General features: G+C 37.7%; 4 protein-coding genes across 4 annotated transcripts in view; all 4 read left to right on the top strand.

Moving 5' to 3' along the window:
- The first annotated feature begins 3,071 nt into the window (after positions 1–3,071).
- On the top strand, positions 3,072–4,287 carry LOC110630581 ((S)-hydroxynitrile lyase). The gene is made up of 3 exons (XM_021778123.2): positions 3,072–3,470; positions 3,584–3,718; positions 3,862–4,287. Exons 1-3 carry the CDS (start codon positions 3,111–3,113, stop codon positions 4,141–4,143), a joined length of 777 nt encoding a protein of 258 aa, XP_021633815.1. The 5' UTR covers positions 3,072–3,110; the 3' UTR covers positions 4,144–4,287.
- Positions 4,288–14,850: 10,563 nt separating this feature from the next.
- On the top strand, positions 14,851–17,132 carry LOC110629012 ((S)-hydroxynitrile lyase). Its single transcript, XM_021775847.1, has 3 exons — positions 14,851–15,252; positions 15,339–15,473; positions 16,718–17,132. Exons 1-3 carry the CDS (start codon positions 14,893–14,895, stop codon positions 16,997–16,999), a joined length of 777 nt encoding a protein of 258 aa, XP_021631539.1. The 5' UTR covers positions 14,851–14,892; the 3' UTR covers positions 17,000–17,132.
- Positions 17,133–25,365: 8,233 nt separating this feature from the next.
- Positions 25,366–54,202, top strand: LOC110629243 ((S)-hydroxynitrile lyase). The gene is given in 4 exon segments (XM_043949466.1): positions 25,366–25,624; positions 26,601–26,728; positions 26,842–26,976; positions 53,921–54,202. Coding segments are annotated over 4 exon segments (804 nt in total).
- Positions 54,203–71,498: 17,296 nt separating this feature from the next.
- LOC110630575 ((S)-hydroxynitrile lyase) overlaps positions 71,499–72,089 on the top strand; it is a 1,241-nt gene continuing 650 nt past the window's right edge. Inside the window, exons 1-2 of the mRNA XM_021778116.2 lie at positions 71,499–71,888; positions 72,016–72,089. The exon at positions 72,016–72,089 is cut by the window's right edge and continues 58 nt beyond it. Coding sequence (XP_021633808.1) covers positions 71,529–71,888; positions 72,016–72,089 — 434 coding nt within the window. The 5' untranslated portion in view covers positions 71,499–71,528. The remainder of the gene's footprint in view (positions 71,889–72,015) is intronic.

Raw genomic sequence — 72,089 nt, 5'->3', positions numbered from 1 at the left:
AAATTCCTCAAAGATTGAAAAGTGAGTTTCTAATAGCCAAGGGAGGTTATTTATAATAGAAATAAAATAATTCTAATCCTAATAGGAGTCTAAAATCCTAATAGCCAAGGGAGGCTATTTACAATAGAAATAAAATCCTAATATGCAAAAATAATCCTAATCCTAATAGGAGTCTAAAATCCTAATAGCCAAGGGAGGCTATTTACAATAGAAATAAAATCCTAATATGCAAAAATAATCCTAATCCTAATAGGAGTCTAAAATCCTAATAGCCAAGGGAGGCTATTTACAATAGAAATAAAATTCTAATATGCAAAAATAATCCTAATCCTAATAGGAGTCTAAAATCCTAATAGCCAAGGGAGGCTATTTACAATAGAAATAAAACCCTAATATAAAAATACCCAAAATATCCAAAAATAATTAAAATATAAAAGTTAGCACCGGTCCAAGTCTGCCGTAAAATCCAAGGCTAGTTGCCCCGTGTCATTAATATTTTAAAATTCAGAAAATAGAGTTTACAGTAGTTGTATGAGTTTGTGCAGGGAGGAGTTTGTGCAGAGAGGAGGGTGTTTCTCTCCTTTTATTCATTCCCTTTCGTCTATTAGTGACGCCTAACAACATCTCTGCTACAGTGTCACTTGTCTCTATCACGTAGGTTTATACGTATGAAAGCGTCATACGCCCTCTCCACGCTAGACGGCCATTTAATTTCCTTCGGCGCACGTGAGGGCAGAGTTGCGAAGTGACTGAACCTGTTGTCCTTCCTCATGTCACGTCACCGAGCTGAGCTTCTTTCTACTGGACCTAGGCTTGTCAGTGACCCGGTCCGCTCCGCGTGTCCGGATCAGAGCTAAAGATATTGGATCGGTCTATCGTGGAAGTTTCATGGGTTTTGAGTCAGTAGTGTCTTCTTGAACCCGGCCTCATTCTGGGATGGTGAAGTCCGACGGTCATTATCATTATATGAGTGTTAATTGCAGCACCGCAGCACCGCAGCACCTAAGCCTTTTACAGAGTGGATTGTATTTATTTTTTGAAATTATTATTTTGTAAGGTAAAAATATTATAATCTTAAAAATAAATCTATATATAATTTAAAAAACTAAAAATAAAAATAAGTCTATTTTTAATGTGACACAATCGAAAGTAAAATATCTGCAAAAATTTTTTAATTTAACCTCATTTAATGTTTTAATATTTAAATTCATCACGAAAAACTTAATATATTAAGTCTAAACTAATTCAAAACTAATAGATTTTTCTATACAACACTAACCATCTCCTTAGAATCCATCTTGATAATGACCCAATGTCTATTACTTTCTTTGAGCCAACTTAAAACCACCCTAAACTCTAAAGCTTGAGCTTGAGCTAGAGCTAGAGCTAGAGCTAGAGCTAGAGCTAGATTATAAATACCTTGGAAAGAACCTAAGCAGAAACAAACCTCTCAGCAGAGTCCCTCAAAATGCCACCAAAACTAGTTTTCTTAAGTTGCCTAAAAAGGCTTACATCTACATACTCATATAACAGGTGTTAAACACAATCCAAATCACACACATACTCAGAATTTTAATTTTTAAAATATATTAGTCAGTTTCTATACTTACAAATAGTGAATTACATAAACATAAAATATATTTACTTTTAAAACAAAATTTAAATTAAGAAACTATATGTTTATTAATAAAAAATATTAGTAATTATATTGTAATTTATAATTAATATACATATATATGTGAAAACTCTTAAAAGTTTTAAAATTTTTATTAATTATTCAATTTATTAGTTTTAATCGTTAAATAGTTTATTATTTAATTTTTATAATATGAAAAAATTTATTAATTTATCTTTTAATTTAATTGATAAAAAATATCCATTAAAAAGTACTTTTGTATTGAAAATATTTAAAATTTCTTTTACAACGCTTAATAATAAAAATTAAAGAGTGATTAAATTAATAAATTTTTTAAAATATTAAAAGTATTTTAATATATATTTCAAAATTAAAGTTTTAAAATTAAAAAATTAACTAATAATTTTTTTATATTAAAATATAAAAAAATTTATTAGTTGCCGTATCAATTTTAAATAATATATTAAATATTTTTAAAATTTTAAAAAGTTATTCCATTAATTTTAATTATTAAATATTTTATTATTTAATTTTTATAATATAAAAAATTTATTAATTTATCTTTTAATTTTATTTATAAAAATATTGAATAATAAATTTCTTTTTATTGAAAATATTTTAAATTTTTTTTAATATGTTTAATAGTAAAAATTAAAGGAGCGACTACATAACCAGATTATTTTTAAAATAAAAAAAAAATTATTAATTATTATACACGAACTAAAAAGATGTACATGCACAATTCCCTATGTAATCTAATCTAACGGGAATGGAGCACGTTCTCACACGATCGCATCAGAACGTGCCTTCAAAGTCTACCCTAAATCCAAGTCAAATTTTGATGGACAACTTGGGGCACTTAAAAAAACAGTTAATGCCCTAAAGTCTCCCACTTGTCCTAAAATTTATGATTATAATTGCTGTCTACCATTTTAGGTCGTTAATATCATTTACTTGCTTTTTCTATGGACAATATATATCGAACAAGAGAAAATAAATTTTAGAAAATGGAAAAAAATCTAGTAATTTTGATATAGTAATTAATTATAATAAAATTCTTCATAAATAATTAAAACATTAAAAAAGCAAAAATATTTTATTTTATTTTTTAATTTATTATGATCAACAAGATAATTATATAATCCTTATAACGTTACTTGTAGAATAAAACCGAATTAACATATTCTAATTGGCTAATAATTAATTCTACATATACAATATAAAAATTGGTTGAACCAGCCAATCAGATAAACCTCTTTAAAAATATATAGCATGAACTTACAAGAATTGCAATAAGCTGAATTAAATAATTTTTTCCCCTTAAAAAAAGCATATTATTGTGGTGGCATGGCATGGCGAACATGCACCAATTCTGAACTTTCTCTATAAATAGCATGCTACCCATGCAACGAAACCTGCACTACTCACAAACAAAACCATATATCCATCGTAAAGAGCTCGATATCATCTGAAAATGGCAGTCGCTCATTTTGTTCTGATTCATACCATTTGCCATGGTGCATGGATTTGGTATAAGCTCAAACCAGTCCTTGAGGCAGCTGGCCACAAGGTCACTGCACTGGACCTTGCAGCCAGCGGTGTTGACCCAAGGCAAATTGAGCAGATTAATTCATTTGATGAGTACTCTGAACCCTTATTGACTTTCTTGGAGGAACTCCCCCAAGGAGAAAAAGTGATTCTAGTTGGCGAGAGCTGTGGAGGACTCAATATTGCTATTGCTGCTGATAAATACCCTGAAAAGATTGCAGCTGCTGTTTTCCAAAATTCACTACTGCCTGACACTAAACATAAGCCATCTTATGTCGTGGATAAGGTAATCTGAAATTCTAATCTTATAAATGAGATCTTCATAATAATTCTATATCTCTAACAATATTCTTTTGTTAATTAGATTCTTTGTTTCTGATCTCTTGTGTAATTACACAGCTCTTGGAGGTATTTCCAGACTGGAAAGACACTGAGTATTTTGAGTTCTCTAATAGCAATGGTGAGACCATAACTGGAATGGTACTAGGCTTAAACCTAATGAGGGAGAATTTATATACCGTATGCCCTCCAGAGGTATATTTTCTATATTAGAATGCATCCACAATTAATTAAGTTTAATGTCATACGACTATTAGTTCACTCACAAATTATATTATTTTTTTTTATATGTATAATTTTCAAACTGATCATTACATATTTACATTATTTTTTTGAAGGATTATGAATTGGCGAAGATGCTAACAAGAAAGGGATCATTATTTCAAAATATTTTAGCTCAAAGAGAGAAATTCACCGAAAAAGGTTATGGATCAATTAAGAAAATTTATGTGTGGAATGAAGAAGATAAAATATTTTTACCAGAATTTCAACTCTGGCAAATAGCAAACTATAAACCAGATATGGTTTTTAGGGTAATAGGTGGAGATCATAAGCTTCAGCTTACAAAGACGAACGAGATTGCTCAAATTCTGCAGCAGGTTGCTGATATTTATGCCTGAACCATTTGATTATTGCTAAGTCAATTTGGATGCAGCTATAAATAATCTCACATATTCATGTGCGTTAAAGGGAAGATTACCCCTATTGTGTAATCTATTATGCTTTTCTTTAAATCAAATAAATACAATTATTAAGTGTTTGTCAATGTTGCAATAAACTTTACTTGTCATAACACCAATTTCTTGACCTCTTTCTCTAATAATCAAAATCATAATCTATCCACAAGTTGTATTTCTTACAAAAAATCGTTAAGAAAGCACATAATAATCGTGCCTCGCCCGTCATGTAACTACGTTTTGATCAAGCCTTATTGGTTCGTTATCGATGAAGTGGCTATGATTCAGACCTCGCCCATTAACTAAGACATAGTGATTATATGGACATTATTCAAGCCAAGACTGGTGATAGGTAAAGATAGCTTAGGATTGGGGCATTAAAAGGCTCGCCCGGTCAAGGCGAGTCTAATCCTCATCACTTAGTCATTACCAATAATTTTTACAAATATAGAATCCATTATCTTGTAGTTCCTGATTCAACAGATAATAGACGATTAATTTTATTTTCTTACGGTATAAAAATAATTATAAATTAACATTCAATTCATGTAATTTTAAAGAATTTAATTAATATTTATACATTTTAATGTGCTCTAAGCTGCTTGAGACACTAGCTCACTAGCATATAGTGATTAATGTAACTTGAAAGGCTAACAAGGTTTCCCCTAAATCTGTTAATTAAACAAGAGAAACTCATTTACAAGCACATGAACATTTCTCTACAGAATAATTCTATGGTACCCCATTTAATATAAAAATCGTTTACACATTTTCCTTTAGAGCAGGATTTAATCCTAAGATCTACTAGTCAAATTGTTACATACATAAATAGATATATAAAAAAAAATTACAAAAGCATAAAAGAAACATGCTAGCAAAATTCTACTTGATATAATGCAATCATGTTAAACTTCTAGAGCCAAGAACATAGAGGTATGCAAAACAACAATGTTAAAAATAAAGGGCAAGTATGATTTATATATATATATATATATATATATAGATATAATATTTTAAGATTGAATTTACTAATGAAATTTATATACATGTATAATTAATCTATGCACATTTTAGAAAAATTTTCTGATTACATATAAAATAATCAATAGGTGACATTGCATTCTTTCTATACAAACAATATGTAAATTATTGCTCAAATTTGTAACGAGTATCAAAATCACAAAAAATTAGTTTAAATCAATTTATGGTACTAATTTTTTATGGGTGTCGAAGTGAGCAAAAATAACCTATCTAAATTCGGTAAATATAAATTGCGTATAGAGTGAATAGGATCGGATTCACAAGGAATTGACAAAAAGACCTGCAATCAATAACTAAGAAAAATGAGTAAAATTGCGTGAGATTCTATAGAGAAGCATGATATTTATAACAGTTGAATCATAACAGAACCCTTACCAAACTTTTCTAAAGATTTTTATTTGAATTACTTTAAGAGATTTCCTTTTGATTTGTTTTCTTGTGGAGAGATTTCTTGATTTTTGAGAAGAGATCATACCGCACTTAAATGAGTGAAATCGTGTGAGATTCTACAGTTTTAAATAAAGAGATTTGATTTTCCTTGTAAATCTAAGTCAATCGCATTTTCTGTCGTGGACTGGCATGGACTAGCGGTTTGCCTGAAAGTTTGGGCAAGTTTTTGGTTCAATATTGACTAGATCATCAATAGCTTCCATTTAGAGCCTCTAGGCAAATTTTGACTCTAGCGAAGCAAGATTAGCCAACAAGTTTGTTCAAATTTCTGGTCAAGACTTGTTCTTCAAATTTTTTCAAGATGTTCATTAAATTAGTTGTTCCTATACTTTTCTATGAAAGTACGTTAAAAAATATAAGATTAATCAAAAAATACTCAAATCAGTGCTAAAGATAGAGAAAAATGTATGCTAAAATTATGCCTTATTCTATCACAATAGTGGAAAAAGTCATTCACAATTACTTATAAGAACTCGCTAGCCCATAAAAACTCCTTATTTCAAAAAGAGACTCAAGCATCGGCCATTTTTGAATAGTTTTTACCTTTTCATCGAAGGAAGCAGATTTTGCCAACGATGTCAAGCCCGACAAAGGAAGTTGGGGTGGTTGGCTTAGGCGCTCCAAAAGGGAAGGAGCATGGCGACCTAAGGAGGAAGTTGGAGCCAAAGAAACCTAGCCAAGTGAGAGCGAAGCTAGGGGACTTTGAGGTCGAGCTCGCAAGGGTGCAATTGCAACTTGTCGATGATGATCTACGCTTCGAGGAGATAGAGTCCCACCTTGAGGAACTTGAGTCTAGCATGGACGAGGTTCGCGAGGAGATGCAAGGGGCACTAAATGAAGCCATCGACAAGGTGGTCAAGGAAGGTGAGTCCTCGAAATCCTCCCTCCTTAGTGAAATTGTCGCACTTAAGGAAGAGAATGTGTTGTTGAGGGGTGAACTTGGGAAATTAGTAGAGGAGTTGAATAGGATGAAGGGTGAGGTGGAGAGTTTGAGGAAAGATAGGGATTGTGAGTCCACTTCATCCATTCTTCTACTAGGCAAGGAGGAAGTCCCTAAGGAGAGTAGATCTTTGTGAAGGTGTTATTTTTGCAAAGGTTCTCATAGAAGTGGTGAATGCCCAAGGAGGAGTGAGCTTGTTGCTAGGGAGCAAAGCAACAAGGAGACTCCGTTGGAGCCAAGAGTGGCATACTTGGGTTCTTCACAAGTGTGTGGAACACTTGGACGGGTGGAAACTTTGGAGAAGCTAGATGAGGAAGCGGGTACCTCATCATCTTCATCATCATCTTCATCATTATCTTCATTTTCATGTTTGGAGAAGGACCTAGAGGAATGTGGGGACCAAAAGGGTATGAAGTTGCCGAGGGAGCTACCACCAAGGGAAAAGGTGGATAGTGCCATGGACGAGGGGTCCAAAGTAGCTGAAAGTCCGAGGGAAGTGGTTTCGCCGAAGCAAGGGAGGCGTAGGCGACGATGCTCAAGGAGGAGCAAAAGTAGGTGCAAGGCCGAGGGGATGGCAAAGTCACCTAGCCACAAGGACGAGGGGAATGCTACTAGTGCACTAGAGGAGAAGGCTGAAGGCAACACTTCGTATGTAGGTGGACATACGGAGGGGTCCTCCACAACTTCGCACAAGGGAGATGCGAAGAGGTCCGAAGTTTGCTCAAGTGGTGTTGGGCAAGCGAAGAAGACGCGACGAAGGCGTCACGGGTATGAGTGGGGGAGAATGTCACGGTCCAAAAGTGTTAGGACCAAGGACCCCCAAAATTGGAAGGAAAATTGGCTTTATGGGTTGTTGGAGCCAATTCTGCATTTGGGCCTGTGTGGCAGCCCAAATGAGGTTCAATGGGCTTGTACTGCTGGTTGTAGGGAGAAAGTGCCAACTGGGGCAGATTGGCCAACAGACAGGTTGAACGGGCCCGTGAGTGCCAGAGGTGACTGGCACTGTTGGGGAAAACAGGCAGACTTGCGGGCCAGGAGGGTGATGCGGAACCTAGGACCAACTTGTGATCAAAAACCCCGTCACACAACTTGATAAAGAACAAGACAAAGATATCTTCCAGAAGGTTGCTCTACCACACCCCTAACCAACGAATGTGATTAGAAACATGGATAATCAAGCGAAGGTTGCTCTACCACACCCCTAACCAACCATGTGATTAGAAACATAGATAATCAAGCGATTCCAGCTTCGAGAACGCCACAAGAAATTCTTGATAAGTTAACTAAGCATGGAGGAAATCCATATCAGAACGCCACAAGGTTAAACCTTGATAAGTTACCAAATAATGGAGACGAACCAAATATTGTTCAAAAAATCATTTTTATTCACTGCCTTCTCGTGGCTGCCACCTTAAGGGTGTTTTTATAGCCTTCAAACCCTAATTCTATTATAGGAAGGTGTAATTACAATATAGGAAGGGTATCTAGTCAAATAGTCAAATCTGGATTACATTAAAGATCATTTTCCTAAATTATCTTGGAGAAATCTCCTTCCTAAATGGGCTGCACGAATTTGGCTTCTAATATAGGCCAAATTAATTTAAAACAAATCCCACAAAATACTAAAATACCAAAATAATAAAACTGGCCAAAATGCAATTTGGCTATACATGCATTACGCGATCTGAAATTGTGTTGTGCGTCCACATGTGTTGAAGAGAGTCTGATTTGTTTCCTTATTCTCCCATGCTTCCCAAATATAGTTCTCATCTCGTAAGCCTTGAATTAAGCGATGGTAACTTGATTTGTCATGATTTGGAGTTTCCCTTTTTAAATCTTTGAAGTATCGTATTATTTCCTTATCCGTATCAGAGGGCTAGCAAGAGAGGTTCACTGGGAGACTGGGCCAGGCGTGGAGCTCAGCAGGCCAGACGGGCTGGCAAAGGCAATGAAGGCAATCTGGTGAGTGGCAGGCCCAACGGGGTGTAATTGGGCCAGCCCAGCACGGGGGAAGGTGCTGGAAGACAGGGGGCATCGCTAGATGGAAGGAGGTTCAATGGGGCTGGAACATTCGAGAAGGTTCCAGGGGCATCCGGAAATGTCCAAGTGCAGATGAGGTTAAGCGGGCACGCTGGCAGGCCGCGCGAGGCTGGTGGGCCGAGCGCGCAGAAGGGGCGCGCTGGTGGGCCGCGCGCGCAGAAGGAGCACGTTGGTTGGCCGCGCACGAGGGACAACGCTAGTTGGCTGCGCGGGCAAACGAGGTTCACGCGGGCTGGAAGACGCGCGAGAATTCCAGAAGCTTCGAGGATTCTCCAGGAGCTGCTGGAAGCTGCTAGGCGCGGGCAGAGAGGCACGGGCGGGCCGAGGACGCGCGGGGCGCACGGGCCCGTAGCACGCCAAAATGAGGTTCATTGCCAGAATCTGCCAGAAAATTCCAAAACGTCCTAGATTGCTCCCAAACAGCCCAAACAGGGGCAGACACGTGGAAAATCACCAACCACGAGTTTGAGTCAGCCAAGCTCTCTCATTTGCCTATAAATACCCCCCATTGGCAACATGTTAAAGAGAGTTGAAGCCTCCTACACCAAAATAGCCATTGGGACACCTTGTACACACTTTGTAGAGCTTTTGTGAGCTTTCTTGTATACTTGCCTTGTGTATTTTTCCAAGTGTAATATAAAAGCCATTTTCCCCAATTCTCTTCCCTTCTAGCTTATTTAGCTTGTCTTGCTTCCTTCATCCCACAAGAGCTGGTTTAGCTCTTCACAACCCTTCAATTGCTTTCCGCTGCGTGATTGTGAGGTTAGGCTGACTTAGCTCGACGGACTGAGCTGAGTGCTGCACTGCTGGGGCGATTTTTAGGGTTGGGATCTCTCAGCACGTGACAAGTGCTCTGATACCACTTATCACGTCCCTTGTTGAAACTACTCAGTAATTTCGTCTCTCCAAGGGCCCGTGCGGCACTTAGCCTTCTCCCAAGGCTAAGTCAGCCTTTCACCCCATCAACAGCCCCATATCGGACTGTGCATTGAGCACTCAGATTAGTACAACGGAATGCTAACAATTGTGGCATCATTGTGGCATTATGAACACAATGGTGGAAGGAACAAATAAGAGCTTTATTCACTCAAACAATCATGGCAATTTACAATTGAGCTTTATGTGTACAAAGGGGTACATAGGTACATTGTTGGGATAAGGGCACTCAAGCTCACCCACTCAGCCTGTTGCTGCCTACTGCTTGGCTGGCTGGCCAGCCACTGCTGTTTCCCTCATGGCTAGCCAGCAGCATTCTGCCCCCAGCTGGTAGAATTGCCACTGCTCACACCCACTGTTGGGAGACACTTAAAACAGGAAAGGGGACTCTGAATTGGGAGGTCTTCAATCTGGGAGGCTTGCTCCTGTCTGCCTGAGCTGCCCTATTTATAGGCAGCTCCACCTCCTTAACATGTGGTGGGAATTGCTTCTCCAATTTGTGGCCAGAATTCTCCTTCTAGAAGTTTTAGGGACCAAATGGTAATTTCACACCCCATGGAGAATTCTGGATCCTGTTGGCCTACCAGCACATGGGACCCACTTGCCTGCTGAGACCCCTGCTGCCCAGCTGGTTTTTGAAAGCTTTTGGCCCATTCTGGCAGACTCCAGCCTGTCCTGGGCGCTTCTGGCCTATTCCAGAATTTTCATAGGCCAACCAGACTTCTCTGGATCCTTTTGCTGGCCAACCAGACTCCTCTAGAAGCTTCGTTGGCCAGCCAGAGTCTTCTGGCTCCTTCCTGCGCGCCCCAGGCCCTTCTGGAATTCTCCCGCATCTTCCAGACAATTGGCCCGCACCGTCTGCGAGCTTCCTTCATCCGTAGACCTACCGTATCCGTAGGCCAACCGTAGCCGTAGGCCTACCATCTACACTGTGGCGCCTCCTGGCCGTGTAACTGTGCACGGGCGTGCTCCTCATCCTTGCACACTGCCTGCCCAACCGAGGATCACTTGGCCAATCCGTGGGCCTACCAACTCCGTAGGCCAACCACGCTCCGTAGGCCAACTGCGCTCCGTAGGCCTATCACCTGTGCACCCCGCAGCTCCATGCCCAGCGCATCCCCAGCGCTCCCTAGCATCCCCGCATGCCTCCTGCGCGCCCCGCAGCTTCCATCTGCGGCAGGGTCACTTGGCCTTCTCCCGTTGGCCAACCACAACCCCATTAGCTGCCTTCCTTGCGCACCGTGCGTCCCTGCGTCCTGCTGGCCAACCAGCGCTCCGCAGATCTGCCCCGCACTTGCTTCCGTCCATAGGCCTACCAAATGTTCCCTCGGCCCGCACATCATGCCTGTGCCAGTTAAACCCGTAGGCCTGCCATCATGGCTTATCCGCCCGTAGGCCTACCAGATCACCTCTGGTAGCCAGTTAGCTTCCATTGGCCAACCAACTCAAGTCCAGCACCCCGAATTTGGCCTTTCGCAATATTATTGGCCTGGACTTCCGATTCCCACCAAACTGAGGCAACTCCGAGGATGCTCCCCCATACATCCGCGGTGCCTAGAATAAGGGGGCGTAACATTCTCCCCCACTCAATCCGCGCAACGCCCTTGTTGCGGCCATCTCGCACCCTTGGCGAGCAAAGGAGCAATTAACACCTTTCTCAAGCTCCATCGCATGCTGGCTAAACTCTTCGACCCAGTGTAGGACATCCCCATGTGTCCTCCACACATGAGCTCGTTGCCTTCAGCCCTAATAGTGCCTCGCAGCCCAACTCTATCTTGGTGGCTAGGTGTCTTTGCCATCCTCTCGGCCTTGCACCTACGCTACTCCTCCCTTGAGCATCGCCGCCTCCCGCCAATCATCTTGACTCGGCGAGCCACAACTCCAAGACTTCCACTGCCTCTCCCGTGGAACCCCTGTCCACAGCACTACCCACCTCCACCAGATGGTTGCTACCTCAGCAACTCTCGTCCACATACTCCACCAGGTCTGCCATCACCAAATGCCCCATGCGATCAAGGTTGCTTCTGATCCAGCATATGTCACCCGCTGCTACCCCTGCAAGCGGTGACCAGCCTTCCCTTGGCTGCTTTGGTCCCTTGAGCATGTCCTTCCTCATGCTCAAACTGATGTGGCAGGTGTGTCCTTCCCCCGAACCAGCACCTTCTCTTGCTCCACCAGCAAGCAATGCCACCTACTCACCCTTCGGCCTTGGCATTCACCACATCACCCATTAGCACCGGCAGGACCAATTCTTTCAGCCTGTTTTGCCTCGCTTTAAGGACCACGAGCACAATTCCTTTAACCATTGGCCCATCCAGACTCTTCTAGACACTTCTACCCAATTTTGCTTGGCAAGGTCTAGGCATACCAGCTCCCAACTGATCCTGCAAGCCTTCCACCTCCAGCCTGCCAGCACTGCTGACCATCGGCCTGTGGCTGCTCCACCCTTGTAGATCAGCCCCGTGGACATTCTGGCTCCCAAGTATCTGGCTCCCAACAATTAATATGTTTTTGGAAATAACATAATTAAATAATTAATTTCACTAATAATTCTTCCTAAATTCAAATATGAGCTACACTCACTTTTATACAATTGAAAATCATCCTAATATCATTTGATTGGATAAGTACTAATAGAAAAAGAAAAATAGTAAGAAGTCCAAATCCATCCCTATTTATTACTTGAAGACCAAATAAGCTAAATTTAAGATTTGGGCTCATATTAACCCCCAACTATGTATAAAAGACAAATGAGGTCTAACTTTGTCAGATACAAGGCAATTGTAAGATACACTCTACAAAAAGTAATAAAAAAAGAATTATTTAATATAATTAAAAATAAAAAAGAATCCCATCAAATAAAAGAAATATATGATTATCGCCTTTTTCATCTAGACTTCACTTCTTTTTCTTTCTCTCTTTCACCTTAGTCCATTCTATTTCCATCCTTACCCAGATAGATAATAGTTTTTCCAAGTCATGTTAGTGCCTCTAAAACTTGTGTCCCTAATAGTTATCTTACCATAAGAGTGAATTTTACATGGATGAAAGTGAGACAAAAAATAAAGGATGAAATTGAAGCAAAAATACTAATCCAAGCACATGAATGTTTTCTAAATGGGAAATTTTTTATTTATCTTATTATACTAATTTTCTGAAAGAAGCTGAATGTGGTAAGAGATAAGTTCAATTAGTAAGTATAGTGTTAAAAGAAGCTGAATGAGGCATCTTCACTAATTTGCTCTATTATGTTGGAAGAAAATAGCGTAAAATATACAGATGTTATCACGTGAGAACTGTGATTCTCATACTTCCTTTGGGGCAAAATCACTAGCTCCTCCAGAATGTTAAAAATAATATAAACAAAGAAGCATAAACATACATAGCTCAAATATGGTGGTTAGGAGTCCACAAGTAGTGAACAATTGGTTTCAAAAGCAAATATGAAAATATGAAAAAATTTATGAAATAAAAAATTTAAATTATAGAAAATGCATGAGAGATAAAAAAAATTAAATGATTAATATATGAAAAGAATTTATATATCAATAAAAAATCAACAAACCTTCATTTCTCAATTCTTAATTTCATGTTATAATTTAATATTTCTCCATAAACAATAGGACAAAGAGATCTTGCTATGGACCTTAGGAAGATCTTCACGACTTTCTTTTTGTTGAGTTGATAAAAGTTACACAAAAGAGCCATAAATGAGTTGACCAATAGTTTCAAATAAGAAATTTTAGCTGAAAATTATTTCTTAATATAAGCATGTTGGTTAAACCATGTCTTCACATAGTTTTGCCAATACTTTTTAAAGTTTCCTAGTTACAACACTGCTATGCTTTACCGTAACTTATCTTACAAGCGTGGAAATATAACACTTGGGAGAAAGAACCTCTGTCGCCGCAAGCAACTAAGAATTTATGTATATATGTATTGAAAAAAAGTAAAAGAATGCATCCAAGAAAGAATTCCTTGAAAATACAAACAAAATATTTAATATATCAGTTGCATACTTGCTTTGGTTTGAATAACTCTATTGCCTTAACAATAAAGTAAACCAAGTACCCAAAAAATCTAGAAACTAAACCTAAAGTTCGATTGTACAGTTGAGAATTGATGAAATACCCTTGCACTCTCTATCAGACTAAAAACAATTGTGTCATATTTTCTTGCAATGAAACTTCTTGCTCCCCTAATACTGTGAAGTCTGAACTAATTTATTGCAATTGCTTTCTTTTATTTTATTAAAAATTTATTCCACTCTAAAATATGAAGTGTTTATTTTAATCGTTTTTCTCTCCCTATTATTTTATTAGAGATTTATTCCATTCAATTGTTTTATCGTGCTGTTTATTCCAAACACTAGGAGTCTTATATGTCGTTACATTAATATGACTAATCATTAAGAAGTTTAGGGAAATATGGACCAAAATTTAAAAATAGAGTTATTTAGCCCTAACTAAAAGATCAGGGATAGATTTGATCTCATTTCCAAGGAAAAAAAATGCAAGTAGCTATCCTTACTAATGTGATGGATGCATAGTTGAAACATGCACATTCATATATACGTTTTTTTTTTTTGTATTTTGTTATGTATTCTACAGTAAAAATATAAAAATTTGATAAATTTCATTTTGTATGATTATAAAATCATACATAATTTTATTTTAAAAACATAAAAATTTTATAAGTTAAAAAATAAATGATTTTTTTTTCATTTCAAATCAGAAATTTAATAGAAAAAATAATTAAATTAAATTTTTATGAAATATTTGATTCTAAACTGGGGAAACAGGATAATTAAATTAAATTATTATGCAAAAATCCAATGTATATCTAATCTGATAAGAACGAAGCACGTCCTCACACGATCTCATGAGAACGGGCTTTCATAGTCTGCCTTAAATCCAAGTCAAATTGATGGACAGCTTGAGGAACTCGTGAAAACTATTTCAACATTACTTGTAATTAGCTAATAATTTTGCATATATAATTTAAAAATTGGTTGAAGCAACGAATTATAACACGAATTAATTAATCAGATGCAGACAAACTTCTTTAAAAAACATAGCATGAACTTACAAGTATTGCAATTATTTGAAATAAATAATATTTTTTACCTAAAAAAAGCTTATCATCGTCGTGGCATGGCATGGCGAACGTGGATCAATTCTGAACTCTTTCTCTATAAATAGCAACTATCCATGCAACGCAACCTGCACTACTCACAAAGAAAAGCTAGTATATATCCATCGTAAAGATTTCGATATTATTTGAAAATGGCAGTCGCTCATTTTGTTCTGATTCATACCATTTGCCATGGTGCATGGATCTGGTATAAGCTCAAACCAGTCCTTGAGGCAGCTGGCCACAAGGTCACAGCACTGGACCTTGCAGCCAGCGGTGTTGACCCAAGGCAAATTGAGCAGATTAATTCATTTGATGAATACTCTGAACCCTTATTGACTTTCATGGAGGAACTCCCCCAAGGAGAAAAAGTGATTCTGGTTGGCGAGAGCTGTGGAGGACTCAATATTGCTATTGCTGCTGATAAATACCCTGAAAAGATTGCAGCTGCTGTTTTCCAAAATTCACTACTGCCTGACACTAAACATAAGCCATCTTATGTCGTGGATAAGGTAATCTGAAAAATCTAATCATATAAGTGAGTTCTTCATAATAATTTTAAATCTCTAACAATATTCTTTCTAAATTCATTATACAGCTCATGGAGGTGTTTCCAGACTGGAAAGACACAGAGTATTTTGAGTTCTCTAATAGCAATGGCGAGACCATTACTGGAATGGTATTAGGCTTAAAGCTAATGAGGGAGAATTTGTATACTATATGTCCTCCTGAGGTATATCTTCTGCCTAATTTAATTTCTTTGATCATCAAAATATTAAAATAAATATTTTATTCATCATAAAATTTACAATTTCAAATTTGATCGTTAACTGAAGCTAAATAAACAAAACTTCCACTACTATAAAAATATATGTAAGACAACAGCAATAAATTATTGACTTAAAGAGTGTTTAGCTTACCCCTTTCATCCAGCTAATAGCTGATGCGTATCAGGTGTATTTTCAATCAGCTCAGAGATTTTTCTCCTAAGTTGATAGCTGATGAGCCTTTATAATTTATTTAGACCATTATTTATTAATTATCAAATTTTCATGTTAATATAAATTTTAATACATATTAATAAAATATTATCATTATAAAATAAATACAAATATTATAAAATAATTTAATTATATATACATAAAATAAAATTTATTTTATTAATAATTATTTTTTAAATCTTATATATATTATACCATAAATTATTAATTTTAATAAATAAATTATATAATATATACCTTTATTTATAATTTTACATACAAATAATAACATTTAGATATAAATAATCAATTATCAATCACCAACTATCAGTTATAAACTATTAGTTATATCCAACGGTATAGTTTAACTGTATCTATAAGTTAATAGCAATCATTTAAGAACAATTACATTTATCTTTGCTATTAAGAATAAAGCAGTGATTTATTTATTTTTTCATAATATATAGAAAATGCAGCCATTAAAGTATAAAATAGAGATTTTATTAAAATATATTATTATAAGTAATAAAAAAAATAAATTTATTTTATAATAATTTTAACTGGAAAACTGTTAACGGTATTAAAGTAACAATTTTATAACGGTGGTTAAAATACAGTTGTTTAAATTGTAAAATATTGTAGTGTTTTTGTTATATATGATTTAATGAATTTCTTTTTTTTTTTTTTCATCTTAAAATTGTCGAGATAGAGAATAAAGAATATATTGAAGAAAATCGTCAAGCTATCGCGTCCAATCTCTTAAAATCATGAATAAGAAAAATGCTAATTAAGTATGAAATCATTCTAATCATATATAAGTCTGGCCAAATTTATATGATTTAAAATTAGAAATTTAAAATGCTAATTCGGAAAGCAGTATGAAAATTAATTCTAATGGATGCATAATTAAGCTTAATGTCATTGGATGCTTAGTTCTTCTTTTTCCTTTGCTTTTTAAATTAACCATTATATATATATTTACGTTATTTCTTTTAAGGATTATGAGCTAGCGAAGATGCTGACAAGGAAAGGATCATTATTTCAAAATATTTTAGCCCAAAGAGAGAAATTCACTGAAAAAGGTTATGGATCAATTAAGAAAATTTATGTATGGACGGGAGATGATAAAATATTTTTACCAGAATTTCAACTCTGGCAAATAAAGAACTACAAACCTGATTTGGTTTTTAGGGTAATGGGAGGAGATCATAAGCTTCAGCTTACAAAAACTAAAGAGATTGCTGGAATTCTCCAAAAGGTGGCTGATATTTATGCTTGAAGCATTTAATTGCTACTAAGTTGATTGGGTGCAGCTATAAATAATCTCACATATTCATGTGTGATGAAGGGAAGACTACCCCTGTTGTGTAGTCTACTATGATTTTCTTCAAATGAATAAATTAATTAAACTACTAAGTGTGTGTTAATGTCTTACTAAACTTAATTTCCTTGTCAAAACACCAATTTTCTTGTCCACTTCCTCTAATAAAAGCATCATCTGATCACAAGTTGTATCCTAAAAAGGCAATTGAATTATTTGAAAGATCATTCACAAACATGATTTATTTGAAGAAAACAAAAGCGCATATATATAAACAATAATAATAACTTCTACGTACAAATTATAATTCTAAATTCCGTAAAAAAATATTATGTTATGTTTATATATATTCCATTTTGCATTTGAATGGATAGATTTTAAGACTTTTTCTTTTTTATATTTTATTTATTTAAAGGAGAGAAAAAAAAATGTGGTTCTCAGATCTCATCAATAGTAGAATTCAGTAAGAAATAAAACTAATCCATGAACCAAGGTACCAATCTTGACGTCCTTGTCTTTTGACACCAAAAACAAATGAGAGGAAAAGATTTTTGAATTTTAAAAATAAATGTTAGTGTTCTTCTCTTTGCTATTGAGTTTTTACTTTGTTGTAAGCCTTAGTTCACTTCGAGTTTTTTTATCTACTGCCTTGCTGTGGTTCCTATATTTTGTTGTGTTTGTATTGTTGTTTTCTGTTATTAGCTTTGTTTTGCTTCTTGTTCTATAGATTTCTAGGTTTTCGCTTAGCATGCAAACACCTAGAATGGGTTCTTCTTGTTTCAAGTTTACATTTTGGTTTGTGCCATTTTACAACAAAATCGTTTTATCAAAAAAAAAAAAAAATACCATAATCGATGTTGGCTCTAATATAATAGGTGGACAACATGAAAGCTTTGGTTAGTATCAATCTACCTGCTTGTGAAAGGTCGCCTCCATTTCTAGAAAGTTAAATTTTTTCTCCATGCAGATGTGTGTTTCATGTTAGACCCAAGCTGCAAGCCAACATATTTTATCAAAAGGCACTTTGATAGGAAAATTATTAGATATTCTGGGTGTATTACCTTATTACATTGAGGTGGTACACCAAGCTAATAATATTTAAATAAATAATTTAAATTTTAATAAATTTAAAATTGAATTTAACTTCCATGTAAGTATAATAGTTTTAACTACAAGAAAATGTGAAGTGTTGACATCAATTAATTTGCATTTATAAAGATGTACCCTTAAATCTAAGAGATCGCAAAGCATCAAAGAACCCTTACATTATTTTGAATATAATGAATTTAGTTTTGTATAAAATTACAACGTCATTTGCATATTGCATATGGATAATAGTGCAACCATCAGTGGAGATAGAGACAACCCAAATCATGTTTAGATTGCTTATTTTGAAATCATAATACTCAATGGCAAGTAATTTTGCAATAATCACGTACTTTTTAATTGTATTTTTAAGTTTTTCAATTCTGTGAAATGAGAAAATGAGTTCAAAAATATCTTACTTGATAGTATCCCAGGCAGGGCTTGTAAAAATGAAAGTTGAAACCATCGGGTCCACGAGCCTTGTGAGGATTATAACTCCATGCAGCTAATTAATTTCTTCCATTGTAAAAGGAGATTCCATAGAAATGATAGCTTCTTGATCAAGTTGCTTCAAGTAAATAATGGAAAGAAGAATAGAGATATATAGAAGAGTTCTAGTGTGCTTGTCTAATGTGCTTCTTGATAATGGAAAATGGCACAATAAAATTTCAAGAATAATTTCAAGCTATCATTTCAAGTAAATAATGGAAAGATGAAATGATGGAGCACATTAGACAAGCTACCACACTGAAAGAAGCTTGAGACTTGCTTACTTCTCGATTCGCAAAGAAGAATAATGTGAGATTGCAGTTGCTGGAAGGTGTACTAATGTCTATCACACAATGTGATATGACATTTAGTCAATACTTTACAAAAGTAAAAACTCTTTGTAGAGAAATTGTTGAGTTGGGTGAGGTATCCACATTTAGCAATGACAGAATAAGGCAAATCATCATATATGAATTACGGCCTTAGTATAGAGGATTCATTGCTGCAATTCAAGGTTGGCTAACACAACCTTCAGTTGAGGAGCTAGAGAATGTGTTAGTAAGTCAAGAAACTCTAGCAAAGCAAATGGCTAGAGTCTCATCGAGTACAGAAGAGGTGGTGCTCTTCACTAACAGAAGGAGGAACCAATATCATGGTCAGACAAGAAATCAAAACAAGGAAGTTTCCAATTAGGGGGAGCTCAGCAGAGTCAAACTCCAAACAATCAACAATCTAAAAATTTTATACGAAAAAATGATGAGTATTTCAACTATGGCAAAAAGGGACATTATGCCAGAGATTGTTAGTCCAAGAAAAAGCTTGTTGAAAGTAAAGCAACAACAATCAACTTTGGGAGAAAGGTAGCATCAGCTGGCAATAGTCATCAAAATGAACCAGAATGGGATCTTGAGACATTTTTCACAACTGCAAAAGTAATGCAAGAAGGATATCCTAGTTTTGAGATGAGTGAAGTACCCAGCCTCATGGCAATGGAGGAAGAAGAGCAAGTTTCTAGTGATATTAATTTTCATACAGTAAACTATGAGAAAGATTGGATTTTATATTATGGTTGTTCCAGTCATATGATAAGAGATAAAGATAAACTCCACGATGTTTCAAAATATAAAGGCTGACGAGTTGTAACAACTGCAAATAATACAAAATTACTAATTACCCATGTTGGTAATATAGTAATTTACTCGTCACAATCAGAAGCAAGTGCAACTAGAGGATGTCTATGGGGTATCATGGATGAAAAAAAAATCTTTTGTCAGTTTCACAATTGACAGATTCTAGCAAATTTTTGGTTTTTGGCCTAAAAGATATTAAGGTGTATCAACAAGTTCAAATTATAGATGCACCATCAATGGAAGGAAGAAAAGCATATTCAATTTACGTGATGCTTGTTGAGGAGGGTTATATTGACAAAATAAAAAGTAGTGAGACGGTGGACCTGTGGCACGTACGACTTAGACATGTCAACTACTAGAACCTAAAGTTGATGATGAACAAGTCTTCACTTAGAGGACTACCAAGTTTAGATGTTCATACAGACACTGTGTGTGCAGGATGGTAGTACAGGAAGGCGCATCTGCTACCATATGAAGATTAAACTTTCAAAGCTAAAGAACCGCTAGAGTTGATTCACTCAGATGTATTTGCAATCATCAGTAAATTGTTTGCATTACATGATTACATTTATTAATAATTATTATAGATATGCCTCGGTTTACTTTATGAAAGAAAAATCTGAAACTCTAGCAAAGTTTAAAGAATTCAAGATGATAGTAGAAAGTGAAGTTGGGCAGTATATCCAATACCTTCATATAGACAATGGGGGTGTATACATCTCTGGTGAGTTCTCTACTTATCTTTGTCAATGCAAGATCCGACAACAACTGACTTGTCAAAGCACACCACAACAGAATGATATTGTTGAAAGGAAAAACAAACACCTTGCAAAAAGTCTATCAAGCATGCTACATGTTATAAAAAATTCAGGCCAATTTTGGGCAGAATGTATGAGAATAGCAACTCACATAATCAATAGACTCCCACAACTGAAGTTGGGATTTATGTCTCCATTTGAAAAACTAAGGAAAATGAGACCCATTGTAAGTCACTTCAAAGTATTTGAGTGTGTTTTTTTTATATCTTTGTATCTGATCATCTTTGAAGTAAATTTGATAAAAAGTTAATCAGATGCATCTTTGTGGGGTACGATGAAAATAAAAAGGGTTGGCAATTTGATCCTAATACTAGCAGATGTCATGTCTCACACAATGTTATATTTGATGAGACATCATCCTGGTGGACTTCAAAATATGTGGCACTATCTCAATCCAAAGAGATAGAGGAACGACAACAAGAAAGCTTCGAAGAACCATTAGAAGAACTGCAACAAAGTACTGCAGCTACTCCACAATTAATACTACAAAAGAAGCCATGGCAGACAGGTGTTTACTAGAGAATAAAAAAAGACAGTCAATCAATAAGTATGTTAAAGGATCAACCAATAACAGAACTCTTGCCACTATAACTATCATCACCACAGCTAAGGAGATTAGTCAGGCCAAGTAAGCCAAATCCCAAGTATGCTAATGTTCCACTCATGAAAGATGAAAGGGAACTAGAATCCTATGAAGTGACTTCATAGAAAGCTAAATGGATACAAGCCATGATGGAAGAATTTAAAGCTCTAGAAGAAAATCAAACATAGGACATAGTTCCAAAGCCAAAAGACGTAAAGTCCATATCATGCAAATGGGTTTACAAGATTAAGACTCGATCAGATGGATCGATCGAGAGATACAATGCTCGATTGGTAGCTCGGGGATTTTCACAATAATATGGACTAGACTATGATGAGACGTTTAGTTTAATGGCCAAGATCTCAACTGTTCATATTTTATTAGCACTTGCATCACCGAAATCATAAAATCTTTGGCAAAAGAATGTGAAAAATGCTTTTCTGAATGGAGAGTTGGATCATGAAGTTTACATAGAGCAACCACATGGCTTCTCGAATAAGCTCTATCCTCAATATGTTTGCAAGTTGAAGAAGGCACTATAGGAGCTCAAACAAGCTCTAAGAGCTTGGTATGGAAAAATTATTGAGTTTCTTGTCCATAGTGGTTATATAGTTGCATCAATAGATTTTAGTTTATTTATTAAGGCTTGAGAAAAGAGGCTAGCAATCATCTTAGTTTATATTGATGATCTCATTATTACTGAAAATGATGAGATGGAGATCCAACAAATAAATGATAATTTATAAATTTGCTTCCAAATGAAAGAGTTTGGAGAATTAAATCACTGTTTTGGACTGGAAGTAGAATACACAAATGAGAAAGTGTTTCTATGACAACAAAAATATGCAAATGATCTATTTCAGAAGTATGGAATGCTAAATTGCAAACCTCTTGCTCTTTCAATAGAGGTCAACTCCAAACTAAGCACCTCATAAGGCAAAGATATGGAAGATTAAAAAATATACAGACAGATCATTGGAAGTTTAATCTATCTGATGTTGAAAATATCAGATATTGCATTTGCAGTTGGAGTAATAAGCCGTTTCATGCAGAATATGAAAAAGCCTCACTTGGAAGTATTTAAAATAATTTTGAGGTATATCAGAGGAACACTTCATCTCAAGTTATTTTACAAAAGTAAAGTTGACTACAAACTAGAAGGTTATTGTGATGCTGATTATGCTGGTGATTGTGACATAAGAAGATCAACTACAAGCTACATATTTAGTCTAGATTCTAGAGTAGTTACTTAGTGTAGTAAAAGACAATCGACTATGTCACTCTCAACCACAAAAGCAGAATATCGAGCAGCAACAATGGCAGCACAAGAAATTACTTAGTTGGTACAGTTGTTGAAGGATTTGCATTAAGAAATTAATTATCCAATACCATTATATTGTGATAATTTTTTAGCAATTAGTCTAGTTGAGAATCTAGTGTTTCATGCTAGAACCAAGCATGTCGAGGTGTATTATCATTTCATAAGAAAAAAGTGTTAAAAGATGAGATTAAGATGATGAATGTGAAGATAGAAGATCAACTAATTGACATCTTCACCAAAGGTTTATCTAATGCAAAAGTGCAAAGGTTTCAGAAGCTACTCGGTGTGATCTGAATAGCAACTACAAAAGAATGTAATTAGTGATGAGAGAGAGTGTTAAATCATTACTAGTTTACATGCATTATATGTAATGATTATTAAGAAAAGAAACAAAAGTCAACAAAGGTAGTAGAAGATTAAATGAAGCTCACGTAAGCTTTATTATGAGGTTCATGTATGAACCTTGAAAATAGGCATACTTCTTGCCTATAAATAAGCTTGAAATGAGACGACGCAAAGTATCAATTGAGAGCATCAATCGAGCAGAGCAAGATCTCAAGCAGAACAAGGCAAGTGAGAAAGAAAAATAAGAGTGGAGTAGAAACGAGGTGTTAATAAGTGTGGCAAAAATATTTATATTTTAGTGATATTTTTCTTTTTGTTGTAAAAATTCTAATTCTTACTAAAATTAATATTTTCTAATAAATGTAATTTAAATGTGTCCCTACTTTTCGCTTCCATCCTCATTTCCACGACAATTATTATTTGGATGTTTGAAAATAAACTGATTTATTAAACTAAAAATTTAAAATTAAACTATGAAATATGACTAATCAATAAAATATAAAGAGCCAACAAAGGATACAGGAAACCATTGAGGATTGAGGTTTACAATATCAATCAACTATGGTATGCATAGCATTCATTCAATTAAGGACAAATTACTTTTGAAGAAAACAATCCCAGGTATTTTGTTCACCCTTAGGTCATATGGTTCCACTAGAAATCAAGACTGAAATTGTTTAGATCACCAGTCCATCTGAGAGTGTGTAGTGAGCCAGAGAGGATTGTGATAAGAAGGACCACGCTCCGTAGCCAACAATCTAAGACTGGGAAAAGAAACTCAATTATGCCAATGCTTCTCATACTTTTTGAATTTCTCCAAATGTATTATTTATCAGATTGTTCTTATAAATTTATAATAATAACGTCAGAAATTTAATAAAAAAAATTAAATTTTAATCGCAATAATGCCAATCAGCAAGGATTAATAGATGGATTGAGACAAATTATTTAAAAAACTCAAAATAGTAACAAATTATCAGTGACATTATCTAAATTAATTTGTTAAATTTAATTAATGACAGTAGAGATTTCCTTCCTCATTAATATTTTATCATAAAAATTTAATAAAAGACTAAAATATTTTATTTAAAAAATTATGGGATATTTCAATTAATTAAGTTAGCTAATAGCCTATCGACAAAGAATCAAGACCCATAAATCAGACAGATTGAAAAGGAGAGAGAAAAAAAAAATACACAATGAAGCTTTTGAGGTTTTCAAATAGAATAAATTTCATTTCTGCTCTAAACTTTAGGGTGATATTCAATTCAAAATTAATTTTTTGCGCAATTTACTCGAATTTTTTTTAGATCAAATTAACTCTTTACTTGCAAACAAAATAATTTTATAAATTTTTAAATCATAAAAATATTAATTTTATATTTTAAATTTACAAAATTATTTAAATAATAAATATTAATAATTTATTTTCTTATTTTAACTATAATAATGAATAAATTTCTTAATATTTTAACTCTATTTTTTTTACACAAAAAAATTTGTATGCATTATTGTGTTTTCTTCAATAAATGATTTATTATATTTTTTATTTGAATTGAGTAACCTTCCGTTTGACCTAATTAATTTTTAATAAAAAATTCAAATAAATTTTTTATAGAATCATAGATGAATTCATTTATTTTGAAAGTAAAATTTTATGAATTAAAAAGAAATATATTTCTCTATTTCATAAAAAAAAATTGAATTAAAATTGAATTCTTTGTAAAATTTTTTTATAAATATTTTTTTATTGACTCATTCAATTTTCTAGTTCCACACTTTATCACAACAAGAAAATACAAAAACTTAATAGGATAAACTAAAGTATTATACACCAAGAACGAAGCACGTCCTCACACGATCTCATGAGAACGCGTTTTCATAGTGTGCACTAAATCCAAGTCAAATTGATGAACAGCCCTAAAGTCTCCAACTTGTCCTAACATTTATGATTATAATTGCTGTCTATATCACTTAATATCGCTAATATTATTTATTTAGTGTTTCTATTCACAATGCAAAAAAAAAAAAAATGCTATAAGAGATTTTCTGAAAAGAAAATTGCCGAAAGTTTAGAAAAGGAAAAAAAAAACCAGTAATTTTGATGCAGTAATTAATTATTAATTAAACTCTTACCCAATAATTAAAATTTTAAAAATTTTATTTTATTGATGTAGTTCATTTTTTATTTATTAATTATGATCAATAAATAATTATATAATCTTTATAACATTACTTGTAATTGGCTAATAATAGTTTTGCATATCTAATTTAAAAATTGGCTGAAGCACCCAATTATAACACGAGTTGATCACATGCAGACGAACTTCTTTAAAATACATAGCATGAACTTACAAGTATTGCAATTATTTGAAATAAATAATATTTTTTCCCTAAAAAAAGCTTATCATCGTCGTGGCATGGCATGGCGAACGTGGATCAATTCTGAACTCTTTCTCTATAAATAGCAACTATCCATGCAACGCAACCTGCACTACTCACAAAGAAAAGCTAGTATATATCCATCGTAAAGATTTCGATATTATTTGAAAATGGCAGTTGCTCATTTTGTTCTGATTCATACCATTTGCCATGGTGCATGGATCTGGTATAAGCTCAAACCAGTTCTTGAGGCAGCTGGCCACAAGGTCACTGCACTGGATCTTGCTGCCAGCGGTGTTGACCCAAGGCAAATTGAGCAGATTAATTCATTTGATGAGTATTCTGAACCCTTATTGACGTTCATGGAGTCACTCCCACAAGGAGAAAAAGTGATTCTGGTTGGTGAGAGTTGTGGAGGACTCAATATTGGTAGGGAAAATTACTTTTTAGTCCTTGAGATTTAACGTAATTAATACTTTTTTCCCTCTATTTTGGCGACCCAACACTTAAGTCTCTCACTTTCTCTTCCGTCCAAATTCGTAGTCCTTCCGTCCATTTAAACCGTTTGGTCAAAGAGTCAAAGGTGAGAGGTGATAATTTTTTCCAAAAATACCCTTCTCTCAATGTGAAATCCCTATTTTTTTTCTCTTTCATGTTTTCTCCAATTACTTTTATCCATTGTTAATTCTCCTTTTTTTTTCTCAATATCTTTTTTTCATCTTTCTTCTCCCTCATATTTTCTCTATTTCCTTTTGACATAGTTGATTTTTTTTTTCTCTTTTTCATCTTTGTTCTCCCTCATATTTTCTCTATTTTCTTTTGACATTGTTGATTTTTCTTTTTCTTTTTTTTTTTTTTCTCTTTTCCATCTTTCTTCTCCCTAAAACATTATTTGAGAGTTGCAGAAAGGGTAGGAGTTACGGTGAAGAATAAGAAGAAGAAAAAGAAGAAGAAGAAGAAGAAGAAGAAGAAGAAGAAGTTGCAGAAAGGGTAGGAAGAAGAAGAAGAAGAAGAAGAAGAACAAGAAGTTGCAAAAAGGGTAGGAAGAAGAAGAAGAAAGAAGAAGAAAGAAGAAGAAGAAGAAGAAGAAGAAGAAGAAGTTGCAGAAAGGGTAGGAAAAAGAAGAAGAAGAAGGAAGAAGAAGAAGAAGAAAGAAGAAGAAGAAGAAGAAAAAGTTGCAGAAAGGGTAGAAAGAAGAAGAAGAAGAAGAAGAGGCATTTGGGTTTAGATTTTGTGATTTTGAAATAGCGGGATTTTTAGTGAGGGTTAATTTTGTCAATTCACGTGTCCCAAACGGCTATTTTGGACGGAAGGACTACGAATTTGGATAGAAAAGAAAGTGAGGGACTTAAGTGTTGGGTCTCCAAAATAGAGGGACAGAAATATTAATTACGTTAAAACTCAGGGACTAAAAAGTAATTTTCCCGTATTGCTATTGCTGCTGATCAATTCCGTGAAAAGATTGCTGCTGGTGTCTTCCTAAATTCACTACTTCCAGACACTAAAAATAAGCCATCTTATGTCGTGGATAAGGTAATCCAAAGATCTAATCACTTACAAATGAGTTCTTCATAATAATTTTATATCTCTAACAATATTTTTTTATTAATTATTTTTTTTAATGACTCTCTTATGTAATTACATAGCTCATGGACGTATTTCCATATTGGAAAGACACCGAATATTTTGAGTTTTCTAATAGCAATGGTGAAACCATAACTGGAATGGTACTAGGCTTAAACCTAACGAGGGAGAATTTGTATACTATATGCCCTCCTGAGGTATGTATTTTGTAACGACCCGGAAAACGGACCGCTACCGACGCTAGGATCCAAATCGGCTTAAGGCCACCGGGACCCGTAGCAAGCCTAACATACATCCTGTAAACCTGTTAAATCTCATACATGATCAACATATACATAAAAATTTGAACTTTTCTCATTCATTTACCAAACTCAACCTGTGCATGCACAACTCATAAGCATAGTCATCAACCCCACATTGGAATCCTCATCAAGCTCCAATGGGGTGACATAACATATTTTAAGTTTGGTTTACATAAACAATGATGAAACATTTTATATACCATGTACAAAAGGATTAATCAACATACTAGGGTCAAGCACAACTCTAACCTCAATAAACATCATTACATTACATTATTGTACTATACTTTACATTACATCATTTTCATGTCCACATCTAGCTATTACATAAATCATAACTTTACTCTTGATGACTCCCTGATCTAACCCGTACCTGCAAACCTGGGGGATTAAGGGAATGGGGTGAGCTACTAGAGCCCAGTGAGCAGAATAGTAAAATATTATATTTAAAATTCATGCCTTCATAGAATGCATCACATCACAGACAAATCACATCAAGGATGAACTTGTCACCATTTAGCCCTCTACACAGTCCAATCATGCCAGGGGCGTAGTGCAGGCACACCTGGACTTCCATATCATATCATACATATCCAATCGTGCCGGGGGCGTAGTGCAGGCCACACCCGGACTTTCTCTTACATAGTGCCAGGGGCGTAGTGCAGGCACACCTGGACTTCCATATCATATCATCATTATATCATGTCATAACATATGAGGGCTAATGGATCATTCAACATTCATCCACATCAACAACATAATATGCAATGCAACATATTCGTGAATTCTAATACAAGCACCCTAATATATCTCATGGCATTCATGATGCGTGAATCATGCTAAAACTTTCATTATTTACTTTGAAACATAAAGAGTCATTCTACTCACCTTAGGCTAGCTCTGACAAGACTCTGAAGCAGCTGACTCACTGCTGGGTGATAGAGCATATTTTAGTCCATTTTATCACTATGTTCTTGATGTTTATTTACATCTTTTCTACTTAATTTTGTGGTTTTAATTATGTTTTGCAGATATTAGGTGTAAAGAGACAATCTGGAGAAAATGCTCTTAAAACTGCTAAAAAGTGCTAAATATGGAAAGTGCCAAAAAATGAAAGTTTCCAAATAAGGAAAGTTTTCAGAAAAGGAAAGTTTTCAAATGAGGAAAGTGCAGAAGCAAAAGCAAACAAGGAAAGCTCAATCAGAAGATTATTTGAAATTCAAATCGCAGATCTTTCTTTCCTTGTTCAAAGATGTGCACACACTGCAGCAGTCATATCTTCCTATTTAGGCAGTAAGATCTCAAAGAGATGCTCTTCCTCTTCTGCATTCAATATTCAAATTTCAAAAGAGGCTCCACCTAAAAAGGAATGTATGGACAAGCGTATCTTCCCCTTTGAAGATCAAAATTCGTGCATCCTTCCTATTCAGAAACAATCTGCGCGCTTTCCTCTTCTGAGAGCCATCTGCGCGCCACCTTCCTTTTCTGCAACAACTTGGGCAGCAAGTTGCACATGGTCAGCATCTTGGGCAGCCTCTACACTAATTAGGAAGTAAGGTCAGCATCTAAACTTATTTAGGAAGCACAATCTGTGCCTCCTTCCCTTTCGGAGACCAAACCGCGCGCACCAACTTCCTTCCGCAGTGCATTTTCTCGCAGCCTTCCTTCTGAAGCCGAAAAGCGCGATTCTTTCCTTTTCAGACACATCTTGGGCAGAAAATACCTCTTGGGCAGTAAGTATGACCTAGGGCAACACTTTTCAACTATAAAAAGCCACATAGGAAGCCTCTACAGGACCCTTAAGCTCCCATTGGGAGACACCTACGAAATTCACATCTCTTCTTCTACCTTTCTTCTTTTCTTTTATTTTTGGTTTTGTTTCAGCCATGAGAGGCTGAAATCTTTTATTCTAGTTGAAGATTAGGTGATACTTTGGTTGTTTTATGGATTGGGAGACTTGATCAAACATTGTTTAACTTTTGGTTGTTCAATATTTATGCAATTTCATGCTTGATTTCAATATTGCTTTGTTGTTTAGATCTACGTTGATTCTTGATTGCAAAGTAATAATATGTTAGTTTGGATGATTTAAGTCCGTAATTGCTTAGATTATTCTTACATAAGAACACTTGGGATAAAACCCAAGGAAATTGTATGATCTAGCGTTATCTCCATACGTTTGGGTAGCTAGGATTGGATCTCTCTATTTCTTAATGCAATTGACAATTGTTTTGATGCCTAAGGCCCAAGGACGTTCCTTGGCAATTTGTTAATTAGTAATTAATTAGAGGACGTTCCCTAATTGGTTTAATCATAAGGAGAGATAATGGTGGTGAGAAGCGTCTTCCATCTCCATAACTAATCTATTGAGTCAACCCAAAAGAGCAAAGTGTCTGTGATCAACCCCAACAACTAAAGTGGATCCAATATTTCAACTAGAGCTTTCTCATTGTTAATTACTTTTTATTTAGTCATTTGCTTTCTATTATTATTCTCATTAGTTATTGCAATCAATCTCAAACCCCCCATTTTACTTTACTGCAATTTATTTTTATTCAGCTTTCAGTTTATCTCATTTGATCCCACTTTCAGTTTTTATCCCATTTTTGTTTTATCTCATTGTTTCAGTTTATTTTATTGGTCTTGTTGAGAAAAATAAATAGGTAATCAATTCTCTGTGGATTCGATCCTTTCACCACTATCTGCAGTTGTAAAATTGTTGATAACCAGAGAGATTATTTTTGACCGGCTTCGACAACCGCGAGTCACTGGGGTCCTCGGTTCCTCGGGTCCGAACCTACATAGGTGGACTCAAATGAGGGACCAAACATACATGAACATGACTCTAAAATACTCCCCAAACACCCCCCTAAAACATCACAAACATGCATAGAAAATCATGCAAAGGAAGGCTGAACAGGGCACTTTTTGGCGGCAGGTTCGGCGGCCGAAAGTCCCTCCAGAGCCGAAAGTCATGCACCTTCGGCGGCCGAAGGTTCCTTCTAGGGACGAAACTCATGCATGTTAGGCGGCACCTTCGGCGGTCGAAACTCCCTTCCAGAGCCGAAATTCCACTTTCAGGGGCAGGGTTCGGCAGCCAAAGGCTGGCCTCCACAGGCAGGTTTGGCGGCCGAAAGTCCCTTCGACTGCCGAACCTGAGTTCTTCCAAAGGGCAGAACTCAGCCTCCACAATGCACATTTGCCTCCCAAACCATTCCAACTCAAAACCAACACTTCCAAAACATGCATACATACTTCCATAAGCAAAAAGGGGTCTTAAACTAGCCTAAACCCCAACCAAAACACATCAAACATATATATACAACATACATTGCTCAAAACTCAACATTAACCCATAAACTCAATAATAACCTAAACATGCATTTCTACCCCACAAATCTTATAAAACTTATTTAAAACATAGAATGAGCTAAAGATCTACTCTTACCTCTTGAGGATCGAGAGGAGAGGCGATCTAACTCGGAGATGGGGGAGATCTAACTCCTTAGGTCTCCAAGCTTCAAAACTTGCTCTTTTTGCTCAAATATCTTCAAACCAAGGTAAAACTTGTTAAAACTCGAAAGATTGGAGGAAAACATCAAAAATCAATCATGAGAGAGCATGGACTCACCGTTGGCCGAAAATGGGGAGAAAGCTTGCCCGTTTCGGCTATGGAGCCCTTTTATAGGGGCTGGCCAGACCACCTTCGGAAGCCTAAAGTGCCTCCAAAACTCATGCAAGTTCGGCAGCCGAACATGAGGTTCGGCGGCCGAACCTGAGCCACTTTCGGAAGCCTAACCTGCCCTCCTAAACTATCCCATGTTCGGCGGCCGAACCTGGAAATGCCTCTATGGTCTTTTTCATTCAAAACTCAACTTCTTTCTTACTTAAAATCATAAAACACATTAAAATATTTTATGAAAATATGATTTTACCCTTCTAGAGGTTTCCGACATCCGAGATTCTACCGGACGGTAGGAATTTCGATACCGGAGTCTAGCCGGGTATTACATTCTTCCCCCCTTAAGAACATTCGTCCCCGAATGTTCACCAAACAAACACATGCATAGCATCAATCATAAACATACACATGAAACACATAACACTAACCTTAGAAGAGATGAGAATATTGCTGGAGCATGGACTCCCGTGTCTCCCAGGTACACTCCTCAATGTTGTGGTGATTCCAAAGGACTTTCACCATCGGAATTTCCTTGTTTCTTAGCTTTCTGATCTGGGTGTTTAGGATCCGTACTGGCTGCTCAACATAGGTGAGATCTTCTTGGATCTCCACATCAGGCTCACTAAGAACCTTGCCCGGATCTGACACGAACTTTCTTAACATGGAAACATGGAAAACCGGATGGATTCTCTCCATTGAAGTAGGTAAATCTAGCTTATACGATACATTCCCGATCCTTTGCAAGATTTCAAAGGGTCCAATGTATCGTGGAGCTAGCTTACCTTTCTTCCCGAATTGAATCACCCCTTTCATAGGAGACACTTTGAGCAATACCAAATCCCCCTCCTGAAATTCTACTTGCCTTCTGCAGATATCTGTATAACTCTTTTGCCTGCTTGCAGCAGTCTTGATCCTTTCTCTGATTATGGGCACCGCTCTGCTGGTGATCTCTACTAGCTCAGGCCCTGCCAAGGCCCTTTCTCCAACTTCTTCCCAACAGACAGGCGACCTGCACTTCCTTCCATACAAAGCTTCATATGGAGCCATTCCTATGCTAGCATGATGGCTGTTATTGTAGGCAAACTCCATCAAAGGTAGATGCTGCCTCCAAGAACCGCCAAAATCTAGGACACACATTCTGAGCATATCCTCTATTGTCTGGATGGTCCTTTCTGATTGTCCGTCCGTCTGTGGATGGAAAGCAGTGCTAAAATCCAACCTGGTACCCATGGCATTCTGAAGACTCCGCCAAAATCTGGAGGTTAACTGGGGTCCTCCATCAGACACTATTGAAACAGGAACCCCATGCAACTTGACTACCTCATCAACATACACCTGCGCCAACTTGTCTACAGAATAGCCACTCCTGACAGGGATGAAGTGAGCAGATTTGGTTAGTCAGTCCACAATCACCCATATGGAGTCCAATCTGTTAGACGTCGCCGGTAATTCCACCACGAAGTCCATAGCTATATTCTCCCATTTCCACTCTGGAATAGGTAGTGAGTTGAGCATTCCAGCCGGCTTCTGATGTTCCAGCTTCACCCTCTGACACACTTCGCAGGCTGACACAAACTGTGCCACTTCTCTTTTCATAGCTGGCCACCAATACACTCTCTTCAAATCCTGATACATTTTGGTGGCTCTAGGGTGAACACTGTATCTGGCATTATGAGCCTCTCTCATAATGTCTCCCTTCAGACCCACGTCATCTGGTACAAACAATCTATTCCCATAGCGGAGGATCCCCTTGCTGTCAAATTTGAACTCTTCGTTCTTGCGTGACTGAACAGTCTTGGCAATCTTCACTAACTCTGGGTCCTCGTGCTGTTTCTGAGCCACCTGCTCCAGAAACACAGGCGTCACTCTCATTTGGGCTATCAAAGCACCTGTACCAGACAACTCTAACTGCAAACCTTCATTAATGAGCTCGAAGAACTGCCTCACCACTGGTCTTCTCTCTGCTGAAATATGGGACAAACTGCCAAGTGATTTCCGGCTTAAGGCGTCTGCCACAACATTCGCCTTATCCGGATGGTACTGAATCTTGCAATCATAGTCACTAAGCAGTTCTACCCATCTCCTTTGCCTCAGATTCAACTCTCTCTGACTCAAGATGTACTACAGGCTCTTATGATCTGTAAAGATCTCACATTTTACCCCATAAAGGTAATGCCTCCACATCTTGAGTGCAAAGATCACCGCTGCCATTTCTAGGTCATGTGTAGGGTAATTCAACTCGTGCTTCTTCAGCTGCCTAGAAGCATAAGCAATTACCCTTTCATTCTGCATCAGCACACAACCTAGTCCCACACGGGACGCATCACAATATACTGTGAAGTCTTCATTACTAGTTGGCAGAGCTAACACCGGTGCCGACGTCAACCTCTTCTTTAGCTCTTCAAAGCTCTCTTCACACTGGTCGGTCCACACAAACGTCTGGTTCTTCTTAGTCAGTCTGGTCATAGGAGCTGCAATTTTAGAGAAGTCCTGAACGAACCTCCTGTAGTAACCTGTTAAACCCAAGAAGCTCTTGATCTCTGTCACTGTAGTGGGTCTAGGCCAGTTAGCTACGGCTTCCACCTTCTTGGGGTCCACCTCTATTCCATTTTCTGACACAACATGCCCCAAGAAAGAGATGCTCCTCAACCAGAACTCACACTTGGAGAACTTGGCATACAAGCCATGTTCCCTCAAGGTCTGCAAGACTATCCTCAGATGATGGACATGCTCCTCTGCATTTCTGGAATACACTAAGATATCATCTATGAAGACAATAACAAAGTGATCCAGATACTGACTAAAAACTCTGTTCATAAGGTCCATGAATGCTGCAGGGGCATTAGTTAACCCGAACGACATTACGAGGAACTCATAATGCCCATATCTGGTCCTGAATGCTGTCTTCGGTACATCCTCTTCTCTTATCCTCAGCTGATGGTACCCGGATCTCAGATCTATCTTGGAGAAACAACCTATTCCTGCTAGCTGGTCGAATAGATCGTCGATCCTTGGCAACGGGTACTTATTCTTGGTAGTGACTTTGTTCAACTGCCTGTAGTCGATACAAAGTCTAAGGGATCCATCCTTCTTTTTCACAAACAACACTGGAGCACCCTAAGGTGAGGTACTCGGTCAGATGAAGCCCTTATCTATCAGCTCTTACAATTGCTCCTTAAGCTCCTTCAATTCTGCCGGTGCCATCCTGTAGGGAGGGATAGAGATCGGTCTGGTTCCAGGCATCAATTCAATTTCGAACTCTATCTCCCTAGCAGGTGGTAAACCTGGCAGCTCGTTTGGGAAAACATCTAAAAACTCACTGACCACGGGCACTGAGGCGGGCTCTCTGACATGACTATCCAGCTCTCTCACATGAGCTAGAAAACCCTGACAACCCCTCCTGAGCAGCCTACGAGCCTGTAGGGCTGATATCAAACCTCTAGGTGTACCCCTCCTGTCTCCTATGAAGACAACCTCTGACCCATCCTATCCTCTGAACCTGACTACCTTGTCTCTGCAGTCCAAGGTAGCACCATGGGTAGATAGCCAATCCATCCCTAGAATGACGTCAAAATCTGTCAACTCTAGAACCACAAGGTCGGCTGAAAGGCATCTCCCCTCAACAAAAACTGGACTACACTGGCAGACTGACTTTGCCACTGACGGGTTACACTTGGGTCCACTGACTCATAGGGGACACTCTAACCCAGAGACCATCAAACCCAACCTCTCGACGGCTCTCGGAGCAATAAAAGAATGAGATGCACTAGGGTCCATTAAGGCATAAACATCTTAACAACCAATGATGAGATTACCTAACACCACGGTATTAGATGTGTTCGCCTCCTGCTGAGTCATCGTGAAGATCCGTGCTGGAGCTGATGGACCTTCACCCCTGAAACCCGCTGAAGAAGAGGCTGCCCCTCTCCCTCTGCCTCTGCCACTAGCCTGAGTCGCGGCTGGAGCTACTGGCTGAGCCACACTACCAGAAGTTGTCTGCTGAGACTGTGCCACAAAAGCTGCTCTAGGACACTCCTGTGCCATGTGTCCCTCCTGCCCACATCTAAAGCAGGTTGTCGTCCCAAACCGACATACTCCCTTATGTGGCTTCCCACACTTCATACATATTGCATTGTCTGCACCTGAGCTCGAGCCACTCCCTAATCCCAGACCTGACTTGATCTTGTTCCATAACTTGTTCTTCTTAGACTTCTTGGGGCCTCTGTCCCACTTTTTCTTTTCACCTAAAGCTGCTGCATTCATAGAAGAGGAGTCCAACCTTCCCCCGCCAAGGGTCTTGGAACCAGAAGACTGTGCCACTGACTGTTTAACCTTTCCTTCGATTATTGCACTAGCCTCCATCCTCCGGGCCATATCCACTATGGCATGGAAACTCTCCCTCTCTGCTGACTGGATCCTTGAAGCCTCATGATATACCTCCTAGACTTCTTTTGATCTGTGTCAAGATTCTGCCCAGCAAATGGCAACAGCTCCAAGAACCTATCTGTGTACTCATCCACACTCATCTCCTCTGACTGCCTCAACTGCTCAAATTCAATCATCTTCAACTCCCTTGAACTGTCAGGGAAAGCCCATCCTGCAAACTCATTTGCAAACTCCTCCCATGAAAGACTATCCACCCTCGGGTTCACATAGTTTTTGAACCACTCACGGGCCTTCTTGCACTTCAGTGTGAACCCAGCCATCTAAATGGCTCTACAGTCATCAGCTCCTATCTCATCTGTAATCATCTTGACCCTCCCAAGGTACTCAAATGGGTCATCACCTGTTTCATACTGGGGAGCACCCAGCTTCATGTAATCGGTCATCTTGACTTTGCTCCCTCCAGATGAGCTAGGTTTAGGTACTTGGATTTCTGGGACCATGGGTTCTGCTGGTGGTGGAGGAGGTGCAGCATCCCCCGGGTTAGGGTTTGCTGTACCTGGGTAGAAAGATGGGGGTGGGTACATAGGGTACTGTGGGTATGGTGGGTAGAACGGTGGGTATGGCTTGTGAGAGTGATAAGGGTTAAAGTTAGGGTAATCTGATGTACCTCCCATCGAATACCCGGGATTCTGTGAAAAACGTGGGTACTGGGTGGCTGAAAAAATCCCGAGGCCTGAGTGCCTCCTTGAGACTCTCCCATACCCTCTTCAGACATACTCACTCCAAGACTGCCATCCCTCCTCTAATCCACATCCATATCATCCCCCACATCTTCTGACATTCCACCTTGCACTGTTCCCCTTCTGCTCACATCAAAAGACCTTCTAGCGTCCCTTGATGTTCTCTCCCTACTAGACCTGCAGGACATTGCCCTAGGCAATGCAGGAGGACGGGCATCCGTGCCCTCGTCCTGAGGTGGTACTCCAGTCAATCGTGCAGATCGACGAGTTCCTCTCATCTTGCTTATTGAAAAACAACACACATCACATAAAACATTAGCATCATATGGTTCATGTGGAAACACATGAACCCGCATCACATACATCACATACATAGCATATCATCAATGCACATGCATAAAATTATGGCATTACACATCATTAATCAAGACAGGACTCTTCATCCTATCCTAGTGAACACGATTTTCCTATTGTGCTTGACCTTCTAGAACATCTATGAGCCCGACACACTATAGGTCCGACCATATAAACCTAGGGCTCTGATACCAATCTGTAACGACCCAAAAAATGGATCGCTACCGACGCTAGGATCCAGATCGGCTTAAGGCCGCCGGGACCCGTAGCAAGCCTAACATACATCCTGTAAACCTGTTAAATCCCATACATGATTAACATATACATAAAAATTTGAACTTTTCTCATTACTTTACCAAACTCAACCTGTGCATGCACAACTCATAAGTATAGTCATCCACCCCACATTGGAATCCTCATCAAGCTCCAATGGGGTGACATAATATATTTTAAGTTTGGTTTACATAAACAATGATAAAACATTTTATATACCATGTACAAAGGGATTAATCAATATACTAGGGTCAAGCACAACTCTAACCTCAATAAACATCATAACATTACATTACTGTACTATACTTTACATTACATCATTTTTATGTCAACATCTAGCTATTACATAAATCATAACTTTACTCTTGATGACTCCCTAATCTAGCTCGTACCTGCAAACCTGGGGGATTAAGGGAATGGGGTGAGCTACTAGAGCCCAGTGAGCAGAATAGTAAAACATTATATTTAAAATTCATGTCTTCATGGAATGCATCACATCACAGACAAATCACATCAAGGATGAACTTGTCACCATTTAGTCCTCTACACAGTCCAATCATGCCAGGGGCGTAGTGCAGGCACACCTAGACTTCCATATCATATCATACATATCCAATCGTGCCGGGGGCGTAGAGCAGGCCACACCCGGACTTTCTCTTACATAGTGCCAGGGGCGTAGTGCAGGCACACCTGGACTTCCATATCATATCATCATTATATCATGTCATAACATATGAGGGCTAATGGATCATTCAACATTCATCCACATCAACAACATAATATGCAATGCAACATATTCGTGAATTCTAATGCAAGCACCCTAATATATCTCATGGCATTCATGATGCGTGAATCATGCTAAAACTTTCATTATTTACTTTGAAACATAAAGAGTCATTCTACTCACCTTAGGCTAGCTCTGACAAGACTCTGAAGTAGCTGACTCACTGCTGGGGTCCTCGGTTCCTCGGGTCCGAACCTACACAGGTGGACTCAAATGAGGGACCAAACATACATGAACATGACTCTAAAATACTCTCCAAAAACCCCCTAAAACATCACAAACATGCATAGAAAATCATGCAAAGGAAGGCTGAACAGGGCACTTTCGGCGGCAGGTTCGGCGGCCGAAAGTCCCTCCAGAGCCAAAAGTCATGCACCTTCAGCGGCACTTTCGGCGGCCGAAGGTTCCTTCCAGGGACGAAACTCATGCATGTTCAGCGGTACCTTCGGCGGCCGAAACTCCCTTCTAGAGCCGAAAGTCCACTTTCGGGGGCAGGGTTCTGCAGCCAAAGGCTGGCCTCCACAGACAGGTTCGGCGGCCGAAAGTCCCTTCGGCTGCCGAACCTGAGTTCTTCCAAAGGGCAGAACTCAGCCTCCACAATGCACATTTGCCTCCGAAACCATTCCAACTCAAAACCAACACTTCCAAAACATGCATACATATTTCCATTAGCAAAAAGGGGTCTTAAACTAGCCTAAACTCCAACCAAAACACATCAAACATATATATACAACATACATTGCTCAAAACTCAACATTAACCCATAAACTCAATAATAACCTAAACATGCATTTCTACCCTACAAATCTTATAAAACTTGTTTAAAACATAGAATGAGCTAAAGATCTACTCTTACCTCTTGAAGATCGAGAGGAGAGGCGATCTAACTCGGAAATGGGGGAGATCTAACTCCTTGGGTCTCCAAGCCTCAAAACTTGCTCTTTTTGCTCAAATATCTTCAAACCAAGGTAAAACTTGTTAAAACTCGAAAGATTGGAGGAAAACATCAAAAATCAACCATGGGAGAGCATGGACTCACCGTTGGCCGAAAACGGGGAGAAAGCTCGCCCGTTTCGGCCATGGAGCCCTATTATAGGGGCTGGCCAGACCACCTTCGGAAGTCTAAAGTGCCTCCAAAACTCATGCAAGTTCGGCGGCCGAACATGAGGTTCGACGGCCGAACTTGAGCCTCTTTTGGAAGCCTAACTTACCCTCCTAAACTATCCCATGTTCGGTGGCCGAATTTGAGGTTTGGCGGCCGAACCTAGAAATGCCTCCATGGTCTTTTTCATTCAAAACTCAACTTCTTTCTTACTTAAAATCATAAAACACATTAAAATATTTTATGAAAACATGATTTTACCCTTCTAGAGGTTTTCGACATCCGAGATTCCACCGGACGGTAGGAATTCTGATACCGGAGTCTAGCCGGGTATTACATATTCTGCCTAATTTAATTTCTTTGATCATCAAAATATTTGAAGGAAATTCTGCAGAATCAATTTAAGAACAGAGGATTAATTTAGACTAAAGAAACAACAATATTCAATGCTTCTGCTTGAAACACGATATTCCTTCTGTTGCTTATTGAATTCAAGAGGTGCCTATTATATAGGCTCGTTACATGTGGAAGAGGAAAACAAACACCAGAAAAATAGCACACGTTCTTGACGTGTTTTCATGAACTGAAAAGAAAAAACAACAAACAAACTAATTGAACGTGTAGAGATACTGGCAGAAGGATAGGGGAGCCGTAACTGAAAGTTGAATCATTCTCCTACATCCCCCCTTGATTCAAATTTGCAGACACCAATTTTAGCCCTTAAGTAGTCATGCTTGCTTCGAGCAAGAGACTTGATCAGTATATCAACAGCTTGTTCATTGGTACTACAGTATTTTAGAATTATACTTCCTTCAGCTACAAGCTCACGAATAAAATGAGCTCTAATATCAATGTGCTTAGCTCTCCCATGATAAACTGGATTCCTTGTCATTGCTATCGTTGATTTACTATCACACCATATCTCAGTTGCTTTCTCTTGCTCTTGCCCAAGGTCTGACAGCATTCTTCTCAACCACACCGCCTGACACGCTGAAGAGGTTGCTGCAATATACTCAGCTTCTGAGGATAATAATGCGATGGACGCCTGTTTTTTTGAGCTCCATGATATGGCTCCTGATCCGAGACTGAAAATATACCCTGAAGTACTTTTTCTATCCTCCTTACAGCCTGCCCAATCACTATCCGTATACCCAAACAAATCAGAGCTATTTTTCTGTTCATACCAAATCCCATAATCCACAGTTTCAGCCACATATCTCAGAATCCTTTTTGCTGCTCCAAGGTGATTTCTTGAGGGAAAGTGCATGAACCTTGAGATAACTCCCATAGAGAAGGCAATGTCTGGTCGTGTATGAGTCAAATAAATCAAACCACCAACCAAACTTCTAAAAAAACCCTCATCTGCCTGTTTTGTACCATCATTAAGCTAGAGTTTTTCATTTGTGTTCATGAGAGTAGGAGCAGTCTTGCAATTCTCCATTTTGAAACGCTGAAGTAAATTCTCAGCATATTTCTTTTGGGAGATGAATATTCCTCCTTCAACCTGTTTTACTTCTATTCCAAGGAAAAAATGCAGTAAACCCAGGTCAGTCATTTCAAATTCTTTTTTCATATTTGATCAAAAATCTTCCAATAATGATGTGGAGGAGCTCATGTAGATCATGTCATCTACATATAGACAGACAAACAGAGAACTTTTATCCTGATTCTTCATATAGAGCGTGGGCTCATTCTTGTTTCTCTCGAACCCATTTGATAAGAAATAGGCATCAATTCTTGAGTACCAAGCTCGAGGTGCTTGCTTTAATCCGTATAGTGCCTTCCTCAGCTTGTAAACATGTTCTTCTTTTCCACAGATTGCAAAACCTTCAGGTTGATTGACATACACTTCTTCTTCTCATTCTCCATTTAAGAAGGCTGATTTCATGTCAAACTGGTACACAAGCCAACCTTGTTTTGCTGCTAGAGCAAGAAGAGTCCTTACTGTTTCAAACCTTGCAACAGGAGAAAAAGTTTCTTCATAGTCCACTCCTTGCCGCTATGAATACCCCTTGGCCACCAACCGAGCTTTATGCTTTTGTACACTCCCATTTGCATTGAACTTAGTTTTGAAAACCCACTTTACACCGATTGGTTTCTTGCCTTCAGGAAGTGTTGTTAGCTCCCAGGTTTTATTCCTTTCAATTGCTTCAAGTTCCTCGTGCATGGCTAGAACCCATTGCTTCTTGCTTGCTGCTAATGAAATAGGATCTGCAATATACAAAGCATGAGTAGTTTCATAGATTTCTTGGAGTGATCGTACTCGTCTCGGTGGTGATTCATCAGTTGAACTCGAGCTTTGAGGGCTTGTTGAAGAGCTTCCCGAAGCAATTGAAGTTCTCGAAGGACTTGCAACAGAAGACTCCGACGATGCCGAGACTCCTGGAGAATTCAATTGGGTTTGTGGTTGTTCCTCCATGAGTTGTTCCTCATGGATTTCTGGGATCTCAAAGTGAATGCTTCCTTTTTCATCCTCAGTCCAATTCCATCGCGCTTCTTCATCAAAAATGACATTTCTACTGATAATAATATTCCCATTGATGGGATTGTACAATCTGTACGCTTTAGCATTAATGCAATATCTCACAAAAATACACTTTGTTGACTTTTGATCAAGCTTCCCACGTTTATGAGCCTCAACAAACACATATGCAAGGCAGCCAAAGATTCTTAAGTGACTTACCCCGAGGTCTCCTGCCCGTCCACACTTCATACGGTGTTCGATTCGGTACTGCCTGTGTTGGTGAGATATTCAAAATGTATACTGAAGTGGTCACTGCTTCCCTCCAAAATTGAGTTGGTAACTCTTTAGCCTGCAACATAGTTCTGGCCATCTCTACCACAGTCTTGTTCTTCCTTTCGGCTACTCCGTTTTGCTCAGGAGTGTATGGGGCCGTGAGCTCTCTATGAATTCCATGTTCTTCACAAAAACTGTTAAACTCTTTGGACGTGAATTCTCCTCCTCTATCAGTCCTTAGTGTCTTGATGCATTCTCCAATCTGCTTTTCTACCAGTACCTTAAACTTCTTGAAAGCATTTAAGACCTCCGATTTGAAGTGTAGGAAGTACACCCAGCTCATCCTACTATAATCATTTGTGAACAACAAAAAATACCTACTTCCACCAAGTGATTCAGTTCTCATAGGACCACAAACATCAGATGTAAGAGCTCAAGATTGCTAGTGGCCCTCCATGATTTACCCATAGGAAAAGACTTCCTACTTTGTTTTCCATAAACACAAGCTTCACATAAATCAATATATTCAACAGCAGGCAGGCCAGACACCATATCTTTCTTATACAATAATTGCAGACCCTTTATATTTAAATGTCCATATCTATGATGCCAAATTCTAGATTTATTTTTCCTTTCCACCATTAATACCCTTTTTTCAATACTTGATATGTTAAGTGGAAACAATTTGTTCTTTGTCATATTTACCTCGACAAGAATTTGCTTAGTTTGCTGATTCTTGATCAAGCACTTGGAGCGTTCAAACAGCACAGAGAAGCCACTGGTCACAAGCTGTCCAACACTGAGGAGATTCTGGGTTAGGCTTGGAACAAAGAAGACTTCATGTAACAGCCTTGTTTCAGCTCCATTTTGGATAGCAATTGTCCCTTTGCCTTCTACTTACATCTGCTTATCATCACCAAGTCTCACCTTGAGCTTGTAGTTCTCATCCAGCTCTTTGAATAGTGAACGTATGCCTGTCATATGATTAGAGCATCCACTATCCAAAAACCAGATATCATCTGAGGTCTCATTGAGCTCAAGATCAGCCATAAAGAGTTTGAACTCATCCTCTCCATCATCTTCTTCTTCATTTGCTTCTTCTACATAGTTAACCTGACTTGCTCTTTTCCAACAATTTTCCTTGATGTGCCCAAAACGTTTGCAGTAATGGCATTGGATAGGTTGCCTCTGCCCATCTCGTTGCCCTCGTCCTCGACTTACACCTCTTCCTCGGCCTCTCAGATCATTTTGCCTGCTATCACCACGTGTGATTCTTTCCAACGTTGAGGTTTCTCGCTTTATATGAAAGGCTTTCTCTTCCTCATGTTCTGAACTACGATTCAATCTTTCTTCATGAGCTAGCAATGAACCCATTAGTTCATCAAACGTAAATGTTGACAAATCCTTGGATTCTTCAATTGCAGTAACTACGTGATCAAATTTAGGAGTCAAGCTTCTTAACACCTTTGCCACCACAGTTGAGTCTAAGCATTGTTCCCAAAGACCTCTCATCTTGCTCACCACAGTCGAAACCCTGGAGAGGTAGTCTTGCATAGATTCTTCATGTTTCATCATTGAAATTTCAAATTCTCGCCGTAAAGACTGCAACTTGACCATAATTACTTTCTTATCTCCTTGAAATTCCTTCTGCAAGATTTTCCAGGCCTTTTGAGATGTTGACGCTACCATGATTTTGGAGAATATGCTCTCATGGACAGCTTGCTGGATAAAGAAGAGTGCTTTTGAATCCCATTTTTTGTTCTCTTTCAATCGAGCTTCATCATCTGAATCAGCATATCCATTCTCCACCAGATCCCATAAGTCCTGAGACTTGAACAGCGTTTTCATTTTGATGCTCCAAAACTCATATTTTTCTCCAGTAAAGACTGGAATCAAAGGTTGAGAAGCAGTCATTGCATTTGAACTTGCCATTGATGCAAACAGAAGACACATATAACTCTCCCTCTCCCTCACGTGTTTCCCAACAAAACTCAACTTTTCTGTAACGACCCGGAAACCGGACCGCTACCGGCGCTAGGATTCAGGTCGGCTTAAGGCCGCCGGAACCCGTAGCAAGCCAAACATACATCCTGTGAACCTGTTCAATCCCATACATGAACCAAAACATACATAAAAATTAAAACTTTTCTTTCATTCAAACATTTCTTTACCCAGCCTAGCCTGTGCATGCATAACCATAACATAAACCCCCCCTCATTGGAGTTCTCAACAAATACTCCAATGGGGTACATAACATGTATTAGGCTTGGGTTACATAAACATCATAAAACATTTATCTCATGTATTTAAGGGATTACAACAGACTCTAGTCAAGCACACTATAAAACTTACATTACATTACATAACATACTTTTACATTACAACCAAACCATGTCCACTTCTATGCTATTACAGAGACTTCTCTTACTCTTGCTGACTTCTCTATCTACTCTGCACCTGCAAGACTGGGGTCAGGGGAGAGGGGTGAGCTAAAAAGCCCAGTGAGCAAAAGGTAAAAACATGATATTAATTCCTCCATTTTTAGGTATTTTATTCTCCATTTTATTATTAACATTTGCTTTAATTCCACACTTTTTAGGTATATTATTATTCATTTTATTAATAGCATTAAATAACATAACTTTTACTTTACATGCTTTCATGAAATGCAACACATCATATTTAATCACATAAAGGATAGTATTGTCACCATTAGTCCTCACATCTCCAAGTGCCAGGGGCGTAGAATGGGCCTCGCTGGTCTTTCTCTTACATAACATACATATCATAACATTCCAAAGTGCCAGGGGCGTAGAATGGGCCTCGCTGGTCTTTCTCTTACATAATGCCAGGGGCGTAGAATGGGCCTCACTGGTCTTCCATAACAAATCATCATAACATAACATTAGAGGACTATGGATCACCCAATAACCATCCACATCAACATCAAATTATGCAATGCAACATATTCGTGAATTTCTAATGCAAACATCCTGAAACATCGCATGGCATTAATGATGCATGAGTATGCTATCAGATTCATTCATTTGTTCATTCATTCATTACTTAAAAAACTTAGGGAATAATCCCACTCACCTGGTGACTAAAGCTTTAACGACGGACTCTGAAAGACTATCTCACAACCGGGGGTCTCGGGTCCTCGGGTCCGAACTTACATAGGTGGACTCAAATGAGGCACCAAACAACAAGAACATAACTCTAAACATACCCCCAAAAACCTCCTCAAAACACCTCAAAACATCCCTAGAAAACATGCAAGAAAAGGCTGGGAAGGGCACTTTCGGCGGCACCTTCGGCGGCCGGAAGTCCCTCCAGAGCCGAAAGTCAGGCAGGTTCGGCGGCACCTTCGGCGGTCGAAACTCCCAGACAGAGACGAAACTCATGCATGTTCGGCGGCACCTTCGGCGGCCGAAAGTCTCGGACAGAGCCGAAACTCAAACTTTCGGGGGCAGGCTTCGGCAGCCTAAAGCTGCCTCCCAAGCTGGTTCGGCGGCCGAAAGTACCTTCGGCTGCCGAACCTGGTTTCTGCCAAAGGGCAGAAACTTGGTTCTTCATGCCCAAAACAACCCCCTACACAACCAATCATGCATAAACCTATTCTACAACAAGCATACTCAAGCATACAAGCTCCTAGGGGCCTCCAACAAGCTTAAACCCCAATTACAACACACAAGCAAGCCACATTGCACATAAACACACATTAAAACCATGGATTTTTCATAAAAACCCAACAAGCCTACTCATGCATTTCTACCCCAAAACCTTGCATAAAACTTACTTAAAACACATATAGAACTAGAGATCGGCTCTTACCTCTTGAAGATCGAGAGAGAAACGATCCTAGCTCGAAGGTGGGGAGATTCGAGTTCTTGAACCTCAAAGCTCCAAAACTTGCTTAAACTTTAAAACTCTTCAAAAACAAGATGTAATTTGTTAAGATCTAAAGGATTTGAGGGAAAACACTTAAAATGACCATAGGAGGGCTAAAGCTTACCGTCGGCCGAAATGGGAGAGAAAACCTCGCCTGTTTCGGTCACGGGGTCCTTTATAGGGCAGGTTCTGTCACCTTTCGGCGGCCTAACGTGCCCCCACATCTCATGCATGTTCGGCGGCCGAACATGAGGTTCGGCGGCCGAACCTTGAGTCTTTCAAACAAGGCTTTCGGAGGCCTAAAGCGCTCCCAAAACCCCACCATGTTCGGCGGCCGAACTTAACTTTCGGCGGCCGAACCTGGCAAAGTCTCCTTGGTCAATTTCATTCAAAACTCAATTTCCTTTTTGCTTAAAAACATAAAATACATTAAAAACATTTCATAAAACATGGTTTTACCCCTTCTAGAGGTTTCCGACATCCGAGATTCCACCGGACGGTAGGAATTCCGATACCAGAGTCTAGCCGGGTATTACATTCTTCCCCCCTTAAGAACATTCGTCCCCGAATGTTCACCAAACAACACATAACATGGCAAACATATAACATACATACAAGGCACATCAACACATAGGGATCTAACCTTAAAAGAGCTGAGGGTACTGCTGGAGCATAGACTCCCGTGTCTCCCAAGTGCATTCTTCCAAGTTGTGGTGGTTCCACAGGACTTTCACCATCGGGATTTCCTTGTTTCTTAACTTTCTGATCTGCGTGTCTATGATCCGTACTGGCTGTTCAACATAGGTGAGATCCTCTTAGACCTCCACATCAGGCTCACTAAGAACCTTACTCGGATCTGACACAAACTTCCTCAACATCGAAACATGGAAGACCGGATGGATTCTTGCCATTGAAGCAGGTAAATCTAGCTTGTACGACACATTCCCAATCTTTTGCAAGATTTCAAAGGGTCCGACGTATCGTGGGGCTAGTTTACCTTTCTTCCCGAAGTGAACCACTCCCTTCATTGGAGACACCTTAAGCAATACCAGATCCCCCTCCTGAAACTCTAACCGTCTTCTGCGGATGTCTGCATAACTCCTCTGTCTGCTTGCAGCAGTCTTGATTCTTTCTCTGATTATGGGTACCACCCTGCTGGTAATCTCTACTAGCTCAGGCCCTGCCAAGGCCTTCTCTCCAACTTCCTCCCAGCAAACAGGTGATCTGCACTTCCTTCCGTACAAAGCCTCATATGGAGCCATCCCGATGCTAGCATGATGGCTGTTATTGTAGGCAAACTCCACCAAAGGTAGATGCTGCCTCCAAGAACCGCCAAAGTCCAGCACACACATTCTGAGCATATCCTCGATAGTCTGGATGGTCCTTTCTGACTGTCCATCAGTCTGGGGGTGGAAGGCAGTACTGAAATCCAACCTAGTACCCATGGCATTCTGCAGACTCCGCCAAAACCTGGAGGTGAACTGGGGCCCTCTATCTGACACTATCGAAACGGGAACCCCATGCAGCCTGACGATCTCATCCACATACACCTGTGCCAACTTGTCCACAGAGTAGCCACTCCTGACAGGAATGAAGTGAGCAGATTTGGTGAGTCTGTCCACAATCACCCATATGGAGTCCACTCTATTGGACGCCGCCGGTAACCCTACTACGAAGTCCATAGCTATATTTTCCCATTTCCATTCTGGAATAGGTAGCGGGTTAAGCATTCCAGCTGGCTTCTGATGTTCCAGCTTCACCCTCTGACACACTTCGCAGGCTGACACGAACTGTGCCACTTCTTTCTTCATTGCTGGCCACCAATAAACTTTCTTCAAATCTTGATACATCTTGGTGGCTCCGGGGTGAATGCTGTATCTTGCATTATGAGCCTCTCTCATAATGTCTCCTTTTAGCCCTATGTCGTCTGGTACACATAATCGACTCCCATAGCGGAGGATCCCTTTACTGTCGAATCTGAACTCACAATCATTGCCTGACTGAACAGTCCTGGCAATCTTTACTAACTCGGGGTCCTCATGCTGTTTCTGAGCAACTTGCTCAAGGAACACGGGTGTCACTTTCATCTGAGCCAACAAGGCACCTGTACTCGACAACTCTAACTGTAGCCCTTCTTCGATGAGCTTGTAGAACTCCTTTACTACTGGTCTTCGTTCTGCTGTGATGTGGGATAGACTGCCGAGTGATTTCCGGCTTAAGGCATCAGCTACTACATTAGCCTTACCCGGATGATACTGGATTTTGCAATCGTAGTCACTGAGCAGTTCTACCCATCTTCTCTGTCTCAAATTCAAATCTCTTTGACTCAGGATGTGCTGCAGGCTCTTATGATCTGTAAAGATCTCACATTTTACCCCATAGAGGTAGTGCCTCCACATCTTGAGTGCAAAGATTACTGCTGCCATCTCAAGGTCATGTGTGGGGTAATTCAACTCATGCTTCTTCAGCTGCCTAGAAGCATAAGCAATCACCCTCTCATTCTGCATCAGTACACAACCCAGTCCCACACGGGATGCATCACAAAAGACTGTAAAGTCCTCATCACTAGATGGCAGAGCTAAAACTGGTGCTGAAGTCAACCTCTTCTTAAGCTCTTCAAAACTCTCTTCGCACTGGTCGGTCCACAGAAATTTCTGATTCTTCCTGGTTAACCTGGTCAGAGGAGCTGCTATCTTTGAGAAGTCCTGAACGAACCTCCTGTAGTAACCAGCCAAACCCAAGAAACTTCTAATCTCTGTCACTGAAGTGGGTCTAGGCCAGTTAGCCACAGTTTCTGTCTTCTTGGGGTCCACCTCAATACCATTCTCTGACACTACATGCCCCAAGAACGAAATGCTCCTCAGCCAGAACTCACATTTAGAGAACTTGGCATACAAGCCATGTTCCCTCAAAGTCTGCAAGACCAACCGCAGATGATGGGCATGCTCTTCTGCATTCCTGGAATACACTAAGATATCATCTATGAAGACAATAACGAAGTGATCCAGGTATTGGCTAAACACTCTGTTCATGAGATCCATGAATGCTGCAGGGGCGTTTGTTAACCCGAACGGCATTACTAGGAACTCATAGTGCCCATATCTGGTCCTGAAAGCTGTCTTCGGCACGTCCTCATCTCTTATCCTCAGCTGATGATACCCAGATCTCAGATCTATTTTGGAGAAACAACCTGCTCCTGCTAGCTGGTCGAATAGATCATCGATCCTAGGCAACGGGTACTTGTTCTTGGTAGTGACCTTGTTCAACTGTCTGTAGTCGATACAAAGTCTAAGGGATCCATCCTTCTTTTTCACGAACAACACTGGAGCACCCCAGGGTGAAGTACTCGGTCGGATGAAACCCTTATCTACCAACTCCTGTAACTGTTCCTTAAGCTCCTTCAGCTCTGCTGGCGCCATCCTGTAGGGAGGGATAGAGATCGGTCTGGTTCCTGGCATCAATTCTATCTCGAACTCTATCTCCCTAGGAGGCGGTAAACCTGGCAGCTCGTCTGGGAAGACATCTAAGAACTCTCTAACCACAGGCACCGAGGCGGGCTCTCTGACATCTCTGTCTAGCTCTCTCACATGAGCTAGATAACCCTGACAACCCCTCCTGAGCAGCCTACGAGCCTGTAGGGCTGATATCAAACCTCTAGGTGTACTCCCCCTGTCTCCTCTAAAGACAACCTCTGACCCATCCTGACATCTGAATTTAACTACCTTGTCTCTGCAATCCAAGGTAGCACCATGGGTAGATAGCCAATCCATCCCTAGAATAACGTCAAAATCTGTCAAATCTAGAACCACTAGGTCGGCGGATAGGCATCTTCCCTCTATGAAAACTGGACTGTACTGGCAGACTGACTCTGCCACTGACGGGTCACACTTGGGTCCACTGACCCATAGGGGACACTCTAACCCAGAGACCATCAAACCCAACCTCTCGACCGCTCTCGGAGAAACAAAAGAATGGGATGCACCCGGGTCCATTAAGGCATAAGCATCTGAACAACCAATGATGATATTACCTGACACCACGGTGTTGGATGCGTTTGCCTCCTGCTGTGTCATAGTGAAGATCCGTGCTGGAGCTGACGGACCTTCCCCTCTGTAAGCTGATGAAGAAGAGGCTGACCCTCTCCCTCAGCCTCTGCCACTGGCCTGTGTCGCGGCTGAAGCTGCTGGCTGTGCCACACTACCCGAAGTAGTCTGCTGGGGCCGTGCCATAGGAACTGCTCTAGGACACTCCATGGACATGTGTCCCTCCTGCCCACACCTGTAGCAGGCTGTTGTCCCAAAACGGCATACCCCTCTGTGTAGCTTACCACACCGTGCACACACTGCATTATCAGCACCAGAGCTTGAGCCACTTCCTAGTCCCAGACCTGATTTGATCTTGCTCCAGAACTTACTCTTCTTTGGTTTCTTAGTGGTACTGCTCCACTTCTTACTAGCTGAACTCAAGGATGAAGGATCTATCCTTCCCCCACCTGGGGTCTTAGAACCTGAAGGCTGTGTCACTGACTGCTTAACAGTCCCCTCGATGATTGCACTAGCCTCCATTCTCCTGGCCATGTCTACAATGGTATGGAAACTTTCTCTATCAGCTGACTGAACCAAGGAGGAATACCTGGAATTGAGCCTCATGATATACCTCCTCGACTTCTTCGAATCTGTGTCCAGATGCTGCCCGGCAAACGACAACAATTCTAAGAATCTATCGGTGTACTCATCGACACCCATCTCGTCTGTCTGCTTCAGCTGTTCAAACTCAATCATCTTCAGCTCCCTGTAACTGTCAGGGAAAGCCCATCCTGCGAACTCATTCGCAAACTCCTCCCATGAAAGACTGTCCACCCTTGGTTTCACATAGCCCTTGAACCACTCACGGGCCTTTTTGCATTTCAGGGTGAAACCAGCCATCTGAATGGCTCTGCTGTCATCAGCACCTATCTCATCTGTAATTGTTTTGACCTTCTCCAGGTACACAAACGGATCATCACCTGTATCAAACTGGGGAGCACCCAACTTCATGTAGTCGGTCATCTTGGCCTTGCTCCCTCTAGATGAGGTAGGTTGAGGTCTTTGGGTTTCTGGAACTGTGGGTTCTGCTGGTGGTGGTGGTGCGACATCCCCTGGGATAGGGTTTGCTGTGCCTGGATGGAAGGATGGAGGTGGGTACATAGGGTACTGTGGATACTGGGGGTAGAAAGGTGGATATGGCATGTGAGAAGGGTAAGGATTAAAACTGGGGTAATTCGATGTACTTCCCATCGAATACCCGGGGTATGGTGAAAAAGGTGGGTACTGGGGTGGTGGAACAAACCCCGAGGCCTGAGTGCCTCCCTGAGACTCACCCATGCCCTCTTCTGGCATGTTTACACCAAGGTTACCGTCCCTCCTCTGCTCCACATCCATCTCTTCTTCCCCATCAACTGACATTCTTTCTTGCACTGTACCCCTTACTGATCTGCTTCTACCCAAATCCAAGGACCTTCTAGGGTCCCTCACTGTTCTGTCCCTGTTGGACCTGCTTGACATTGCCCTTGGCAATGCTGGAGGACGGGCGCTCGTGCCCTCATCCTCCGGTGGTACTCTAGTCAATCTAGCTGATCGACGAGTTCCTCGCATTCTGTTTACTGAAAAACAGCACAGATAACAAAATATTAGCATCAAATGGTTCATGTGGAAACACATGAACCCACATCATATACACATCATATTCATAGCATATCTCATGGCGTACATACTTTCATGCAAGACAGGACTCTACATCCTATCCTAGTGGACATGATTTCCTATTGTGCTTGACCTTTCTATAACATCTATGAGCCCGACACTCTAGGTCCGACCATATGAACCTAGGGCTCTGATACCATTCTGTAACGACCCGGAAACCGGACCGCTACCGGCGCTAGGATTCAGGTCGGCTTAAGGCCGCCGGAACCCGTAGCAAGCCAAACATACATCCTGTGAACCTGTTCAATCCCATACATGAACCAAAACATACATAAAAATTAAAACTTTTCTTTCATTCAAACATTTCTTTACCCAGCCTAGCCTGTGCATGCATAACCATAACATAAACCCCCCCTCATTGGAGTTCTCAACAAATACTCCAATGGGATACATAACATGTATTAGGCTTGGGTTACATAAACATCATAAAACATTTATCTCATGTATTTAAGGGATTACAACAGACTCTAGTCAAGCACACTATAAAACTTACATTACATTACATAACATACTTTTACATTACAACCAAACCATGTCCACTTCTATGCTATTACAGAGACTTCTCTTACTCTTGCTGACTTCTCTATCTACTCTGCACCTGCAAGACTGGGGTCAGGGGAGAGGGGTGAGCTAAAAAGCCCAGTGAGCAAAAGGTAAAAACATGATATTAATTCCTCCATTTTTAGGTATTTTATTCTCCATTTTATTATTAACATTTGCTTTAATTCCACACTTTTTAGGTATATTATTATTCATTTTATTAATAGCATTAAATAACATAACTTTTACTTTACATGCTTTCATGAAATGCAACACATCATATTTAATCACATAAAGGATAGTATTGTCACCATTAGTCCTCACATCTCCAAGTGCCAGGGGCGTAGAATGGGCCTCGCTGGTCTTTCTCTTACATAACATACATATCATAACATTCCAAAGTGCCAGGGGCGTAGAATGGGCCTCGCTGGTCTTTCTCTTACATAATGCCAGGGGCGTAGAATGGGCCTCACTGGTCTTCCATAACATATCATCATAACATAACATTAGAGGACTATGGATCACCCAATAACCATCCACATCAACATCAAATTATGCAATGCAACATATTCGTGAATTTCTAATGCAAACATCCTGAAACATCGCATGGCATTAATGATGCATGAGTATGCTATCAGATTCATTCATTTGTTCATTCATTCATTACTTAAAAAACTTAGGGAATAATCCCACTCACCTGGTGACTGAAGCTTTAACGACGGACTCTGAAAGACTATCTCACAACCGGGGGTCTCGGGTCCTCGGGTCCGAACCTACACAGGTGGACTCAAATGAGGCACCAAACAACAAGAACATAACTCTAAACATACCCCCAAAAACCTCCTCAAAACACCTCAAAACATCCCTAGAAAACATGCAAGAAAAGGCTGGGAAGGGCACTTTCGGCGGCACCTTCGGCGGCCGGAAGTCCCTCCAGAGCCGAAAGTCAGGCAGGTTCGGCGGCACCTTCGGCGGCCGAAACTCCCAGACAGAGACGAAACTCATGCATGTTCGGCGGCACCTTCGGCGGCCGAAAGTCTCGGACAGAGCCGAAACTCAAACTTTCGGGGGCAGGCTTCGGCAGCCTAAAGCTGCCTCCCAAGCTGGTTCGGCGGCCGAAAGTACCTTCGGCTGCCGAACCTGGTTTCTGCCAAAGGGCAGAAACTTGGTTCTTCATGCCCAAAACAACCCCCTACACAACCAATCATGCATAAACCTATTCTACAACAAGCATACTCAAGCATACAAGCTCCTAGGGGCCTCCAACAAGCTTAAACCCCAATTACAACACACAAGCAAGCCACATTGCACATAAACACACATTAAAACCATGGATTTTTCATAAAAACCCAACAAGCCTACTCATGCATTTCTACCCCAAAACCTTGCATAAAACTTACTTAAAACACATATAGAACTAGAGATCGGCTCTTACCTCTTGAAGATCGAGAGAGAAACGATCCTAGCTCGAAGGTGGGGAGATTCGAGTTCTTGAACCTCAAAGCTCCAAAACTTGCTTAAACTTTAAAACTCTTCAAAAACAAGATGTAATTTGTTAAGATCTAAAGGATTTGAGGGAAAACACTTAAAATGACCATAGGAGGGCTAAAGCTTACCGTCGGCCGAAATGGGAGAGAAAACCTCGCCTGTTTCGGTCACGGGGTCCTTTATAGGGCAGGTTCTGTCACCTTTCGGCGGCCTAACGTGCCCCCACATCTCATGCATGTTCGGCGGCCGAACATGAGGTTCGGCGGCCGAACCTTGAGTCTTTCAAACAAGGCTTTCGGAGGCCTAAAGCGCTCCCAAAACCCCACCATGTTCGGCGGCCGAACTTAACTTTCGGCGGCCGAACCTGGCAAAGTCTCCTTGGTCAATTTCATTCAAAACTCAATTTTCTTTTTGCTTAAAAACATAAAATACATTAAAAACATTTCATAAAACATGGTTTTACCCCTTCTAGAGGTTTCCGACATCCGAGATTCCACCGGACGGTAGGAATTCCGATACCAGAGTCTAGCCGGGTATTACATTTTCTACGCCCAGCAAAGCACGAAACCAGACTCTGATACCACTTTGAAGGAAATTTTGCAGAATCAATTTAAGAACAGAGGATTAATTTAGACTAAAGAAACAGCAACACTCAATGCTTCTGCTTGAAACACGATATTCCTTCTGTTGCTTATTGAATTCAAGAGGTGCCTATTATATAGGCTCGTTACATGTGGAAGAGGAAAATAAACACCAGAAAAATAGCACACGTTCTTGACGTGTTTTCATGAACTGAAAAGAAAAAATAACAAACAAACTAATTGAACGTGTAGAGATACTAGCAGAAGGATAGGGGAGCCGTAACTGAAAGTTGAATCATTCTCCTACAATATTAACATAAATGGCTTGTGAAACTGTTTTACTCATAATTTGGATGTGATAGTTTTTTTTACTAAATAGTTTTAACTTAAAGTATATGAGTCAATCATAAACATACAATTTCAAATTTGAACATGGAAGTGAATGAGTTTTCAATTTTCACTATATAGTGATGCTTACTTCTTCTTCTTTTTTTCTTTACTTCTTAAATTAACTATTACATATTCATATTATTTTTCAAGGATTATGAGCTTGCAAAGATGTTGACAAGGAGAGGATCATTGTTTCAAAATATTTTAGCCCAAAGAGAAAAATTTACTGAAAAAGATTATGGATCAATGAAAAAAATTTATGTATGGACCGAAGAAGACAAAATATTTTTACCAGAATTTCAAAACTGGCAAATGAATAACTATAAACCGGACATGGTTTATAGGGTAATCGGTGGAGATCATAAGCTTCAGCTTACAAAGACTAATGAGATTGCTCAAATTCTCCAACAAGTTGCTGATATTTATGCGTGAAGCATCTAATTATTACTAAGTTAATTTGGGTACTGCTATAAATAATCTTACACATTCATGTGTGTTGAAGGGAAGATTACCCTTATTGTGTAATCTATTATGCTTTTCTTTGAATGAATTAAATAAAATTATTAAATGGGTGTTAATGTCTTACTAAACTGTGTTTGTCTAGTATGGCCTAAAGCTAAACAAACTGTGTGTATATAATCTACCTAGGGCAGAATAAACCTCGAAACTCACTCTCAACTTGGCCTACCTTCAAACTCCAAACCCTCTATACCAAGACATGATGGCTCTTCTTCTGATCACCGTCAACAACCCACCTCACCCAAATACTATCGTCCAAAATCTCCCTCCTTCACTTTACCATCTATCTACCTTGAAAACATTCATTTTATTTGTGGTGCAACAGGCCTTCAAAGAATAATTTCCAAGTTTGCTGAAGTGGCTCTAATGTATTTGCTATAAGAAAATCTAATAAAAGTGGGAGGCATTTTGCTTTTATTCGAGTGAACTCCTTTACAGTTATGGAAAGTCTGATTAAAACTCTAAATTTTTGTTGAACAAGTACATAACAATTAAGGGCATTCCAATCTCGCTTTTTAAGAGTTTTGGTTAGTAACAGGAAGACTGATAATCACCATAGAAGCTTCTCGCATTTTGCCCACATTAGGTCTGAAGTGTTTCCTCAACAGGGAAAGGAAAATGATGTGAGAGCTTTTGGTGTTGGTAATATGCCCTGCAACCAACAAATTGGTTGTAATTGGATATTATTTTTCATGTATTTTAAATATTTAAATATATTATATAAAGTCTGTTATTTATCTTTAGTTTTAATTTAATTAAACATCGAGTAAAGATAAAATTCATAAGACTATATTACTATTCAAAGGAAATTATAATGTGGTTATAATTGTGAGATTAATGTTGTATTTAAATAATATCTCCAAATATTCCTGGTCATGTTCTTATAATGATTAGACAATGATTAAAGCTGTTGAGACTGGTACATATTATATTCTTTCCTTTTAGGAGAAAGTAACTGATCTCATATGTTGAAATATGTGAGATATCTAAAACTAATATATAGGTGTATATTTTATAAATGAGTGCACTGAACTGAACTAACCCTCCTGAGAAATTCATATGGAAAATAACATGTATTTATAAATTACTCAAGTGATGGTTGTGTAAGTGGTCCTTTAATTTGAAATCAATAAATAATCTTATATAGGTACTTTTATGTTTTGATTCATCTTATATGTTACTTGGTTTATGAGTAACAAATTGGGATAAATTGAATATATTAGAAACTATATGAAAGTGTTTATGTGATTGAGATATGATTCATTACCTTAGGTTAAATTAGAGAATGTCTCATTTATTCTCTACTAGGATTGATCACAAAATCCTTGCGCAAGGCGAAATGAAATTAGCAAATGAGATTTGAAATTTCATTCAATCGGTCAATTGCTAATAGATTAGATCTAATATGATTTAATATTGTAGACACGTTCCATGTATTAAATGTTAAATCGGTGCATTTGTGATGAAGGGATATTAATTATACTGAGAAATCATGCACTGAAATGTTAAGTCAAACTACTTTTGACATTCCGAATATATGGATAATCTTGACATGTTGCTAGACAATACTCTTGACTTTCAAATTAATTAATTAGTTAATTATATTTGTTACCAATACATTTGGAACCTAATGGGTTACACATATAAATAATTGTATGAGAAAATAAAACGAAAAGTTAAGTCAAATAGGACTTAATTGCATATAAATTGACATTGTAATAAAATTATAATTTGAAAAAATTACGATTTTGATCTAATTAATTAAGTAGGGACTTAATTAAAATTGTATAAGATTTATATGATTTGTTTATTAAAGTTTTGGACTATAGTTATAATTTATTTCTTTAAATAGTTAAATAAATAAATAAATATTATTATTATTATCCTGAAACCTTGGGGTTTTAGTATAAAATGGCATATCATGAGAGCCTATGACCTCTCTGAAAGAAACTTTGTGAGAGCCTCCAGAATTTGTAGGAAAGACAGAGAACTACCATGCAAAACTTTTCCCTTTCTCAAATCTTTAGAACAGTTTTAAGGTTTTTCAACCGCCATTCTGTGTGAACATCATTAGAGACCGAACACTTGGACGGTTTATGGTTTGCTATAACCCAACCAAGATGAACAATTTCGTATTTTTGCTGCAAAGAAAATAAAAGGTATTTATTTTCTCTACAATATTATTGCTTTCCTCGTTTAAATGTGATACATGTTGGTAAAAAAAATTATTTTTTATTATTTGTTCCACTGCATACAATCCAATTGAAACCCAACATTTGCCTCTCCTCTACCTAAAGATGACACATTAGCACCCTCTAAGATTTTTTATGTCTCAAGCAACAATGTTAGTTCTTCTATTGTATGTGGAAGTTATGATTTGCCTAACGATGTCAAATCTGAAAACGAGGAATGATTTCAAGGTCTGCTATAGTAATTCCTATTGACACCAATCTTGTGCTGACCATGTAAGATATTTTTGCAAGAGGGAGTTTTCTCGATCAAAAAGATTTTTCTAGTAGGTAATAGAATCCTTTTAAATTTTGAAAATGTTGATATTTTGGAAGGCTTTCTGGCTAGGAACGCATCTTGGTTGAAAAGATAGTTTGGTAACATAGAACCTTATAACAAGATTTTAGTACAAGATAAGAGATTAGCTTAGGTGAGATTATATGGGGTTCCTGTTAATATTTTGTCCAACCAGTTTTTAAAATGGTTTGGTGAAAAACTTGGTTCTTTCGTGACTGTCAATGGTTTTATATGCTGCAAATCTTGTTTGGATTTTGTGAAAGTTCAAGTTCTTGTTGACAACTTTGAGTCCCTTAATAAAATTTTTGCTGTTGGATTTGGGAATGTCCGATATCATATTTCGGTCATTAAGATTTTGGTCTTTTTATTGTCTTTACTTCTAGTAAAAATAAAAATTCCAATCATGAAAAGATTTCTTCCTCAGGCTTTTCTGACAATGAGAGTTTTGATTATTTAAGTTCTAATAGAAAAGAAATGGAAAATGAAATTTTTTTCTCAAGAAAACAAACAATATGGTTGGCATTGAGGAGAATGATCTAGATTTTTCAGTTCTCGAAAATTATGATTCTCTCAATTATGGTTTAGCTGCTGCACCTCTTCAGGTTCTATCTATCTAATGAACAAGCTGGCTAGAATCCACCCTTGGAATTTGATACTGGCTTTAATGGTGTACACGACTTGTTGCCTTCCTTTTGCTCTGAAGGAAAGTTCCATAATCTGCCATCTATTGGAACTCCTATTGAGAAGAGCAAGTTGACTCCTCCCCAGAAAGTACTGATTACAATGCTTCTGCTTGTGGGTCTGAGCCCATGGGTAGAAATAATGGCCCAAGCCAAAGCTTAAGTACTAATCTACAACTTTCTTCTTTCAAAGCAAATAGGCTTCTTAAACAAAGAAATAAAGCTAGGCCTATTGTAGACTTGAGTGATCAAAGTACCCTAAAATTTTAACGGGTGGAAAGAAAAAACCTCAAAAGCCCGTAGATCTTCCTCTAAGCCTTTTTATAGTCACTAATAGTGATATTTCAAGAAGGAATTTAGCCTTTGTCTAAGAGCCCTCTTCTGGAAACCCATCAAAGGAATTTCCTTCCACATCACTATGTTCTGAAGAACGATTACTTTTTGGAAATCCTTAGGGATTGTTTTTAATGGCAATAAGCATCTTCTCCTAATGGCGAAACTAGGATTTATACACAACCGGAGCAAACTTGTAACTAAAAAATAAGGCCGGCCAATTGATGCAAAAAGCCCCAACATTTGTGCGTATTTATATTTTAATCTAATTTTTTTAATTTTAAATTAATTGGTTCAACATTTGCATTTTGGTGCAATTTCAGTCAAGTTACAAATTTCTAAATTTGATAGTGTGGTTAGCATATGACATGTATTATTGCTATTACTTTTTAATTATAAAATAATGACTAAATGATTGAAAAAACTAAATGTTTATATCATTTTGCGTTTAAATCCAAACATTTAAATTTTGAATGAACTCGTCCAACACTTGTATTTGGATATAATTTTAGTCGATTTCAAAAATTAAAATATAAGAGTTCAAAACGTATGCTAAATGTAACATTTTATTATTTTTTAAATATAAACTAATTTTATATATGAAAATAATATTAACTCATACTTAATTATAGTTAAATGATATATGTTTAATTCTAAAGACAATAATAATCTAACTATTAAAAATACACTCCACCTCTTCAACAGTAAATAGATTTTACTTTATATTAATAATTATGAAGAATTTATAATAAATATATTATTTTTAATTATTTTATATATACTATTATTTTATATTAAATAATATATATGATATAAAATATTCATAATTATTAATATAAAGCAAAATTTATCATTGTTGAAGATGTGAACCGCATATTTAATAATTAAATTTTTTATTTTTAATTTTGATTTTAAAAATTGAAAAAAATTATATCCAAATACAAACATTGAGCCAATTTATCCAAAATTTAAACGTTTTAATTAAAATACAAAATTACACAAACGTTGGACTTTTTTCGGTCAATTGGCCTAATAATAATATATATCATGTCAACTAGACTATCAAATTTAGAAATTTGTAGATTGGCTAAAATTGCACCAAAACGCAAAAGTTAGATCAATTAAATCAAAATTAAAAGAATTGGATTAAAATGCAAATACATGTAAATGTCGGCCTTTTTGAATCAATTGGCCAAAAAATAAAAATTCCTTACTGATTATGATAAATTATTATAAAAAAAAATTGGATGAACAATATAAAATAAAAAATGATTTCAAATACAAAATAAACATAACGCTAATGACTATGAAAGAAATTAGGTGTGTAAAAAATTTGTTTAGACTCATAGCTGGAGTGGGTGCCGAAAATTTAATTTATATTAGGGGTATATATATATATATATATTATTTTTTTGTTGAAGCTAGTGTGGCCACCTATCCTACGCCCACCTCCCTCCGCCCCTGTCTTCTCCTTACTAATGTAGCTGACCTTATCTCCAAGGATCTGAATCCTTATAAAAATGTTGCTGTTGATGTTTGAGACTCATGTGTCAGCCTTGCCTCTCTTGCTGGGAGTGTCGGCAATTTCTATTTTGTTTATTTTTTAAAACTAGTTTGTGCTTCTGCTATTCTTTAATTGTTCAGTGTGATGATCTTCTTCTAAGTGTGTGCTTTGTCCTCTTTTTTATTTGGTACTCACATTATTGCATAGAAGAAAGAGAATGCAATTGAGAAGTCCTTAAGGCCACAAGCAATGATTATTTTTAAAAGGGGGAAGATAGGCTTATAGTAGCTGATCTTGCTGATTGTTTTGCAAAGGGTATGTGACTCTGTAAAAGCTCGTGAGTCGTGATAGACTAATCGCTCTTGAACCCATGTGTATGGCTGTTCTTTTATTTTCAAGAGCTTTTCTTGTTTGTTTTGTTTTATTCATGGAATGCGAGGGGTTTGAGCAATTAAAGAAAAAGAGCGCATATGTGTAGATTGATTACAATATGTAACGGTGTCTATATGTTCTTAGTTGAAATCAAGTTTTGTTCACCTTTGGTTTCTCTCTCTACTGATAGGCAAGTTTGGAGAATGGCATTTCTAGGATGGGGAGATGTATACATTGTGGGCTATGAGGGAGCCTTTTTTATATTTGGAATAAAGATTGTTTATGCTCCAAGTAATGATCAGCTCTTGTTGCAGAATAAATTTATCCAAGATCTTACTTTGGTGTTAAATGCGGTTTTGCTCATAAGTGTTTTTTATCAGAAAATACTCTTAGTATTTTTATCTTTGAGTTTGGAGGATGATAAGGATCTAGTCCCAACCTATTCCAACCCAATACAGAATCTCATATGGAGTTAATGGAGAGTAAGGAAGCTTGCTTAATGGTTTATGTAACCTTCGAACCATAGCTGTCTTGGAAGATTAGTTGATAGAAGAATTTGCATAAGGCCTATTTTGACTAACTATTCTTCTTTTGGGTGGTTAAGGATTCAGAAGGAAGATTTTTAAGAAATTTTTTTCATGAGAAATTAGATAAAGGTCTTATAGTGAGATAGAGTTTAGCTAAGTAGGATTTTTCTGCAAAGAATTTTTGTAGCATGATTTTTTTGCTGTTTTGTTTGGTTGCCTTTTATCTATAGGTTCTGCTTTTGTTTTTTTCTTTTTATTGGCTGTTTTGGATTGTTTTGGCTTGAACCTATTTTGTTGTTTTTGTTTCCCTCTTAGCATGCAATGCTTAGGTTGGTAACCTTTCTTTTGGGTTGGAGTTGTAGTTTTGTTTTGTGTTATTATTCTAGTTCCTTTTTAACAAAATTTTCCTTATAAAAAAAAAGTTATCTTTGTCTAAACACTGATTTCTTGTACTTTTTAAAAAAAGCAGTTAAAAAAAACAATTGAATTATTTAAAAGATCATATACAGACGTATTCATTTCAAGAAACAAAAAAACAAATATTTAATAATAATAATAATAATTTTTGTATAATATAAACAATTCTAAATTTCATAAACAATATTCTATTATATTTATAGATAATTCAATTTTGCATTTGAATGGATAGTTTTTAAGAATTTTCTTTTTTTTTTTACATTTTATTTATTTAAAATAGAAATAAAAAAAAGTGGTTCTTGGTCCTCATCAACAGCGGAGTCCGCTAAGAAATTAATAATGTAAAACAAATTTAGAAGAAGAGCAGTTTATAATCTATATGCAGGAGGAGATATATATATATGTATATATAAAAGAGTTGGCTACCCCGTATTTATCCCTAAATGAATAATTAGATAGTTCAATAGGCTTGTTTTTAAATTAATAAAGAAAAATTTACAATTTAGTCTTTAAATATTGCCATTATTAACAAGTCAGTCTCTATATTTTCAGAAACCTATTAAAATATTCTTCCGACTATTTCTGCCATTAAAAATATAGTAAAAGACTAATTATCTCCCCTTCTTTTCTTCCTTTTTCTTCTTCTTCTTATTCTTCTTTTAGGAGGAGGAGGAAGAGGAGGAGGATGGACTATTTCATTGACAGAAACGATAAGAACATTTTAATAGATATGAGAAAAGATAAGGACGTTTTAATTGATTGCTAAAAATATAGGAACTAACTTGTTAATAATAGCAATATCGAAAGACTAAATAAATGATTTTATTTAAGGGCAAAATTGAATTTTAAAATTTTTTTTCTCATCTTTTATCTATTTTTAACGAAAAAGAGGACGAAAAAACTATTTTGTTGATGAAGAGAAAAGATAAGATTTTATTGCGCATAATATTGCTAAGAGATATCTAATTGACAATTCTTTCTTGTGCAATTTTTTGATACGAACTAACTTTGCAATATCTCTTTTGATCAATTATTTACCTTCAATAAATCATACTTTTAAAAAAAAACTTGTGTATAGAAAAAATCAAATATATACAAAAACTTTTTAAACTCAACAAAATAAGAATACATCACAATAACCAAACGGCCCAAGAAGTCCAAACAGTAAGACCAAACCATTTTGAACCATGCACCACCACTAAGGGCACCCATGGGACAACAAAAAACAACATAAGTAAATTCAACCACAGCCTCACCACTCAAAACTAATAACACAAAATACACTATTGGTTCAAGACCTTGAGAATATAACACTAATGAAGATAGATGATAAAGCAAACTCCATGCATCATTACAACAACTATGAGAAATGGCACAACTTTGGTGACTATGATGCCATGGTAATTTCATTCTATATTGACTATGTAGGAGCAGTTCTGAGATAAAATAATTTTCAGTGCTTATTCCACTATCTCCCAAAAACCCTGATAGCTGCTGACTGAACTAGAGACTCGGCTCCACTTATACCAACCAAATAGATCTTACCAAGAAACCTTATAAAAAAAGTCCCAAATTTATAAAAATCAAAACAGCCTCTCCTTTGCCAAAAAACAGGCAAACTCGACACAAAGGACAGAGGAACACTCACAAACGTACCCTTAGATCAACTCTCATACTAATATGCTACCGACTCTCAATTTTTTTGTTTATCGGCACAATTATGCATTAAATAGCTGCAAATGCAGCAAGATTTATAAAAATGAGGCTAGCTCTGGAGGGCTAGCCACAAGCCAAGCATACGACAAAAATATTTCTTAAATAAAGTTTAGCAACTACATTATTAGCTCTATACCTTTCTGATGGACAAGCTCAAAAGAAAGATCACAAAACTGAAAACGCAAAGACCAAATAGTTGCAATAGTAGCCACAATATCAAAAGGTAGTGAGGAAGTCGTATTAGTTAAAGCTGCAAATAAAATTTCTGAGTCAATAGCACAAATAATAGATCATGAACCTCGAGCCAAGGCTAACCGAAGAGTTTCAAGTAAGGCACGAGCCTCCGCTGCTAATGGAGAATAACTCCAAACACGTTTAGCTACCCCATCTATTAAAATACCATTACTATTTTGAACCACTAAAGTCATAGCAGCTAGAGAAAACTGACATTTCTAAATAGCATCAGTGTTATATTTTAAAGTTCCATAAGAAGGAGGTAATCAAACCTCATTTCGAAATTGGTGCAGAGAGCTGCTCGATGAAAAAGTAGCAAAAACTCCATGTTGTCTAAGCTCCATAGAGTTAAGAGTAATGGGAATGAAGTAGCCAAAGGATCTGTAAGGACAAATTCAAAAACTCATTTGTTTCGTGCCTTCTATATATGCCACATAGTAAGAAACAAAAGTTGCATAATAGCATTACAATCTGGCTTAGCCTTAAAATGATCCTAGAGGGTCCCCCACCAGACAGAAAAATTTGAAAAACCGGCAAGCACAGGTTTATATATACAAGGGCTTAAAATCCAAGTGGCTCTAGCATGGGGGCAAAGAAAAAGAGCATGTTCCAGTGTTTCGACTTGTGTAAAATAGAAGGGACACATGGGAGAAGCTCGTATGTCACGTAAAACTAAATTATGCATGACAGAAACTGCATTATAAAGTAAACACTAGATAAAAACCTTAAGCTTAGGCTGCACCTAAAGAGCCCATGACCTTTGCTAAATCGACTTCGTGAGGATAGTCGAAGAGGAATGGGATGAGATGGAAGCTTGTACAAAGGATTGTTGGGTGAGATACTTATAGCCTGATTTGAAACTATACTACCCATTATGCTCAAAATGCCAAATCAAGGAATTTGGAGTACCCACAGGAGCCACTAAAATAGAAATAATAGTCCTAGCAAGAGATTAAGAGAAAAGGTAATGTACCAAGCGATGATTCCAGTTCATACTACTTTGATTTACTAAAACTGCCACTAAATTAATATGAAGAGGGAAATGAAGCGGCCTGACCACACAAAAATCAGTCACACTAGGAATCCATGAATCATGCCAAATAAGAGTACTACGACCATCGCCAATATTCATCTGGACAATGTCCTTAAGTATATCCCTACCAGCCAAAATCCTTTGCAGATCCAAGAACTTTGACTCTTAAGTTATGCATCCCAAATAAAAGAGCGAGGAAAGTATAAACCTTTAAGAAGTCGAGCCCACAAGCTAGATGGATTCTGGAGAAAGCGCCAACATTGCTTAGCTAAGTATATAAGATCAAATTTTTTAAAGTCCTTGAACTCCATATCTCCACAAAATTTAGATAAGCAAGATCGTTACCAGCTAAGCCAATGCATTTTCTGGGTCTCCCCATCTCTTCCCCATCAGAAATTGGCTAAAAATTCTATTTAACTTGGTACATAACTGTTTAGGATATCAAAAAGGAGACATAGAATAAGACAGAACAGCCGTAAGGACTGACTGAATCAAAGTACCTTGACCAATTTAAGATAAAAGTTTTTGCTTCCAAGCTTGAGTTTTAGAACGAATGCAATCCTCAATCCAATGCAAAGCCTATTGTTTAGATCTGCCCAAAGGACAAGTTAGCCCAAATACTTATCACCTTGGTGAATTTTCTGCATATAAAAAGCTGCAAAATCTCTTACATCAAAAAAAGGGGCAACATCCGGCTAAAATAAATATGAGACTTATAGAAAATCAAACTATAGTAATACACTATATTATCTATTGCACCCACTGGTCAGCAAAACCCATCTACAGTAAAACCTATTGTAAAAAAGGCCACTCCACTTTATCATAAGTCTTGTGCATATCCAGTTTAAGTACCATAGCATGAGTTTTCCTATACGAAGTCTTAAGATGATGAAAAGCTTCATGGGCAATAATAATGTTATCCTGGATGGCACGAGATAGAATGAAAGCAGCTTGGTCCTGTGAGATTAAATAGTTCATCCACGGCTTCAAGCGATTAATCAGAGTTTTAGAGATAACCTTATAAATAAAATTGCAAAGGCTAATAAGTCTATATTGAGCAAAAGTAACTGGAATAACATATTTGGGAATGAGAATGATATTAGTCTTGTTAATTTCCTTCAACAGATAACTCCAGGATTAGAAACTGCGAATCATATTACATAAATCAGGCCCAAGCAAGTCCCAATTACTTTGATAAAACAAACATGAGAAGCCGTTAGGACTAGGAGCTTTACTAACCCAATTCAAAGACTGTCTTTTTAACCTCATCATTTGACAATGGCGTCAAAAGCATAGCATTGATTTCATCTGGGACCAAGCAAGGAATTAGACCAACCACTATTTCGCTGCTGGTAATATACCCTGCCGTATAAAGTTGCTGAAAAAAATCCTGAACCATAATCTATATCATAGAATCTCCTTCAATCCATATACCAAAGTCATTCTGCAATTCGCAAATCACATCACTCTGCCACCATTGTATGGTGATCATATGAAAAAATTTAGAATTATGATTGCCTTCTTGTAACCATTGCACCCGAGATCATTGTTTCCAATGAAGCTCATCACGCTGTCATAATTCTTGGAGTTCTGACAATAATGAGAATTAGAGAATCACATTGTGAGCATCAAAATGTTTGGAATAAAGATCCTTCAATCGGTGTTGAAGAGACTGCATTTTTAAAGAAGCTTCCTTAAATACTATTCTATACCATCGACTCAAGTGGGTTCTGCTGACCTTCAATCTTTGCAAAAAAGAAAACATTAAAGAACCACAAATATGTGTATGCTAGGCGTTAGAAACAATTTCAGAATATTGAGGATGAAGTAAACACTTCGCTTCAAATCAAAATTAGAAAATACGCTTGGGTGGAGGAGGATCTAAAAATAACAATAAAGATCTATGATATGATCCCACTAAAGATTTATGCACCAGATGAACCCATAGAAACCAATCTCTCCACTTTGTTGAAGCTAGTGCCTTATCCAACCTTTGTTGAATAGCTTGAGCTCTAAAATGCTTGTTGAACCAAGTAAAAGGATAGCCCTGTCATAATAATTCTAATAGCGCACAACTTTGAATGAAAGTATTAAAACTTGAAACCCAATAAATACTCACATAACGACTACCAATTTTATCCTTATGGGAGCAAATAACATTAAAGTCACCAACACAATACCACAAGACAGAAATTGTAACGACCCGAAAATCGGACCGCTACCGGCGCTAGGATCCAGGTCGACTTAAGGTCGCCGGGACCCGTAGCAAGCCTGCTATACTCTCTGTGTACCTGTAAAATCCCATACATGCTCATCCATTTTCTGTAAAAACATAGAACTGATGCTCTGAACTAAGGCTCAACCTATGCATGCACTAACTCTAGAACCCCTTACTAGAGCTTGCTCTAGACGGGTTGAACTCATACTATGTTAAGCCTGGTTTTCACATACACATCAAGAAAACATTTACATAACATAAACAGACCATGGATACAAAAGGGATTTCCAACAGAAGGGTCAAGCACACTACTATACGCCTCTTTTATAATTAGTACATGTCCACACTATGCTATTACAAAATTCTTTATTCTTCCTGTACCCTGCTGACTTCCCTCTGACTCTGATCCTGCAAGACTGGGGTTAAAAGGAGAGGGATGAGCTATACTAGCCCAATGAGTAGAACAATAACAACAACATGTTAATAAAACATGCTCACATGGAATGCATCACATCACAAGTAAATCACCCATCTCAGACGAACAGATTCAAAATTCCCTCTGTTCTGTGCCTGGCCCGCGAAGGAGCTACTCAGGACTTCTCTACGCACCCTATGGTGCTCTGTGCCCGGCCCTCTTAGGGCTCCTCAGGACTTTACTCGGAGGGCTAGTGAATCCAAAACTATGTCCGATCCGTACAAGCATAGAATAATGCAATGCGTCACATTCGTGTATTCTAGTGCACTCAACCTATTACATATCATGATGCATGGAACATGCTAAAAGCATTTAATTTCTCCAGTTAAAACATTAAGTTTAGTTCCACTCACCTCTGCGCTGACTCTGAAGCAGTGCTCACTGCTGACCTCTTTGGTTCCTCTAGTCCGTTCCTACACAGATAGACTCAAATGAGGGACCAAACTAACTCAAGAAAAACTCTAGAATACTCCTCAAAACCCCCCTAAAACATCCTAAAAGAATCAAGAAAAAGATGCAAAAGAAGGCTGGACAGGGCACTTTCGGCGGCAGGTTCGGCGGCCGAAAGTCCCTTCCAGAGCCGAACCTCAGGCACTTTCGGCGGCACTTCGGCTGCCGAAAGTCCTCTCCAGAGACGAAAGTCCCTAACCTTCGGCGGCACCTTCGGCGGCCGAAACCCTCCTCCAGAGCCGAAAGTCCAAACTTTCAGGGGCAAGCTTCGGCAGCCGAAACCACCTCCGTGCATGTTTGGCGGCCGAACCCTCTTTCGGCGGCCGAAACTGGATTCTCCAGTAAGGCAGAAACGTGTTATGCTTCATGCAAACCAACCCAAAAATTCACTCAAACATGCAACTAACAAAGTCCCAACCTGCATATACTCAAGTATAGGCACAAAGGGGTCCAAAACTAACTTAAAACCCCAACAAACAACACAACTAAACACATAAGCATGCTTTGACCACAAATCAACCAAACCTCAACTTATCCTAAACATGCAGCTCTACCCAAAAACTTCATAAAACCTTCATCAAACATGAAAAGAAGTTCAGGATCTTCACTTACCTCTTACAAACAAGAAGATAAACGATCCCAACGTGGAGATATGGAGAAACTCTCCCTCAAAGTCTCCAACTTCAAAACTTTTGGTAATTTGCTCAAAAGCTTCAAAACAACATAAAACTCATCAAAACTTTGTAAGATTTGAAGAAAACATGAAAATCACCTAAGAAAGATTATGGTCTCACCTCTGTCTGTGAATGGAAAGAAAATCTTATCTATTCACCGACCTAGGGCCTTTTATAGGTGGCTGGCCAGACCACCTTCGGCGGCCTAACGTGAAACCAAAACTCATGCATGTTCGGCGGCCAAACTTCACCTTCGGCGGCCGAACCTTGCATTTCTTCCTTGGCTCTTTTCTTTCAAAAACTCATTTCCTTTTTACTTAAAATCTTACCCTTCTAGCGGATTCCGACATCCGAGATTCCATCGGAAAGTAGAATTCCGATGCCGGACTCTAGCCGGGTATTACAGAAATATTTGGTCTCAATTGAGTTAAGTCAGCCCAAAGATCATTCTTTTCCACTCTATCCAGGCAGCCATAGACAAAAGTCATTTTCCAGCCTTGCTTGGTAGCGAACAAAGAGACATGCAATTTATAAAACTCTGGCACCAAAGGTGAGGTCGAGGTGTCAATTCAACTGAATCATCCCACCAAAAAGATAAGCCTCCCTTAATGTCAATCGGATCAACAAATAGTATATTAGGATACTCACATCACCTTTGTAATATTGACATATATTGTCTATTATTTTTAGTTTCCATAAAAAAAACTATATTAGGGCGATATTTATAAAGAAGCTCACAAGCAGCTTGGACTGCTTGGAGTTGTCCAATCTCTTGGCAATTCCAAATTAAAGACGTCATGACTACTCGAGAGGCGGTAGGAAATCTATCTCAATACTCTAAGCTTTTAATCAAACTCAGGAAATAAATCACTTGAAATGAAACAAGAGCTTTCATTGGGAAATTTTATCAAACAGTGAGGAGTGAAACCAACACATTGCTGTAAGCAAACCAGCTTATCCCTTCACAAGTAGTAAGCAGAAAGCCAAAGTAGTCCTCTCATGGACGGGCAACCACGCAATATAATGCTCTTTGATATCCTATAGTTGCTGAGTCAAACAACATCACTGAACGTCTCTACTATTCTTAATCAATTTCTGGAAAACACTATCCCGATACAGGTGGATTTTCACCTGATCACTTGGTCTGTCTTCACCTAAGCACTTACACTTCTTAAAATTCACGCATGCAAATTCCTTATCTCCTCTGGTTCTCACTTCTCTCTCTTTATCCCGTCTTCTTTGTTCCCTGTTAAAAGTTACTCATAGAAGTTCAAACGACTTATAAAATCTAGCTTTCAATATTCACTCACAGAGACAACCTTTAGGACATGTTGACTCTCAAAACAAAAAAAAAAAAAAGTTATTTTTATTTTTTAATTCTATTAATAAAATAATCTTTTTACTGTTAATTCATTAAGCATTTGTTTTGTTAGGTTAATAACGTGCAATATATATGAGAAAAATAAATATAATTATTTAAACTATTATAATTTTGAATAAGCTTTATTACATTATAATTAATTTTAAGGAGATCTTCATAAAATTAATTAAATTGTGTATATAATTTTTTATTTTTTCCAAAAGGGTGAGAGATAGACATCGAATTCTGGATAACTAAGGAACTCCCTTGCACGCTTTATTAATCCATTTCAAAGGGTGGTAGGTAAGTGTGCATACAACTAAAACAATAAGTATATTAATTTTGGAGATAATATCATTAAAAAAAAATCTCATTTTTTCACATTTTATTAATTGCATCCTCTCTTTTTTATTTTATTAATTAAATTTTATTTTTTATATTTATTTTAATTATATTTTGACGTTAAATTTTTCGGTACAAACTAATAGAATCGACATATTACATGTTATCGTTATATTATTTTACTACCTCAGTAAAATTTAGGGTGCAATTGACTAATACTTAAAATTTCAATATTTAATTGATAAATTTTTAAAATTTTTAAAAATTATAGTTTTTTATTATTTTTTCTAAAATTAAAATTTAAAATATTAAAAAATAATTTTTATTATTATTATAATTCTTTTTGTTTTATAAATAATTTAGTATACTAATTTATTTTAATTTAATTTTAAATTAATCCACTTCTTAAATTATTTTATTTTTGAAATTCACACGAGAAAGTTAATTCAAGATTAAATTAAAATAAATTAGTATACTAAATCATTCATAGAATTAAATAATAATAATAATAATAATTTTTTAATATTATAAATTTTAATTAAAAAAATAATTAAAAAATTTTTAATATTTTAAAAAATTTATAATTCCACTGTTAAATTTTAAATTTTTAAATTTTACCTAATTATATTTTAAATTTCATTGACTCGACAGAATAATAGGATGATAACATATCAGACACTATGACATAATTGTAATAAGTGTAAAAATGTAAAATTCAATTGATAAAATAAAAAAAAAAAGACAGGAAAATTTTTTTGTGGTGATCTCTTAATTTTAGTATAAATATTTAATTTAAAAATTAGTTGACTTATTCTTTATAAATGATTAGCAGCCGCACTCTTTAAAAATACCAAAATACATTTTGACGAGTACACGTTAACATTCCCTAAAACTCTCCTACTTATCTAGAAAATTTATTATTTTAATTGATTTTATTATTTAATAGAGTAAATATCGTTGACTTCCCTTTTCTGATTTTAATTAATCCCGTAAGGATTTTTTAAATGCCAAATTTCATTTTAGAAAAAAGAGCAAGTGGTGATTTTAATATATTACAATTAATGGTAAACTCTATAAACAACTAAAATATTAAAAATCTATATATATATATATATTACCAATAGACTTAATTTATTAATATTGAAATCTTCTTTTTAACGATATGAAATACCGAATTTGAATTCTAATAAAAATATAAAGAATAAACATCTTCATTATCTATACATAAGATTTATTTTGATTCAGTCCATATAATTTAAAATATACAAATCTAAATCTTTTTATGAAAAAATACATTAGCAGTAGATTAGATACGAGATAGATCTTTCAAAAAATAAGTTTTTTTTTTTTAATAAGCCAATTTATTTGGGACCCTGCGTGTTAGGGTCCTAGAATCTCAGGTATCAAAACTGTAATTTTTCAACAGTAGAATTTTCAAAAAATAATATTGGGATAAGTTAGTGTAAAATAAAATTAAGCTAAGGGCCGTGTCAGATTTATGTAATTCCCTTTAGATTATTTATTTAGGGGGGTGTATCATCTGAGACATATTGATGTTTCCTCCTGTCACAAGCCAAATTGTTCCTAATACTCTTTAGAGGGGAGTGACTAATTGGTTACCTGCAGAGACTAGGCCCAATTGGCTACCATAAACCTACGGAGATCCTGAGCTGTGCCTGCTCTCATTGTAGACCATCCCCTGTAGGTGAGAATTATAGTAACGTTGATATATTATATTTTGCCCTTGAAATAAAATAAGTAGTATGTTCATGAATTCTTATATTCAGTTCTTATCTTTGTGCCTACTGTGAGCCTTCTGATTCAATGTTGTCTATTGGTTTCGTTGTTCGCAAATGTAACCTTGACTACAGGATATTCATGTTCACATAGAATCGGTTGATTCTTAAGGTTGACTTGGTTTGAATGCGTTCAAGTCAAGTGCCGCATGGTTCCAAATGAGTATCAAAATGCGGGTTCGTGACACTGCAGATTTACTATTTTTCCTATTCAAAAATCAACCATTTGTCTCTGTGTTTTCGCATCGAGAATTTTTTTTGCAGATGGAGAGATGTCAAATGGGTTTCTTACTTTCCAAATAAATCCCCCTACATCTATATATAAATGCTGGTAGATCCACCTAAAAATTTTTTTATTATTTATATACATTCTGATCACAAACTAGAGAGAAGAACCACGAGCTAATATAACTAAACTAAGATGAAAGAGGAAACTTTGGACCAAAAGGGTGGATTCTTAAAAACTTATATATTGAAGGGAATTTTATGATCATTCAGAAGTCCATTCCTTTATCTATCTCCTCTCTATAAATAGTTATCCATGCAACACAACCTACGCCATACACAAAAGCTAATTAGAAAATGGCACTTGCCCATTTTGTTCTCATTCATACCATATGCCATGGTGCTTGGATTTGGTACAAGCTCGTACCATTGCTGGAAGCTGCTGGCCACAACGTAACTGCACTGGACCTTGCAGCCAGTGGCATTGACCAAAGACAAATAAATCAGCTTGGCTCATTTGATGACTATTCTGAACCTCTGTTGAAGTATATGGCTTCAGTCCCAAAAGGAAAAAAGGTAATACTTGTTGGAGAGAGCTGTGGAGGAATCAATATTGCCATTGCTGCTGATAAATACCCTGAAAAGATTGCTGCTGCTGTCTTCCACAATTCCCTAATGCCAGATACTGTGCACAACCCTGCTTATGTTGTGGACAAGGTACTGTTCATCTTTGCTTAATTTTGTTTTTGCTTTTTCTTTTAATGAATACTAAAAATTATTGAACAAAATTGATCTTTCATTTTTATTTTTTTCTTTGTATGATCTCCCTTGTGTCATTACACAGCTCTTGGAGGTGTTTCCTGACTGGAAAGACACAGTGTTTTCTAACTACACTTACAAAGGGGAGAATATAACAGC

The sequence above is a fragment of the Manihot esculenta genome, chromosome 13, assembly GCF_001659605.2.
Source record: "Manihot esculenta cultivar AM560-2 chromosome 13, M.esculenta_v8, whole genome shotgun sequence".
Lineage (NCBI taxonomy): Eukaryota > Viridiplantae > Streptophyta > Magnoliopsida > Malpighiales > Euphorbiaceae > Manihot > Manihot esculenta.
This window is presented reverse-complemented; position numbering and strand designations above follow the sequence as displayed.

Bases quoted from the DNA above. Each gene is read 5' to 3' on its own strand.
- LOC110629012 (XM_021775847.1), top strand. From the start codon at position 14,893: ATGGCAGTCGCTCATTTTGTTCTGATTCATACCATTTGCCATGGTGCA. The intron at 15,253-15,338 runs GTAATCTGAAAA...TTCATTATACAG, and splicing joins CATCTTATGTCGTGGATAAG to CTCATGGAGGTGTTTCCAGA. The intron at 15,474-16,717 runs GTATATCTTCTG...ATTTCTTTTAAG, and splicing joins ATACTATATGTCCTCCTGAG to GATTATGAGCTAGCGAAGAT.
- LOC110630581 (XM_021778123.2), top strand. From the start codon at position 3,111: ATGGCAGTCGCTCATTTTGTTCTGATTCATACCATTTGCCATGGTGCA. The intron at 3,471-3,583 runs GTAATCTGAAAT...GTAATTACACAG, and splicing joins CATCTTATGTCGTGGATAAG to CTCTTGGAGGTATTTCCAGA. The intron at 3,719-3,861 runs GTATATTTTCTA...ATTTTTTTGAAG, and splicing joins ATACCGTATGCCCTCCAGAG to GATTATGAATTGGCGAAGAT.